This window comes from Petaurus breviceps, unplaced genomic scaffold (assembly GCF_028583685.1).
Source record: "Petaurus breviceps papuanus isolate PSGF00001 unplaced genomic scaffold, PetGlider_PUasm1.0 90564, whole genome shotgun sequence".
Lineage (NCBI taxonomy): Eukaryota > Metazoa > Chordata > Mammalia > Diprotodontia > Petauridae > Petaurus > Petaurus breviceps.
This window is the reverse complement of record NW_027187275.1, coordinates 570,457-642,545: the sequence shown is the minus strand read 5'-3', so window position 1 is coordinate 642,545 and position 72,089 is coordinate 570,457. Positions and strand designations below refer to the sequence as shown.

Below are 72,089 nucleotides of genomic sequence, written 5' to 3'. Positions count from 1 at the left end.
ATGTAAAGCATTCTATAAATTCCAGGTATTATGACCCTTACTAGATTATAAATTCTCTGAAGGTAAGAAAGGATGCCTTGTATGCCACCCATTTCCTAGGTCAGTGCATTGTATAATTGCAATTAATCAAGAGCTATGCATTGAATGAATATTCAATGTAATAATAGTAACAATAGCATTTAGATAGTATTTTCTATAAAAATATTCTCATTTTATCTTCACAACCTTAGCAAGTTGGTGCTATCATTATTCTCATTTTACAGATGAGGAAACTGAGTTAGGTAGCAGTTAAGTGACTTGCCCAGGGTCACACAGGGGATAAACATCCAAAAGTAGATTTGAAGTCAGGTTTGTGTGACCCTGAGTCCAGCACTCTGTCCTCTGTGCCACCTAGCTACCCCAAGCATGCAATACCCATCTTAGTGCCTGCTATTTTCCAGTCCTTTGTTAGGCACTGGTTATATACAAAGAAAGAGTGAAAACAATTCTTGTCTGCCCTGCAGGGATTTACATCTTACTTGGGGGATATAACACGTACATAGATAAATAAATATGAAATATATGCAAAATAGTTTGGTGGGGGTTGGGGAAGGAGGCTGAACAACTAGTTGGAGGATCCCAAAGGGATTCTTGGGAGAGGGGGCATTTGAGCTGAATCTTGAAAGGAGTCAGGGATTCTAATAGGGGAGAGGAGAGAGAACATTCTTTTTTTTTTTAATTTTTCTTTTTTCTTTTCCAGAAGTTGAAAACAAATCTTTATTTTCTAGAAATAATTCTATTTAAGATAATAGCAGGATTTTTTGGGGGGGGATGCAAACATTCGTATCCTTAGACTCTTAGCACAGGGCTTGGCACATGGCAAGCAGTTAATAAATACTTATTGATTGATATAGCTCCCTTTAAAGAGGAAAGATGCTAAGATTTTAGCAGGGAAGGGTAATATCTTAATTATGGAATTAGTACACTTTGATGAAAAATGCTATCCACCTTCAGATAGAGAATGAATGGATTCAGAATATGAATTGAAATATTATTACTCTCTTTTTCTTGTTTTTTTTTAACATGAGTAATTTGGACATTTATTTTGCATGACTTCATATTTGTAATGGACATCATATTTCTTGCTTTTTAAATGGATGGGTGAGGGACAAGGGGAGGAAGAGAATCTGGAACTGAAAATAAAATTAAAAAAAAATACCAAACTTGTTTTTGACCAAAAAAAAGGAAAATGACAACTATTTGAGGGATTGTGGGAAAACAGGCTTATTGATGCACTGTGGGTGGACTTATAAATGGGTATAACCATTATGAAAAGCAATTTGTAATTACACACACACACAAATACACACTTCCCTAAACAGTGAATGCCCTTTGACCTAATTATATATCTATTTGACCTTCACCCAAAAGAGATCAAAGAAAAAGGAAAAAAGTCCTATACTTCTATATGTTGAGCAGTGTCTATCACATAGCAAGTGCTTAATAAATGTTCATTAATTGATATATAAAAATATTTGTAGCGACTTTTTGTGGTAGAAAAAAACTGTAAACTAAGGGACTATCCATCAGTTGATGAATGCCTGAATAAGTTGTGGCATATGAATGAGATGTAATACTATTGTAATATAAAAAATGAGGAAATAGATGATTTCATAGAGATAATCAGAAAAGACTTGAATGAGCCAATGCAGAGCAAATTAAGTGGAATCGAAAGAATAATTTGTATTCTACCACTAATGTGAAAATTGAACAATTTTAAAGACTTTTATAAAATGATGAAAAATGAAATGAACAAAACCAGGAAAACGGTTTATACAATAACAATACCAGACACATTGTTTTTGTGGGTATGTGGTCTCCACTCGTCACTGCTCCAATGGTCATGTGGTCTCCTTTGGATGCTGAAAATTATAGACTCTCTGGGTCTGTGGCTATATAATTTTCTTTGCCTTCAGCTTCTGGTTCTGGCTAAAGACCTTGGCTATGATGTTCTTGTTTTCTCGTATTTTCTTCACCATGCTCTTTTGGTCCAAAGTTCCGTGGCTTTTTAATGGTTCTTTTATAAAAGAGCAACCCTTAAAACAGGGCACCTGCCATGTACCAGACACTGATAGGTTCTGGCAAAACAAATATAAAAAGTGAAATAAGGCCCTTGTCAAGGAGTTTGCATTCTAGATACTAACCAAAGATGCTAAGCAGTATTGTTTGGCGGGTCCTCATTGTGTCCTCAAAGAGATTTGACGTTTTCCATCTTTCTCCAGCATTTGTTCTTTATTTTCCATCAAAGGCTATGCTTGGTTTCAACTTCACTAATATCATGCTTTCCCTAGGATCACTTGAAATCTCATCACCATGTGGATTGACTCAATTTCTGATACATTGCCTTTCCCCATAATTGGATGCTGAAGTGTAGAGCCATAAACTCCTCCCAAAGCCTTCCTCTAGAGAAGGGTTGGAACTGTGCAGGGAACTTCATTTTTCATCCATTGCCCTGCTTGCTTTCAAGTCCTCCTGGTATACCTTGGCTCTCCCCATCTTTCAGCTTCCTTTTGTGTAGTCTTCCCCTATTAAATTGTAAGCTCCTTGAAGGCAGGACTTGTTTTTCTTTTTATTTGTATCCCCAGTGCTTGGTAGAGTGCCCAGCACATTGTTGTTCAGTTGTTTTATTTAGTCATGACCCCTTTTGAGGGTTTTTTTTGAGGTACCCCTCCCCCCCAAAAAAGTATAAACACTATGGAGAAAATAAGAATGTCAAAAGTCCTCATGGCAGTCCCCTTCTTGGAACTGTGAATAAGCAGTGGACAAGTTAATTAAATCCTTCAGAGGTCTGGTTTTCCCGTGTGTAAAATAGGTGCAGTGGAAGAAATGGTTGCTAAAGTCCTTTCCATCTTGGAAATTTCATATACTATAATATTCTCAAGATTTGTTCTGTATTTTATGACACTTACTTTCCAAAAAAATCCCATTATATTGACTGGAGGACAAAATGCTCAATTTTAAGAATCTTACAAGAAATTATATGAAGCTGCTTGCTGCATAATCACTGCTACTGGAGAGGGTGGAGTCAGTGTATCACTGGAGCTCACAAGTTCTCTGGTTAAATCTGATCTCACTAAATCCAGTACCAACAAGATTAGGGCCCAAGGCCAGGCAGGGGCAGGAGACAGATGATCTACCTGGCTGTTTAAGGAGGTGTGAACCAGACCAGGGTGGAAATGGAACAGGAGCAGGTCAAAGCTTTTCTATAGGTCAGCAGTGAGATTAGGCCTGTGAGTGGAGAAAGAAAGAAAGAAAGAAAGAAAGAAAGAAAGAAAGAAAGAAAGAAAGAAAGAAAGAAAGAAAGAAAGAAAGAAAGAAAGAAAGAAAGAAAGAAAGAAAGAAAGAAAGAAAGAAAGAAAGAAAGGAAGAAAGAAAGAAAGGAGGGAAGGAGGGAAGGAAGGAAAGAGAGAAGAAAGAAAAAGGAAGGAAGGAGGGAAAAATTTCGACTGATGACAATGCTATAATGGGGACAGCAGGATGAGGCCCCAGTGGATCACAAGATAGCTCCCTGAAGGACTATGGGACAGGAGAGATCCTTGAATCAAGAACAAAGTCTTTCTCTGCAGGAGAAATAAGGCCTCAGGGGTAAATACACTTGGGAGACAGAGGTCATTCACTGATTGAAATCCAAGTGAAGGCAGGAATGATTGATAGACTGTTTCTGGAAGACTAGTTTTAATGATGGGAAGGAAGAGTCCCTTCCAGTTGATCAAGAGTACAGAAAGAGGCTGGCAGCATAGAAGATAAGTGTTTTTATCTATTTTGTCTGGGGCCATCTATGGAGCCAGGTCTAAAGAAGTCAGTGCTCAATAAATATTATTACAGGTGACTCTCACCTGTTTGGAATTGATTCTGTACATGGGTATCTACAATGAAATGATTTGCTATTTCCTTTTCCAGCTCATTTGACAGATGAGGAAACTGAGACAAACAGGGTTAAATGACTTACCCTGGGTCATGCACCTAGTAAGTGTCTGATGCTAGATTTGAACTCAGGAAGATGAGTCTTCCTGACTCTAGGCCCAGCTTTCTATCCATTGTGCTACCTAGTTGCCACCTTACACATAGTAGGGGCTTAATAAATGCTTATTGAACTGAGAAATTAAGTTTGCTAGGATTCCCAGTTTTGTGTCATGAGCATTTAAAAAAGTTGTATTGATGCCTTTTGTTCTTTTTTACCACAGTGATTTTCTAATATCCCCTCTCTCTCCCCTCCCCCACTTAGTGAACCCTCCTTTGCAATAAAGAAAAATAAATAAGCAAAACAAATAGAGCGTTTATGTCATTCTGAACCCACAGTATCCCTGAACCTTCCCAATGAGAGATAGGAAAGTATGATTTATCATTAGTTCTCTTGGACACCATCAGCATATTTAAAAACATTTCTATTTGTAATTGATTTCAGACTTAAAGGCACTGGGGCACACCACTATAGAACTCCTTGACTGATATGAATCCTTTAATTACTCCTTTATGGCTTTGATAGCTTAGCCAGTTCTGGAACTACCTCCATTTTACTTCACTTGGTTACTCAGGTAGATGGAGTAAACCAAGTAATTTAGCAGAACAAATGATCCTTCCCCACCCCCGATTTCTTCTAGTTTACCAGTGGGCCAATTCTGCCTATTTAGTTATTCAAGTTCATACATCAACAAAGTGGCTAGAATTCCGAGAGACTGAATGTGGAGGTCTAGATTGTTGCTTTCCTTTTGTTACTAGTATTTCCATTCAGCCACAGTTCCCTTTATTTGTGAACTGGAACTCAAAAAGGTCTCTTTTTTTATTTCTTAACATTTTTGCCTGGGAACGTCTCATCTTGCATTAATTCAAGTTTTGTGGTCTGTGTGCCCTTTCTTTGAAAAGATGCTGGCAGATATGAGGAGCACAGTTCTGAGGGATTACTCAATTGTTTTTCGTCTTGAGAGCCTATATCTGCCATTTGATGCCTGTTAATTATTAACTGGAGTCTTGTTCTTCCCTGAAAATAACTTCCTGAGGAGGTGGAGTAAGAGTAATGATCTCTTCAGGTCCAATTTATTCCCTTTAGAATTCAATTTCTTGAAGGATTTGGGTGATCTGTTCTTTCTTTGCTGAGGGGCTAAGTCCTTAAAGGGGGTGCAGCTGATGGGAATGCTGTGATGGGGACAGCAGGATGAGGCCCCTGTGGATCACAAGATATCTCTCAGAAGGACTATGGGGTAGGAGAGACCCCCCCCCTTTTTTTTTTGCTTTTTTTTGGGGGGGGAAGTTGGGGTTAAGTGACTTGCCCAAGGTCACTTGGCTAATTTTTATGTTAAGTGTCTGATACGGATTTGAACTCAGGTCCTCCTGACTCCAGGGCCAGTGCTCTATTCACTGCTCCACCAAGCTGCCCCACAGGAGAGATCCTTGAACCAAGAGCAAAGTCTTTCTTTAGAGGAGAAATAAGGCCTCAGGGGTAAATATACTTGGGAGACAGAGGTCATTCACTGATTAAAATCCAAGTGAAGGCAGGAATGATTGAGAGACTGTTTCTGGGAGACTAGTTTTAATGATGGGAAGGAAGAGTCCCAGTTGATCAAGAGTACAGAAAGAGGCTGGCAGCACAGAAGATAAGCGTTTTTATCTATTTTGTCTGGGGCCATCTATGGAGCCAGGTCTAAAGAAGTCAGTGCTCAATAAATATTATCACAGGTGACTCTCACCTGTTTGGAACTGATTCTGTACATGGGAATCTGCATTTGCATTATCAGGCCACCACTTGCCTCTGGCATGAACTTGATTTGAGTAGCCAAGTGTTTAATAAATACAATTGCAATCCTTAGGCTTGGCAACTTGTAGTAGAGCAAAGGAACTCTCAGTTTGGAGTCCCAGGACATAGGTTTGAATCCTGTTTTTACTATTTAGGATCATGGATTTAGAAGGGGAGTCCAAACCCTTTATTTTATAAATGAAGAGACTGAGATGCAGAGATTTTAAGTGGCTTGTCCTGGGTCACACAGCTGGCATCAAAGGTAGGATTTGAACTCAGGTTTTCCTAACCTCAAGCTTAGTTTTTTCCCCATTTTGCCATTGATATGACCTTGGGCAAACCCTTCGATCTAGGCTCTCAGTTCCTCTTTTGTAAGACAACAGGGTTGGGATTAGGTGTCTTCCCTCTCTGAATCCACAGTCCTAAGATTCTTGTGTGCAGACTGCCTCACTAGAATATAGACTTTGGGGAATTTTTTTATTCACTTGGCTTGGAGTCCCCACTCAGGAAATCTGAGACTATTTCTGTATAGACACCCTTTACCCCAAGTATATTAACTCCCTGCTTGTAGCGGCATAGTTCACAAAACTATTTCTCAACATACTCCCCACAAAATGGAGTCAGGTGTGTTCTCCCCAAAATTTACTTTCAATACAACCTTTCAGTAAAATGTTCTTTTTAAAGTTTTGTGAACTATGCCACCCCTTTTTCTTTATCCTATCTAATAAGGCACTTAACAAATGCTAATTAACTGACTGGCTGATAAAGAAAATAATTTCCTTTGGTCCAGAGTAAATAGTTATGCTAAAGGGTACATTTTTTTTCCTTTGTAACAATTTAAACATAATCTTTTTTTTTTAAATAAGTACATTTCAGTCTATGTGCCCTGCCAGATCTTACCCAAAACTGCTTTGTAAACTACTGTTGCTGTCTTCAGTTGACACGGCTTAGGAGAACTATCTATCCATCCATCCATCCATCTATCTATCTATCTATCTATCTATCTATCTATCTATCTATCTATCTATCTATCTATCAACAAATATCTTAATCCTTATGTCTATAGATAGATATCCTACTCCTGAGCAGTTGATACAGATATCTATCTCTATTTGTCATTCAAACCTCATTCTATACTCCCTACCACCTGATTCCTCATTCCCATCTTCCTTGTCCCCTTCTACCCTAAAGTTTCATCTGAACTCCAGCTGGCCTTTCCATTATGCCTGTTCCACAGGTACCAAACTTCTCTTCATTTTAAGTCTTTTCCTCCCCCACTCCTTCCATTTACTAGCTCTTAGTGAAACTTAGCTTCCTCCCTAGATACCCTTTCCAGTGCTGGCTGCACCTTCACTCATTCTTAGCTCCCTGATTGAGGTGGGGAAGTTAGAAGACTCTTTGCTTCCCAGTGCCATTTACAGGTTCTCCCCCTTCCTCCATCACTCAGTAAACTCTTTTCCTTTGAGGTTCATGCTATTCAGAGCTATTGTCATGTCACTCCCCTTCCTTCCTACTAAGGGACTTCTCCATATATATTGATTCCGCTTCAGATACTCTAACCACTCAATTTCTCAAGATACTCACTTCCCACAAGCTACTCCTTCATCAGACCTCAGCTACACACAAAGCTGGTCACACTAGTCATCCACTAGTGTATCACTTCTATGTGCAAGAATTCTGCTATCTTCTTATCTGACCACAATCTACTGATTTATCACGTTTCCCTCAACCTCTCCTTACATAATCCAAGTTTCCATCCTCACTATAGCCTTCAATCCCTTGACCCCTCAGTTCTTTCCCTGTGTTAGCCACTCTCTCCTCCCCATCTTTATTCCTTGGTGAACCAGTTCAACGCTACAGTCTGTCTTCCTCTCTTGAATCACAAGCCCCCTTTATCATATTGCCTAGCCTCCACATTTGAATCACTCCTACCATTTATTACCTTTGCTCCTATACATCTGCTCCTGAAAAAAGGCAGGAAAAAACCACATAACTGAGTCTACTATAAATTTATGTTATATGACCTCAACTGGGTCCTTGATGCTGCTAGGCAATCCTACTATATCTCCCTCCCTTATCAATTCACTATCCCACTCTCCACACTCTCAAATCTCTCATAGCTTCCTCTCCCTCTACCCTCTTAGCTGAGAACCTTGTTTCATATTTTATGGGAAAAAAAAATTGAGGATGGTCGTTGTGAATTCCCTCTTCTTCATCTTCTATCAGAAAGTGCCTTCTGCCACCTTCCCCTCTTTCATCCCTGCCTCACATGATGAAGTGGACTTACTCCTTTCCAAGGTTTACCTCTGTACTTGTGAGAGGGATCCCATTCCATCCTATCCCCAACAGAATTCTCTGCTCTGTCATTCCCATTCTTTCATTTATTTTCTTTTTTTTTCTTTAAAGCAATCGGGGTTAAGTAACTTGCTCAAGGTTACACGGCCAGTTGTTTTTGGGTGTGGTGCTGAGTATCTGAGCCCAGGATTCGATCCAGGTCATCCAGACACTGGAGCCTATGCTGTTACTCGCTGAGCCACCTGGACGCCCCTCTTTCATTTATTTTCAATCTCTCCCTGTCTACTGGCTCATTTCCTACCACCCACAAGCATGCCCTTGTCTCTCCTATCTTAAAAAAACCCTCACTTGATCCTCCCATCCCTGCTCAATACCCTCCTATTTCTCTTCTGCCTTTTGTAGCTAACTCTTCAAAAAGGCCATCTATAATAGGTGCTTCTACTTTCTCTCCTCTCTCATTCTCTTCTTAATCCTTACAATCTGCTTTCTGACCCTTTCCTTCCAATGAAACTGCTCTTTCCAAAGTTACTGATGATCTCTTAGTTGACAGACCCGCTGGTTTTTATTTCCTTAATTCTCATTCTCCTTGACCTCTCTGTAGCCTTTGACACTGTTGACCACCCTCTCCTCTTTGATACTCTCTTCTCTCTAGGTTAAGAGATACCACTCTCTCCTGGTTCTCCTCCTACCTATCTGACTATTTCTTCTGTCTCCTTTGCTGTATCCTCTTCCAAAACATGCCCTCTAACCATAGGTATTCCTTAGACTTCTGTTCTGGGCCTCTTCTTTTCTCTCCTTTTCTTCTTCCCTTGGTCATCTCATCAGCTCCCATGGATTTAATTACCATCTCTATGCTGATGATTCTCAGATCCACTTACCCTGCCTCAGTCCCTCTAGTGACCTCCAGTCTTACATCTCCAGCTGCCTTTCAGACATTTCAAACTGGATGTCCAGAATGGAACTCATTATTTTTCTCCCTGAACCTTTCCCTCCCTTACCCCCACCTTCTGCTTCCTATCTTCCCTGTTTTGTAGAGGACGACACCAGACTCCTGGTTCATCATGCTCATATCCTAGGAGTGTCCTCCTTACTATCTCCCACCTCTCTGCTGCCAAGGCCTGTAGACTTTACCTTGGTGACATCCCTCAATTATACTCCCTTCTGTCCTCTGACATTGCCACCCCTCTAGTGCAGGGCCTCATGGCTTCATGCCTTGATTATAGCAATAGCCTTCTGGTGGGTCTGCCTGCCTCAAGTGAATCCCTACTCCAATCAATCCTCCATTTAGCCGCTAAAGTGATTTTCCTAAAGTGCAGGTGTGATCATGTTACCCTGTCAATAAATTCCATTGGCTCCCTATTGCCTGCAGGATCAAATAAAAATGCTCTGTGTGGTATTCAAAGCCCTTCATAACCTAGCCCTCTTCTAGTCTTTTTACGCCTTCCTCAGTCCCCACTCCCATTTCCCTGCCATGTACTGTTCTGTCCAATGACACTGTCCTCCTGCCTGTTCCATGAAAAAACACTACAGCTGTTGGCTATGGGCATTCCTTCTGGGTGTTCTTCATTCCTGGAATGCTCTTACTCCTCTGCTTAACCTACTGACCTCCCTGGCTTCCTTTAAGTCCCAACTAAAGTCCCATTTTCTACAAGAAGCCTTCTCTAACCCCTCTCGATTCTACTGCTTTGCCGCTGTTGATTATTTCCTACTTGTCTTGTATGAAGCTTGCTTTTTAAAAATTTGTTTGCATGTTGTCACCCCCATTATGATGAGGTACAGGCTCTGGGAACCCCCTTGAACTCTGATTGAATCTTCCCATTTGATAAAGCATTTGTCTGAGACCATAAGCCTCTCACTGTGCCTGGCCCAAATCTCTGTTACTGGCCTAGCCCTCCTTTGTCCAGCTAGCCCCCAACCCTTGATCCTCCCCAAATATCTATACACCCTTAAACCAGCCTAGCCCTCCATTGTCTCATCTCCAGGTAGCCTCCAGCTACTTCCCACCCTTAATCTCTCATTACTGGATTCTGACCTTATTTGACTCCTCCTGAAGACCCTCCCCAAACTCCTCCTCTAGACAACCCCTAGATTCCTCCCACAACCTTTCTGTATATAAGACCCCATCTTGCCCCCATGAGGAGAGAAGGCCAGGAATTTTCTAGCACAGGCTTGCTCTGTGTCACATGATTCTGGCCTGCTTGTCCAGTACAAGCATCACAGATACCAAGGCTCCTTAAGAGTCTACCCATCATGGCGAATCTTTAATAAACTTCTTTTTTCTTTGGTTGAGAGAAGACTTGAGTCGAATTCATTCAGCAGGAACTGGTGTGTTGGTATTCTGGGGTCTCGCGCACCCCTAACCCTATCTCTACATTTTATGCTGACTCTCATCATTTTTATGGTTCCCCAAACAGTGTTGCATAAAAACACCAACTTATTCTTTTCAAGTTCTTTAGAGAAACTAAATTTTTCCCAAAGTTGTAAAAGACAACCCAAAGGTGAACTTTTGAGAACTAAAAAGGATAGACCCAATACAGGTGTAGGGCCTGGAAATCCCTTCCTCCATAAAGGAAGATTTGGGAGTAAGCCTCAAAAAACAAACAACAAGACAAAAAAAAAAAAAAACCCACAAAAAGGTACCTGAAGTTTTCCCAATTTCCTAGTGGTGAGAGAATTGAAAGAATCTGGCTTACACTTCTGGATGGGACATCTCTCCTTGTTCTCCATTCTTCAGAAGCTGTGCCCAGGTCCATGGCCTCCAACATAACCAAACTGGATTGAGAACCTGAGAGTGTCTGGCTGTGAATATGAGACAGCCTCCTAGCTGTCTGACCTAATGGGACCTGAGAGGTCAGGTCCCCCCCCCCCCAAAAAAAAAAAAAACAAAACAAAAAACAACAACACCTCTAAGGTACTTGGAGAGCAAGAAGGGAATAGGGAAAGAGAGGCTTATGTACTTTCCAGTCCCTGCTGGAGAAGAACTTGAGATTCGCAGTGTTTCCTGGTCAGAGAACCATAAAATGTAGAGGTCAGGGTTCCATAAAATGTAGAGGTCAGGGAACTATAAGATGTTGACATTTAGGGCTAGGGATGCTCAAGACCCCAAAATACCAATGCACCGGGTCCTGCTAAATGAATTCAACTCAAGTCTTCTCTCAACCAAAGAAAACAGAAGTTTATTAAAGATTGGCCATAATGGGTAGACTCTTAAGGAGCCTTGGTATCTGTGATGCTTGTACTGGGCAAGCAGGCCAGAATCATGTGACACAGAGCAAGTCTGTGCTAGACAATTCTTGGCCTTCTCTCCTCATGGGGGCAAGATGGGGTCTTATATACAGAAAGGTTGTGGGAGGAATCTAGGGGTGGTCTAGAGGAGGAGTTTGGGGAGGGTCTTCAGGAGGAGTCAAATAAGGTCAGAATCCAGTAATGAGAGATTAAGGGTGGGAAGTAGCTGGAGGCTACCTGGAGATGAGACAATGGAGGGCTAGGCTAGTTTAAGGGTGTATAGATATTTGGGGAGGATCAAGGGTTGGGGCTAGCTGGACAAAGGAGGGCTAGGCCAGTAACAGAGATTTGGGCCAGGCACAGTGAGAGGCTTATGGTCTCAGACAAATGCTTTATCAAATGGGAAGATTCAATCAGAGTTCAAGGGGGTTCCCAGAGCCTGTACCTCATCAATTAGGTTGTAAACTCATTGAGGGTAAGGACTATCTTTTGACTCTTTTGTATCCCTAGGGCTTAGCACAGTATCTAGCACATAGTAGGTACTTAATAAATGTGTGTGTATGTGTGTGAGATCTGTGGAATTGTGAGACATACTTATTGATCACTTACTGATGCTGTGTGTTACACTCTTGAGTGGATAAATAAACTGCAATGTACCAGTCTAGGCAATCTGTATCCTGTGCTGATTTATTTATTCATGCAGTGGCTAGCAAGAACCTTGAACACTCTTGCAATGATTGAATAAAACAAAATGGAACTCACATCAGAACCTGAGCCTCAGTTTCCTCATTTGTAAAATCAAATAGGATTAGATGAACGGGAAGATCCTTTCCAGCTCTATGCCTATGATCCCAAGAGCTCTTAGAAAATACATACATTCTGCAATGAGCTACTCTGTCCCAAAAATGATTGTATAGCTCTTGGTTACTTATAGTCAAGAAGGCAAATTCTTTTCTCTATTGATCCCAGCAATGGGTGTTGCAGCTCCCCTTCAGCACCCTGTTTTCCCTCTTTCTTTAAGATTCTTCCTGTAGTTCTCCAAGTTCCCAGCATGGGGCATCAGGTGGTTGCTTCTACTATTCCATTTGAGATTCCAATGGGTGCTTGCTGTTATTGTTCCTAGCTGAATTTTTCCCCAGAATAAATCTCTCTGTGTCATCATATGCAATGTTTTCGACCACAGACAGGAATGGCTGAAGTCACATCTGTAGTGATGCAATGCTAGCCCAGGGACCCTCTTCTTCTGAGGTTATTTTCCTTGACAGCTCCTCTTGTGGACCTCTGCCCTCATAAATACTTCCCCAGGAAGGCAGATCCTGCAATTTTGCCTTTAAAAGAATCTCAGGCACAAATGACAGATTTAGAAATGGCGATGACAAATCTTGATGTCGCCTATCATTCTATCTTCTATCTCTCCATCTCTTTCCTTCCTTCTGATTGGGTGATGGGACCTGGACTCTGAATTTTTCCATACATTTCAGCTGCCCAGATCACTGGCATCTCACCTAAGGCATCTAACCCATCTCAGCCCACCTAGATACTCAGTAGTCCTTTCCTTTCACTGTGACTCTCAGACCCACCCTATACCACATAACTCCTTTCACTGTCATACCTGGGCTACCCCCCCCCCCCAGGCTATTTACCACTCCTTATTACCATCCAAATCTTCTCACTGTCTTTTTTTGTATGTAAGTATCAATCTCACCCCCATCAAGGTGTAGAGTCATTAAGAATCTATCCTGCTCTATTGGCATTACAATAAATCTTACTACTTTGACTGAATGAAGGTTTGAGTGCTTGAATTCTTTCCTGACAGACTTGCCATGTAACCTGACACTTCCTTCTTTTCTTCCTCCATCCCTATGTCTGTCCCTCCCTCCTTCCCTCCCTTCCTCCCTTCCTTCCTTCCTTCCTTCCTTCCTTCCTTCCTTCCTTCTTTCCTTCCTCCCTCTCTCCCTCCCTCCCTCCCTTCCTTCCTTCCTTCCTCCTTTCCTCCCTCCCTTCCTTCCTTCCTCCTTTCCTCCCTCCCTTCCTTCCTTCCTTCCTTCCTTCCTTCCTTCCTTCCTTCCTTCCTTTTTCCCCCATGACCAGGAGCTACCAAAGCATCCCAACTTTTCCTCATTATGTTTCTTAGGTACTAAAGAATCAGAGGCAACTGGGTGGGATTATTCAAATAACTCTAGGCTGTTATCAGCCACACCTAAGGTGGGGGAGGTATGTGGAGAAAGCCTTATATGCAACCAGTTTTGCCACATGCATTCCCTCTGGGGACACCACTCCTAGGGTGGGGTGGTAGAAAAGGAAAGAAAAAGGCATCTCCATACTGGCTGTGCAGGTTTTTAAATATGCAGATTCAACAACTCAACAAACATTTATTCAATATCTTTTATAGTTTGGTCACTGTGCTACTTTCTGAGGGGACCAAGATAGAGGCAATGTAGTCCCTGCCCTCAGGAAGTTTATGATGTATTGGGGGAAGGAAATACAGTATATAAACAAATATATATGATATATGATATAGTAAAGGACATCATAACTAGAATGTGCTATAACAAACTCTTTCACAAATATATCATTTGATCCTCACAGTAACTCTGGGAGGTTCTATTATTATCTCCATTTTACAGATGAGGAAATTGAAGCAAACAAATTAAGTGACTTGCCCAGCACCACAAAGTTAGTATCTGAGGACAAATTTGATCTGACTCTGGGTCCAGCACTCTAACTACTATGTCATTCAGCTGCCTGCAGATATAATGCTGAAAGAAAACCTGAGAATAGAGAACACTTATCGATTTGGGGATCAGGAAAGCCACACAGAAAACACTTAAAGGAGCTGAGCCTTAAAGGAAGAGAAGGATCTCAACAGGTAGAGATGAGAGTGGAGAGCATACATTTCAGACATAGAGGATAACCTGTATGAATGCGCAGAAGGAATTGATAGCAGGCTACAATCAAGGACCTTTCCTTATATACAAATGGCTACAGCTCCCATATAAACTCCAGGGGATTGTAATAAAATCTCCCTTCCTTCTTTCCTTCCTTCCTTCCTTCCTTCCTTCCTTCCTTCCTTCCTTCCTCCTTCCTTCCTTCCTTCCTTCCTTCCTTCCTTCCTTCCTTCCTTCCTTCCTTCCTTCTTTCCAGAGTGGTAAGAGTTTAGGGTTCAGTACCATCTATCTCATGGAGTTCTGCAAAAGTCAGGAAGTCTCAAATCTTTTTATTTTTATTTTTTCTAAATTCATTACTTATGTATTTTTAACATTCATTTAAGAAAAATGTTTGGGTTCTAAATTCTCTCCCCTCTCACCCTGTTGCAGTCTAGGGGTCTTGGGAACCCCAAAATGCAAGGGTGCAGGGCATAGGTCTGCCTAGAAAGAATGCAACCACTTAAGACTTCTTTCAGTCAGAGACAAGGTTTATTGTGTTACCAATAGAAGCAGGCAAGATTTTAAGAATCTATGCAATTGATGAGGGTAAAATGGATATTTTATACAGAAAGAATGTGGGAAGATCTGGATGGTATTAAGGAATGGTAAATAGACTGGGATGGGCCAGGTGCAGACAATGGAAGGAGTTAAGTGGTGAGAGAGCCCCAGTAAAAAAGCAGTTAAAAGGATTATTCACTGGGATGATCTGGGTTCAGGGGATTTGGGGTCTAGGTCCCAAAGACATGGTCTTTTCCTTTTAGGGGTCCAGTGCAAATCCCATCCCCATCAACACCTCCCCGACTTAATGAGAAGGTAAGAAATGTAATTTCAATTATATGTGTGAAATCATGCAAAATACATGCCCATATTAGCAATTTCGAAAAGAAAAAAGGCAAGAAAAATGTGAAAAAAACCTGCTTCAATCTGTACTCAGACTCTATCAGTTCTTTCTCTGGAGGTGGATACCATTTTTCACCACAAGTCTGGAATTGGCTAGGATCACTGTATTGCTGAGAATAGCTAAGTCATTCACAATTGATCATTCTACGATATTTTTTATCATTTCTTATGGCATAATAGTATTCCATCACAATCATATACTACAACTTGTTCAGTCATTCTCTAATTGATGGGTATCCCTTCAATTTCTGATTCTTTGATACCAAAAAAAGAGCTGCTATAAACATTTTGGTACATATAGGTCTTTTTATTTTTCTTTTAAAAAGATTGCTCGTGGTAATCCTGGGTTGAAGGGTATGCACAATTTTATAGCCCTTTGGCCATAGTTCCAAATTGCTCTCCAGAAGGGTGGGATCAGTTCACAACTCCACCAATAGTGAAGGCATTAGTGGCCTAATTTTCCCACATCCCCTCCAAAATTTGTCATTGAGCCAGTCTTGTGGGTGTGATACCTCAGAGGTGTTTTAATTTACATTTCTCTAATCAATAGTGACATGAGCATTTTTTCATATGACTAACAGATAGTTTGGATTTCTTCTTCTTTTGAAGAATTTCTTCTTTTTTTTTGAAAGACAAATAGTACCTAGCATACAGAGACAACATGGTGGAGTGGAAAGGAAGGTGGACTTGGAGCCAGGAAGATTTGAGTTCAAATCCTGATGATTCCACATGTTAACTATGTGACCCTGGGCAAGCTACTTTACCTCTCAGTGTCCCAGGCAGCTCTATGAGACCTGAAAGTGCTGAACTGCATTTGGTAGGAGGAGTCCCACTCCAGAAACCCCTTATATTAGTGAAATCATAGTTCTTGCCCAGAATAAATTGATAGATGATAGATAGATAGATAGATAGATAGATAGATAGATAGATAGATAGATAGATAGATAGACAGATAGATAAATAAATAAGCAAATAAATAAATAAGTCCCCTGGGTAGGATTTAAACCCTTTGAGGGCAAAAATGATAAAAGACTGTCTTTAGATCCCTAGAACCTTTTCACACAATAGGAACTGGCATAGTAGATAGAGTACTGGGCCTGGAGTCAGGAAGATCTGCATTCAAATTGAGCCTCAACCTACTAGCTCTGTGACCCTGGACAAGTCATTAAGCCACTGTCTGTCTCAGTTTCCTCATCTGTAAAATGAGGATAATAATAGTACCTACCACCAGGGTGGTTGTGAGGTTCAATGAGAAAATAATTGTAAAGTGCTTAGCACAGTGTCTAGAACATAGTAGGCACTATATAAATGTTAGGTATCATATATATATTCAATATAATAATAATTATTATTATTAAATGCTTATTAGATTGGATTGGAAGCTCTTTAACTAAACAAAAGTGGAGCAAAGTAAGTATTGTCCCCCATTTTTATTTGATTTATAAAAACAAGCTTGAACAGGAAAGATAAAATAATTCAGGCAAACATTTTCCAATTAGTTTGTTAGGACTTGTCCTGTGTTTGAAAGCAGAGTCCTAACCAGTAGTGCTGGTGTCTGGGGCAACCAGCACCAACCAGAACAAGCGACATTAATGATGATGATGATGATGATGATGATGATGATAGCATTTACATATCATTTTAGGTTTTGCAAAGTATATTATACCACTTAATTCTAAAATGAAACAAGTCCCAAGATCAACTTTGTAATTCATGATGTAAAAGTAATACAAGAAATAATTAAGGCAAATTCAGTAGGAGGGAGAATTAGTTTCCATCTTTATGCAGGGAGTAGAATTTCAGAGTTGGAAGGATTTTTTAGTACAATCCATGCAACTTAAAGCACCTTAAAAGCAGGTCCCAAGCTACCTTCCCAGTTTAATTATTGCCCTTCACGTACTCACACTGATTCAGTAAGACTGGCTTTCTTAATGTTTCTCACACACAATACTACCCCCATGCTTGGAATTCATTCCCTCATCTCCTCTGCCTCTTAAGAACCCTCACTTCTTCTAAAACTCAGCTCAAGGGACACATTCTGGGGTTTGGTGTTTTTTTTTTGTTTTTGTTTTTTTTTTGCTTTTTGGAGGGGGGAAGGGAAGGCAATTGGGGTTAAGTGATTTGCCCACGGCTAGTTTTTGGTGTTAAGTGTCTGAGGCAGGATTTGAACTCAGGTCCTCCTGACTACCAGGGCTGGTGCTCTAGTCACTGCACCACCTAGCCGCCCCTTTGTTTTTTTGTTTTTTGGTTTAGGGGCCACATTCTGTAGGAATCCTATCCTGATCCCCATAGCTGCTAGTACCCTCCCCTCCAAATTAAAATGCATTTATTTTATGTGTGTGTGCATATACACACGTGTCTCTTTCTATAGAATAGAATATAAGTTCCTTGGAGGTAGAGATGAATTCACTTTTGTTTTTGTATCTCCAGCACCTAAAAGAATTGCTTGAAGACTGATGTGATTGGTTGATTTTCCTAGGACTTCATTTTCCATGCTAGTCCTAGAGAGTCCATTCAGTCCTAGAGAGCATTGTTCATTGATGCTTGTACTACTTAAACTTTTACTCTTGCACTATTACTTGTATCTGTACTATTATTTACCCTTGCCAGAGACCTCAATGAGTCTGAGAGCATCATTACTATTATTGGCCGCTAGGGGGCAGTATGATAGAGCGGCACTTGGAGTCTGTAACACCTGAACTCAGATCCTAACTCAAAGACTTTCTAGTTGTGTGACTTTCAACAAGTCACTTTTTCTTTGTTAACCTCAGTTTCCTCATCTGTAAAATAGGGATAATAATAATAGCATTTACCTCACAGGATTGTTGTGAGAACCAGATGAGACTGTCTCTCTCTGTATACAAACACACATAATTTACAAATATTAGCACACTATATAAATGTTGCCATTATTATCATTATTATTTGCCTTTCCTGCTGGGTACTATTTCTGTTTGCTAAAGGAGGAAAGAATAGAGGTTGGTCCATCCAGAAAACAAGGAGGGAAGGAGAAGCTCAGGGAAAGGTATTGTTCAGTTGCTTTCAGTTGTGTCTGATTCTCCGCGACCCCATTTGGGGATTTCTTGGCAAAGATATGTGGAGTTTCCTTCTCCAGTTCATTTTGCAGAAGAGGAAACTGAGGCAAACAGGGTTAAGTGACTTGCCCAGGATCACATAGCTAGTCAGTGTCTGAGGCTGGATTTGAACTTAGGACTCCAGGCCAGGCACTCTCTCCACTGGACTTCTTTATTTGAAGGAGGGACAAGGAGAAAAGGAACAGACTGCAGAGTCTGTTGTCTCCACAGGCTCCTGGAACCTAAATTCCCTTTTCCCAGCTCCTCAACTGAATTCACTCCTTCTACAGTCTGATGAAAGAATGATTGTGTTAAATGTTTGTGCCTTCCACATTTTCTACCCTAGGAAAAAAATCCCTGGTCTCCCTGTGTTAGCTATATAGTGCTACTTGGATGAATGAATATTGTTGAAAATAAAAAACTTTCAAAAAACAGACAAATGAAAAAAGAAAGCTTTGCTATCTCTACCTAGTAATGCCTCTTCCCATCCCTGAGTCGGTCCCTCCCTTGTAGCAAAGAAGTTTTAGTTAAACAAAACCTAACACTTAGAGCTATGTAAAAGGGGAATAGGCTGATTTGGAAGGTAGTAAGTTCCCCTTCGTTGGAGGAAGAAGTTGGAGGACCACTTGTCTGGCATGTTGTAGGGTGGATTCTTTTTTTGGTTATAGGTGACTTAGATGGCTACTGAGTTCACTTACACCTCTAAAATTCTGTGATTCTGAAAACCCACCTATTTAATTGACTAGGACTGCCAATGTAAGCTTCAATCCATATACACAATTGGCTACCTCCTTGCCAAGAGGAGGGAGGTATGTTTTTCTGTCAGTTCTTTGGAGTTAATATTGGAGCGTTTTTGTTTTTGTTTTTGCTTTTTGGAGGGGGAAGGCAGGGCAGTTTGGGTTAGATAACTTGCCCAAGGTCACACGGCTAGTAAGTGTTAAGTGTCTGAGGCTGGATTTGAACTCAGGTCCTTCTGACTCCAGGGCTGGTGTTCTATTCACTGTGCCACCTAGCAGCCCCATATTGGAGAGTTTTGATCAGAGTTCTGATGACTTTTGTTGTTATTCTTTATGTTACTGTTACATTTGTGTACAGTATTCTCTTATCTCTGTTTTCTTCATTTTGCATCAGTTCATAAAAGTCTTCCCAAATTTCTCTGTCTTTATAATGTTTGATGTGTGTTATAGTGCAATAATATTTCAATATATTCACATTTAACAATTTGTTCAGCTCTTCTCCAACTGTTGGGCAGCGAGGTAGCATAGTGCACAGACTGCCAGGCCTGGGGTCAGGAAGACCTGAATTCAAATCTGGTCTCAGATATTTACTAGCTGTGTGACCCTGGCCAAGTCACTTAACACTGCTTGCTTCAGTTTCCTCATCTGTAAACTGAAGTGGAGAAGGAAATAGCAACTCACTCCTGTATCTCTGTGAAGAAAACCCCAAATTAGGTCACAAAGAGTCAGACACAGCTGAAAAAATGACTGATTTGACTTCCTAACTGTTAGGTACCCACTTTATTTTCAATTTTACGCTACTACAAAAAGTATTGCTTTAATAGTTTTGCACATGGGGAACCTTTCTTTCTGTCTTTGACCTCCTTGTAGTACATGCTCAGGAAATGTATAATTGGGTCTGAGGGTACAAATTGTTCAATGGCTTTTCCAGTATGGCTCCATATTGTTTTTCCAGGGTAGTTGGTCCAATTCTCACCTCTCCTAACAAGGTATTAGTGTTCCATATGCCCACAACTTCTTGGAGGTCCTTTTTTTCCCTCCGTCTTGAAGATAGAAGAGGGATTGTCTGCTTGAACACGCAACATTCAGAAGTGACCATTTAGTGAAGGGTTTCTGATGTTGCAGTATACCCTAAATCCAGCCCAAAAGGAATCTGCAATGCAATATATCTAAATTAACCCAGAGAGTCTTAGCACGTTCACTTTTGAACATCAAATTGGCTGCATTATATTTCAAAGGATCATAAGGACCATGGCAGGGATGGTCATCTAGGCCAACACCTTTTTACAGGTGGGGAAAATGAGGCAGAGAGAATGAGGTACACCCTTGTCCAGGGTCCCACAGCTGATAAATGTTGATGGGATATTTTCAGACTTATTAAAATGTGTGTTATCCATAATGGAGTATACAACTGATAGACTGAGAAGGACACAATTCTCTTGGTCACAGAGTAGAGACTTAACATAAAAATGAAACATTAAAAACTATCATCTAACATTACTTGCCCCTGAAGAATAATGGTCATGGTTGGACAAAGTAATGTCAACAGTTAAAATATGGTAGGCTAAAAAGAGAATAGTTCTGAACTCTACTATCTGCCTAGAAATCAGCATTCAGAATCTCTTTGGCGTCAGTTTTGCTAAACATTATTTTAATGCTGGCTAGTGTTCAAAGTCTAACACTCCACTCATGTTGGAAATAAATCAGACAGCATTAATTTATATGTGGCACAAAGGATTCCTGAAGTGGTGATGTAGTTAATAAAAATATAAAGACATTAAACATTATGTAGCCACGTTTATGAACTTTACTTTTTCCCTTCCAATGTTGACTTAAGAAGGCTTGACCTTAAGAAAGTTTAGTAAGAGCTGGAATCAATTTAGAGCAAATTCAGCTATATGTTAAGAAAAAAAAGTAGAAGTTATTCTAAGGATTCGTAATTTATTGATGCAGGTGTAGGTGAGGGATGTAATCTATTTCTTCCAGAGAATCCCAAATGGTGTTTTTAAGTTTGGGAAACTAGTTTAGCAATCTTATTTTGTGCCATGTCTGTGACTGCACTGTGGCAGGTCCTCTGAGGGGTACAAACAAATAGGTTACTCAGTTCTTGTATATACAGAGAACTTACAGTCAGGTTGAGGAAGCAAGATTGACATGCCCCAAAAGCTGAATTTCCAAGCAAGGCAAGAATCACAGAATCTGAGAATTATGAGGGACCTCTCAAGTGTGATCCATACCCAAAATAGTAGAGGAGAGATGTCACAGTATATGGTTCAGGGAAAAGATAGTCAGGACCACAGGCATGCAGTGAAGGGAGAGGTTTCTGTGGACTGGAATGGTCAGGGTCTGTACTTTGAAGGATAGAAAGAATTTGGATGGAGGAGGAGGACCCCTCCTTCCCCCCTGCAGAAGCAGGAATATATGACTTGTGCTGGGGAACAGTGAATCAGTTGGCTGGGTTATGGATTATAAATTCCTTTATGTCAGGAATCATGGGTTATTTTTGTACTTTTCCCTGTATGCAGCACAATTGAGTACAGTGAATGGATTTAGGAAGATTCAAATCCAGCATCAGACAATTACTAGCTGTGTGACCCCGAGTAAGTTAATTAACCTCTGTTTGCCTCCCAGGCTTGTTGTGAGGATCAAAAGAGATCATTTGTAAAATGTTCCTCCTGGTACATAGTAGGAGCTTAATAAATACTTGTTCCTCTTCTTCCTTGATACATCACCCAGATTTCCTTCTTCCAAAGTCATCCTTCATAACAAAGAATAAAAAAGAAAGAGAAAAAAAAGACCAAACAATGTATCAACCAAGTCCAAGTCTGGTACTATATCCAGTGTGTTCCATACCCACAGTCCCCCACTTCTGCAAACAAGGGAAGGAAGTACATTCTTCTACCTCTTCTTTAGGGTCAAGCTTGGTCAGAATACAACAGAGGTATGAAGAAATACTCGTCAAACGAGTGAATAAGTTTGTAGCAGCACATTAGGGAGGATTTTGGAAAGCTGGAGAAGCTGATGTGTTTGTTCTATGTTAAAGGGGGCACTGCATCCAGGAATGAGAGTTTCCTGATACTACGCCATTCAATGCAGCCTAGAACATAAACTCCTTGAAGGCAGGGACTGTTTCAGTTTTTGTTTTTTTGTATCTCCACACCTACCCCATTCCTGCGCAGAGGAGGGACTCTGTTGTTGTGGTATAGTTGTTTTAGTCACGTCCAACTCTGTGACCGCATTTGGGGTTTTCTTGGCAGAGGTGCTTGGTGCCATTTGCCATGTCCTGCTCCAGCTCATTTTACAGATGAAGAAACTGAGGTAAACCAGGTTAAGTGACTTGCCCAGGGTCACATAGCTAGTAAGTGTCTGAGGTTTGAACTCAGGTCTTCCTGACTCCAGGTCTGGTGTACTATCCACTGTACTACTAATAGGCGCCGAATCTATGTTTTGATGAATTGAACTGTATAATATACACTGGTCAGGCTATGTCATCATCAGCTGCAGCAGCAGCAGCAGTATTTATATAACATCTACTCTGTACCAGTACTGTGCTAAGTACTTTACAAATATTATCTCTTTTTTTTTTCTTTTTAGAGGGAGGAGGGCAGGGCAATTGGGGTTAAGTGACTTGCCCAAGGTCCCATGGCTAGTAAGTGTTAAGTGTCTGAGGCCAGATTTGAATTCAGGTTCTCCTGACTGCAGGACTCTATTCACTGTGCCACCTAGCCACCCCAATATTATCTCATTTGACTATTCTGGGAAATAGGAGCTATTATTATCCCATTTTACAGTAGAGGAAACTGAAACCAATTAGGTCAAATGACTTGCCCAAGGTCACAGAACTAGTAAGTATCTGAGACTGGACTTGAACTCGGGTCTTCCTCACCCCAGGCTTAGTGCTCTGATTACTCTGACATCTGCTCACTATGTCTAGAGTATTCAGTTCTAGGTATCACATTTTAGGAAGGACATCGATAATTTGGAGAGAGTCTCAAGGAAGGCAAATGGATGAAAATCATGCCATACAAGGACTGATCAGTAGAAGCAAGGGAAGAAGGAGAGATTTAAGATGGACAAGATAGGTGTCCTCATGTATTTGAGAGGCTGTCCCATGGGAAGATATTGGATGGTAGAACTAGGGGCAGGAGAAGAAAGTTACTAAGGAGAAGATTTAATTTTGATGTTTAAAAGAACCAAATGAAATTCTAACAATTAGAGCTATCCAAAAGTGGAAGGCAACAAGGCAACAAGCATTTATGAATCAGTGACTATGTGCTAGGCACTGTGCTCATCTCTGGTGATACAAATACAGAAAAAAGAAAGATAATCCCTTCCCTCAAGGAGCTTATACTCTAATGGGGGCAGACAACACACAAACGAGAAGGGATAAGAAGGAAGGGATGAAGTCCAGAAACTCAAAAGCAGATCTAGGAGGGGAATGAATGTTGGCCAACCCAGCCTCTTCTCTAAAATGGAGGCAATGGAAGAACTCACCAAAGGAAGAAGGAGGCCAGTATAGCAGGTAATGATGGAGGTTTCAGGGTGAGGAGGCCCCAGGTATTGAGGGATGTCCCATGGTGAAATGGCACCTGAGGCATGGTATCCAAGTCCAGAAACTCAGAAACAAAACTTGGAGGGAAATGGGCAGTCTCTGGAAATTAGCCCTTCCTCCATCCACCTCCACCATTTATTTAAAAAATACATTTTTATTAATATCTCTTATTTTTTTATATCTCCCAAATTTTCCCCAGTATCTCTTCTCCTCCCCCTTCTAGCTAGATTTTAAAGTAAAAATTGGATGACCACTTCTTGGGAATGATGGAGAGAGGATTCTTATTCATGCTTGGGTTGGAATAAATAGACCTCTGAAGTCCCTTCCAATTCTGACCTTCTGCAATTCTTCTGTTGACTCCAGAGGATACAAGCTAAAAGTCCTCCTAGATCTATGAGGCAGACATCTCTTGGGACCATAGGTTAGCCAGGATAATTCCACAGCAGACAGAAGGAGCTGTTTGACTGTGAGCTGCATCCTGGGACTGACTGCCTTTTTTGCTTTTTTTCTTTTTAGAAATTTTTTGTTGTTGTTGTTAAGCATGGCAACTCTTTCCCACCAGTAAAAACATAGCAGAGAACCAATTCCCATTCTCAAAATACTCCTGAGACTTTCTTAATCCCTTGTCTGGTTCTCCTAAAAAAAGTAATTAGAAATAATTCTTCTAATCTACACTGATAAACTATGGAGCTGCTCTGGTGGAGAGAGGACCAGGAAGGCAAAGAACTGGAACAGGGAATGAGGGAGAGGGAGGAGGAAAAGGGAGAGTGACCTGTTGTATTATCACCAAACAATGTAGTCAAGAGCTCACTAGGGAAATCATTAACAGAGGAGGAAGAAAGAAGGAAATGATTTTTGTAAATAGTACCATTTGCCTAGGAACACAGAAACATTCAAAAACTCCTTTAATACTTTCATAATCCTGGCTCTGTCACTAAAGGACAAATCATTTAACCCCTCTAAGCCTTAGTCTCTTAATCTGTAAAATGAATAGATCGGGCTCCATGAGCTCTAAGAGTCTTGTTGTCTCTAAAATCCTAGGATGATGTATCTAAAGGCATCGCAGGTTTTCCTGGGCTCAATCCTGGCTCCAAATACTATAAAAAGGAGTCATAATCTTAGCCATGAGTGAGCTTGGGGTGGGGCCAGCTCTGTGCTTTTAGCAGGTCCCATGCAGAAAGAGCAGCCTGATGCCCGAGCTCTGCCTTCATCTTATAGAGTGGACCACGACAGCATCACAGATCGAGAAGTTATCAACAAATAAATCAGCAGATACTTAGGGTGTGCCTACTGATTATGGGGCACTTTGCTAGGAGTGCAAGGCATACAAAATAATAATAAAAAGAGGGCGGCTAGGTGACACAATGAGTAAAGTGCCGGCCCCAGAGTCGGGAGAACCCGGGATCTGTTCCAGCCTCAGACACTTAACACCCACACAAAAAAACTAGCCGTGTAACCTTGGTCAAGTTACTTAACCCCAGTTGCCCTCCAAAAGGCAAAAAAAAAAAAATAATAAAAATAGCTAGCACTGACTTCACTTTATGGTTTGCAAAAAGCCTTGCTACATTCATCATTCTCATTGATTCTCAGAACAACTCTATGATGTAGGTGTTATTATCATCGTCATTTTGCAGATAAGAAAACAGGCTTAGTGAGGTTGTGCCTTAACCAGAGTCATACAGCTAGTAAATATCTGAAGCAAGATTTGAATTCAAGTCTTTCTGATTCTAGCTCTGGTGCACTCCACAGTGTCAGCTCACAGTCTAGTTGAAGAACCCAGTCTGTTCATTTCCATTTCATCCTCTAGTCTAGTGAATTCCAACCTTTGGGGAGTGATTATGTGACTTACAGTGGTTTGCTTACTTAAAACATTTAAAAAATGTCTTCTAGAATATATTCTGCGTCACAGAATCTCATAATCTCAAAATTGGGAGGGACCTCACAGCCAATCTGGTCTAGCCCAACCCTGAATAAGAAGCCTGTCTATAAAATCCCCAGCAAGTGGTCATCCAGCCTTTACCTTAAGACCCTCAGTGAAGAGGATCCCACACCTCCTACATTAGCTCATTGCCCCTTTTGGATTGCTCTAATTGTTAGGAAGTTTTGTTCTTTCATAAAGCTTCGTGTACCTCTGGAATTTCAAGTGGATTTAAATTAGTTTCCTTTTGAGAATTTTGCAATACACTTTAAGAAAAGTGGAGACACCCTTGGGTGTGTCGAAACTAGGACTGAGAATTATTTAATTATCAGGGATCAAGTCCAATGTAATGCTATAGTAGTGTAACAGATTATGAACAATTTTATCAGCTCTAATTAGATTGTTCCATAACATAATTGAAATGGTGAACTGGTCAATGAGGGCCCAATTCCCAGAATGTTCTGGGACAATCACAGGGGAACCTTGTGGATATTTGGTGAGCCTTCTGGAAATCTGTGATAATGTGAAATGGAGGGGCCTATTTTTTCCACTTCAGAACAAGCTTGGGTATTCTGGGTTTTTTTTTTTTTTTGCTCCTGTTCTAAGAGAGTAATGGTCACTAGAAACCAATTGCATCCACCAGTAGAAGTCTGACTGACAATGCATCTGTTCACAAGCTTGGGAGCCTGGTTTACAAATGATTTATCACTGAGAAGTTCAAAAACAAAACTCCAAGCATGGGCTGATAATAATCTATTGACAAATATTGACCAGTGCCAAGTTGGATGCTGCTTGCCAGAAATGAGTAACAGCACAGACCAATCATGATTTTAGTGTACATTGTAGACCTGGGTACACTTGTCTGGAATGCCACAAGACACTGGAACTCAGAGAGTTGTTTTTCTACATGCGATTAATAAGAAGTAAAGGGATCAAGTTTTTCCCATGGGGTCTTTTTGTATGTCTTTGGCAGTTAGGTAGTATGTTAGATAGAGTGCCAGGCCTGGAGTCAAGACGAATCCTTTTACTGAGTTCAAATCCAACCTCAGATACTTACTAGCTGTGTGACCCTGGGCAAGTCACTTAACCCTGTTTTCTCATCTATAAAATGTGCTGAAAAAGGAAATGGCAAACTACTCTAGTATCTTTGCCAGGAAATCCCAAATAGTGTCACAAAGAGTCAGACATGACTGAAAATGACTAAACAACAACTTTTTGTATATATTTTCATTTCTGGCTCAGCAGCCACCCAAATACCCATTTCTTTACAATGTAGTAAAGAGATAGGAAGCAATCACAGAGTAACTGCACATGCTCCAGAATGAAGAACTGGGCTCTCCATTCTGTTTATCAGAAACTTCCAGAATCAGTCCTTGGGCTCTCATTGGCCAGCCCCCCATTACATAAATTAAAACAGCAATTGGTGAGAGATCTCCAAATTCCTGTGATTTGATAATATTTAAGACTAAGAAAAACAATGATTTGATTCCTTTTTAAGAACCCAGATAATTTTTTAGGTCTCTGTTTACTTTTGGATCAATTTTAAAATATTGGAAGGATTTTGAAGGAGCAAAATCCAGACAAAGTTCAAGTTGGATTGACTTGAATCAGAAATTTTGAGGGTTTCCTATGAAATAACCAACCAATCTCTCAACTGTAACATATAATCTTGTTTTGATGGCTGACATTTGTGGAGAGCAATTCTGATTGCACTTGGCTCCAAGTGCAGGGACCCTATAATTATTTTAGAATTGTAGAATTATGTAGAAAAATGTAGAATTATGGCACAATAAATGTGTGTCACATGTACATTCTAAACTTTTATAACAGTGGATTTTACATCAGCTTAAATTGGACTTTGCCAAATAGATATTTCCTTTAATTTACATAAATGATAATGAAATATAATAATAATTTTTTTTTGCCTTTTGGAGGGCAGTTGGGGTTAAGTAACTTGCCCAAGTTTACATGGCTAGTTTTTTTGTGTGGGTGTTAAGTGTCTGAGGCTAGAACCGAACTTGGGTCCTCCTGACTCTGGGGCCGGTTTTACTCACTGTGCTACCTAGCTGCCCCAAAATATAATAATTATTAATGTTCTTATAGGAAAGCATTATCATTAACAGGCCTAAAAAGAGAGATGTTACCTGTTTAATCTTTTTTTTGAGATTTTTTTTTTTTAAAGAATACATTTGACATGTAGTCTAGGACCACTGGTTCTGAGCTTAACATAGACTGGGTTTGATCCATGGAACTTTCTGTAAATTGCTCTCTTTGGCTCTTTTGCATGTTTCCAGAGTTTCTCTTGGAGATCTGAGAGAACATAACTTGTTTTTAGGGCTTTGCATACATGGGTAAAACTATCCTTCAGTCCTGTGTAAGCATCCAGCTAACACTGTATCTAAGGTATAGGACAGCCTTTATTTCACCCTTCAGAAAGAGAGCATGTATGACATACAGAACTCACAGTAGCCCTTTAACAATTAAAACAGTTCTTCTCTTATCTTTGAGTGCCACCTTCCTCCAAGGACCCAGTACTCTAAACTGTGGGTTATAGTCCTATGGGGCGGGGGGGGGAGAAAGCAGCTTTTGGGCTTAATTCCATTGCATAGCAATGCATTCCAAATGACAAGCTTTTATTAGATTCTTACTGTATTCCAGGGACTATACTTTGAATTGCAAATATAAAGACAAAAATGGAAATAGACTTTCCCTTCAAGGAGCCTACGTTTAACTAAGGATAAAATAACATATATGCAGATAAATAAATATAAAACATATACGTATATGTATAAATAAATATAAAGCATATATAAATAAATATATGTAAATGCAAACATATATTTATATATGTTTTATATTTATTTGTGTATAAATATATATGTGAAATGTTGATAAATAAATATAAAATATATGCAAAGTGAAAATACCTGCAGGTCCAGGACATGCAGACACCCTCTCCTACTAATGGACTCCTGCTCTGGGCTCATATAGAACGAGTTCATCACCTTGAGAAGCTTGAGCATAAACACAAAAGACTCATAGGCACATATTAAAAATACTTAAAACATAATATAACTTGTCACCCATCATGTCCTCCTGGGAGGCTGATATTTAAAGCACGAAGCATTTTGTGGGACCACTGATGAGACATTTAACTGTTACCTTGTTACTGTCTGAGCAAATCGCTTCAATGTCAACATTTTCTGGCAAGCCAGTGTGCACCTTGGACAAATTCTCTTGGTGACGGTCATCTTCTCTGAATTTTGCAAAGATCGCTTCTGACAGAGAATCATCACATGGTAGCAGGAGCTCCCAAGTTCTTGGGCTCCTGAGGTTGTCACTAAACATAGAAATAGCCATTTTGTGATTGATATTGCACCACCTGTGCTTAGGGAAACAAACACAAAGCAGAAGAAGCCATGTAGGGCCTTGAGATGCAGTCTCAGGCTCACCTAGATAAAACACATACTCCCATTGCCATATGTGAGTAGCTACTATGTCCTGGAGTTAGAATCCCTTCCCTTATCCCTTGCTGAAAAGTACTCTTTGGGATAACAAAGCAATTCCATTACTGGTCCCATAGTCCCCATGATGGGGGGGGGGGGGAGGAGGGGAGCATCTCAAGGAGCCGCATCAAAGAGCAAAAAAAAAAATACTTCAGTGCTTCATTTATTCATTCTCTACCAAGAAAAATGGAAGAGAAAGACCTTTAATGAGCTATGGTTTTAGGAGTGGCACCACAAAGAGTCACTCCCTAGGGACTCAGTCTGCAACCTGTGAGCACTGAGTTCAGGGTAGCCAGGAGGGGGTGATGCATCATTTACTAAAGTCTGTAGACAGACTTTTATAAATAAAAACAAACTAAACTAGATAGACTTATTTCTAAATGCAGAGGGTGTGTTAATTGCTAAACTAATCAGTGCCTAAGGATTTCAGGGTAGGTGGGGACCAGGGTTATTAAAAAAACAACACAATTGCTGTAAGAAATGGCAAGCAGAATTATTTCAGAAAAACCTGGGAAGACTTTCATGAACTGATGCAGAGTGAAGTGAGCAGAATCAGGAGAATATTGTGCCAAAGTAGCAGCAATATTGTACAATGAACAACTGTGAATGACTTAGCTATTCTCTGTAATACGGTGATTTAAGACAATCCCAAAGGACTCACAATAAAAAATGCTGTCAACCTCCAGAGAAAGAACTGCTGTTGTCTGAATACAGACTGAAGCATGCTATTTTTTCTTTTCTCTTTGTTTGTATTTTTTGCACAAAATGACTAATATAGAAATGTTTTACATGATTGCACATGTATAATATATATCAGATTGTTTACTGTCTCCAGAAGAGGGTAGGGAGGGAGGAATATAATATGGAACTCAGAACTTAAAAAAAGACAACAAATGTTAAAAATTGTTTTGTTTACAAGTAATTGGGGAAAATTAAAATATTATTTAAAAAACAAACAAACAATCCAGTCAAACCTCACAAAGTTTTTGCTTTCCCTCCTTGTAGGCCCAAGGATCTTTGAAGTCCCAGGTCTTTTCCCCTGGGCTTAACAAGAAGAGCATATCTTTGACTTGTAGAATCTCATGGGATTTCAATTCTTCTAGTAAACAGTGTAGACAGAGAATGGCTTGGGTGGGGAGTAAAATAAAAATGATAACCTAGAACCATGGTCCAAACATGGTTAGTAGTGGTAGTAGTAGTAGACAAGTCTCTCTGGACCTTGACTTTCTTTTCTGTATAGTGAAAGCTTAGGACTAGATGGTTTCTTTAATGTTTTTTAATTTTTTAATTTTTTTTCTTCACTAAATGGTTTCTAAGGTTTCTGCCAGGACCTAAGAAATTTGTAAATTTGTACTGAAAAAAGACTGAAGGAAAAAAAACTAATAAAACTTTCTATTTTTCTTTTACCTTAACTATGTGGGATCATAGATTTACAGCTGTAAGGAATCATAGAGAAAGATCAAGTCCAATCCCCTTGTTTCATAGAAGAGGGCCTGAGGCTGAAGGTCAGACAATTAATAAGTAGCAGAGTTGGGGTTCGAACCCAGCTCCCTAACTTCAAATCCATTGTTTTTTTCTATTATGCCATGATATAACTGACCCTGTAGCTTGAGTGCCTAGAGCTTCTGTAATGAGAAGTTTATAATGAAATGCCATTGATAAAATAACTTTTCTCAAAGGGTTTAAAATCTAGTAATCTAGTAAAATCTAGTAAAAGAGTAGAGGTAAAAAGGGTTACAAAACCCATGGAAAAACTGAACCCACTAATGTAAACACAAACAATAATCAACCAATCAGGGAGCATCTATTAAGTGCTACCGTGTGCCATGTCCTGTGCTAGGTGATAGAGATACAAAACTTAACATAAATGAAAAAATACGCCTTGTTAAGCACCTACTATGTGCAGGTATGGCTCTAAGTGCTTCTAACTATTATCTCATTTGATCTTTACAACAACCCTGAGAGATAGACACTATTATCCTTATTCTACAGATAAGGAAACAGGCAGAGAGATTGAGTGACTTGCCTTGGATCACACAGCTAGCAAGTATCTAAGGTTGATTTCCTTTGTAGTCTTATGTATTTAATTTTATGAATTTAAACCCTTTATTCTGAGAAGGGGTCCACAGTTTTCACTAGACTATTAAAAGGGGCCGTGACACAAAAAAGATTAAGAACTCTTGTTTATACAGAGGTGGGAGTGTTGGACTAGATGACATGGGCTTTGCCATTTACAATTGTGACTGTGGGTGAGTAATTTAACCTCTGTGGACCTCAGTTTCGTCACCTGTAAAATGGGGTTGGGGATTGGAATGAATGAATGAATGACCTCTAAGGTTCATTTTTTCCAGTTCTAACTTTATATGCTTTATTATTCTTTCTTTGCTTCTCTCACCCTTTCCTTCTGTTCTTTTTCTCTCCTTCTTTTTCATTTCCCTCTCCATTTCTTTCCCTTTCTCCCTCAACTATTTCATAAGTCTTCCAGTAACACCCACAGGCACAGCTTAGCCCCTCTACCTAGGGATTTAAAATGGGGTTGACTTTTTTTTTTCGTTCCACTGAGCTTCCCTAGTTGACCAGAAATTGAAGACCATTGCTGTTACACACTTTACCCAGAGGGTGTTGCTATAAGGCAGCAGATAGATTATCAAAGCAGTTTGAAGATGACTATAGTACATGTAATTCACCACCATCTCATTTGAGCTGATTACAACATTTCGTACCTGAAAATATCAACCTAGTCCAGGTCCTCTCTGAGAAATTTAAGACTGTGAAATCCTTATTCGCTGTCAGGCACTCGCTTTCCTCATCTGAAGAACAAGGGAGCAGGTCTGGAATATAATTCCTAATTTTCCTTCCCTCTCTAAATGAGCTCTAAGACCCTCCAACTTCCAGATCTGGAATCTGGTGACTGCAGTGAGGGCATAAGATCCCACCAAAACAAATAAAATAAAATATAATGTAGATTAGCAATAAGTGTAGACAGGAGGCTAATCCATTAATTAATTGGTCTTCCCATCTGTGGATGTTTGCTTTGCTTTATTTAACATCAGTAGTACCAGAACTTTTGGAAGATCAGGTTCAGACTCGGGTTCAGATCCCACCGCGGATACCTGTTAGCTTTGGGTTTATGAGAAGCCTCAGTTTCTTTTTTTTTCTTCAGAATTTATTTATTTTTAGTTTTCAACATTTATTTCTACAAGATTTTGAGTTCCAAATTTTCTCTCCATCTCTCCCCTACCCCCACCCCAAGATGGCAAGCATACTGATTATTCCTTTCCCCAGTCTACCTTCTCATATATCCCCCCCCCCCAATCTCCCCCTTCCCTCTTTGTCCTCTTTCCCACCTAATCACTTGCAGGGCAAGATGGATTTCTATACCCCATTGCCTGGATATCTTATTTCCTGGTTGTATGTAACAACAATTTTTTTAACATTTATTTTTAAAACTTTAAGTTCCAGATTCTCTCCCTTCTTCCCTTCTCACCTACCCCCACTGGGAAAGCAAGCAATTAAATATAGATTATACATGTGTAGTTATGCAAACCATTTCCATAGTAGTCATGTTGTGAAAGACTAATTATATTTCTCTCCATCCTATCCCACCCCCCCATTTATTCTCTTTTTTTCTTTGACTCTGTCCCTGGGAAGCCTCAGTTTCTTCATTTGTCAGATGCGTATAATAAAGTTTCTAGTAGCTACTTCATAACATTATTGTGAGGGTCAAGTGAGGGAAGGAATGGAGAGTGCTCTGCATATCTTAAAGCTCCCTATCAATGTCAGTTTATTGAACCAATTTTTAGCATGACCATTGTAGTAAAATCCTGTAAAAGAATTTTTGCAAAATGAATTTGGTAGGAGCAATATCTTAACCTTCTCCACTATGCAAGTTGGGCTAATTTTTCCTTAAAAGGAATTAAGACCATTCTTGAATTGTGGTTTGCTCAGGGTAGTCTCAAGGCCAAGGCTGTTGAAATCACTTCCTAGTCACCTAAATACAAAAATTTGGGAGTTCCAGGCAGCTTTTCTGATGCTGGTGGATCAAAATGAGTAACTCAGGTAAGGGAGCTTTATTCAGCTGAATCAACTCAATGCCTGTCTATCCATGTTGACTGTTCTTCTGCTATGTCTACAAACATCTCTTTTGTGTTGACTGTTGAAATACCTATGAGTTTCTTGTTTTGTTTCCAATATCTAAACTACCAGGATACTGGCCTAAGACAGGGCCAGCCCAGAACAATGGTGCAAAATCATATAAGGCAGCCACAACTTTCCTTTATTTACTTTCAAGGGAAAGAAGCAGGCATGCAGAGGAGCCAACTCCTCTATATGTGCCTGATTCCCAGCTTGCCAGACTTTGGGGAATTTTCTTTCAGCTTGCCACATTTTGAACAATTTTCACTTGGAGGACATTGTGTCTTCTCTCTCAGATGAGCTGAGTTATCACACTCCTAATGGGAAAACTGGATTGTCTGGCATATTCTAATCTGTGTAACTGCTCTGATTTCTGTTTTTTGTTAGCTTGGATGAATGGCTTTATTTAGTATTTTCTATTTGTGACAGTCTTTGTGTAATTAGCTTTTGGTGGGAAAGTAATTAAGCTTTCATGTATACACCTGAGGCAATCTTTCCATATTAAGGAATAGTGATAATGAATGTGGCTTGAACTTTTTCATGAATGTTTAAGGATGCAAAGGGATACAATTCTTGCCCAATATTTTCTTTACGAATTGAAGAGAGACAACCTCATGAGTCCTATCTCCTATTCTCCTCCAGGCAGGAATCAGTCTCCCTTGGAGATGACAGGATGAGATTCCATAGAGATCTGTTCACTACTCATTTAACAGTCCAAATTTAAACAAACCCATGAGGAAATACACATAACCTATTTGGGCAACACGCTGTGCAATTATTTCTGATAATTCAATAGAATTCCACTATCGTTCAGTGGTTTTTCAGTCACTTCCAACTCTGCGACCCCATTTGTGGTTTTCTTGGCAGAGATACTGGAATGGCTTGCCATTTCCTTCTCCAGCTCATTTTATAGATGAGTAAAGTGAGGCAAACAGGCCTACGTGACATGCACAGGGTCACACAGCCAGTAAGTGTCTAAGGCTAAGTTTGAACTCACGAAGATGAGCTTTCCTAATTCTAGGCTTGGTGCACTATCTGCTGCACCACCAAACTGCCCTTGGAATTCTTCTACATTTACACAACTCAATTTGTTCCACCATTTTCCAATCAACATCAACCATATTGCTTTTAGGTTTTTTGCTTTTAAGAAGTCTGTTGGAATATTTTAAATCTTAATAAGAGAGATCAAATGATGCAGAAAACAACATTCAATTTTGTTCTTCTAGTTATAACACTGGCTTTGAAAATAATAATTTTGATCAACCAATAGTTACACTTAATTAAGTTGGTACTAGGGCATTTATCATGTTAGAGTAGAGATTTTTCTTTACTAAAACACAGGAGGATTCAAGTTTTAAAAGGCAGTTAAAACTTACTGGAGTGTCAAAGGTTTTAAAGGTCAGTTATTTGGGGAACAAACCCTCTGGGCCAGAATGCTTTTTTTTGGTAAGGATTTATTTGATACTGCTTGGTGAATGCAGTTCCTGAATACACGACCATAGGACTTCAAAAGATCTGTGATTTTCTCAGTGTAAAGACTCCCCCCCACTAATGCATCACAAAGCATTTATAGCTTCCAGTCTTAGACAGTTTCCTGAAGCCCAGAGGAGTTAAGTGACTTGCCCATGATCACACAAACAGTAAGTGTCAGAAGTGAGATCTGAACCGGCGTTTGACTGATTCTTACTCCACCACATTATTCAACATATCTTGATGCCTTTCTTGACCATTTTATATGTACTTGGATTTAGAAGTGGAGTCTCTTTTCCGTGTGTGTATACACACACACACACACACACACACACACACACACACACACACACATATATATATATATATATATATATATATATATAATTTTTTTCTGATGTTCTCATGATATGACTCAGTTATGGAGGAATTAAATGTTATCTTATGACCATTCTTTATGTTGAAAAACAAACTGGAGGCTTAAACAGATCTCTTTATCTAGAAATGTTCAGTATATCTTGTCCTTTTAAAAACACATGTTTTTAAAACCCTGTTATTTGAAGGTTAATGCAAAGTTAAGTACATTTTGAAAGGGATTGCATTTCAATTTATTGAATGTCTGCTGTAAAAATCACAGTTTTGCTCATTTAGGTTTGATTTGTTGGTGATCTCTGGTGAAACAGCTTCTAGTAGGGGGCATAGAGGGCTTTACTTTTTCTTTTTTTTTTCTTTTTGGAGGGGGGTAGGCAGGGCAATTGGGCTTAAGTGACTTGCCGGTCACAAGGCTAGTAAGTGTTAAGTGTCTGAGGTCGAATTTGAACTCAGGTTCTCCTGACTCCAGGGCCGGCATTCTATTCACTGCACCACCTAGCTGTCCCAGGACTTTACGTTCTTATGAAAAACATTAACTTTTTAGAAAAACAAACTTCATTTACTTTGAAACACCTTGAGGGAGACAGTATCGTTTGAAGGTGAGAGCTCTGGTCTGAACAAGAGTCATTGCTCTTTGATCTCCCACATTTAGAGAGGCCCTAGCAGGGTGGGGTGCAGTGGGGTTGTTGTAGGTTGAGTCCTAGGGCATAACTGACGTAAAGCTTCACTTGTGTTAAATGATAAATGGATTTGACAGAAAAAAGGGAAGGCTAAAAAATAAAGGCAGTCCAAAGGGTCAAGAAGGCTTGGGCTTTTACAAATTTAGGGATAATTGGTACAGATGGGTTATTAAGAAGATATGGAACACAATTAATTTTTAAAGGAATATCACTCTAAGGCCAATCTAAGGGCTCAGTATGAGTGTGGGTAAGTTTAATGAGAATGGGAATTTGAGATCTTCCCTGCCCCTTAATAGACCTGGGTGGGGGGGAGTTTGAAGAGCTCCCCTGCTGTGAAAGTAAACTCTTCCCCTTAATAGGCTGAATGTAATCACATGGAGCTTGTGATGGAGGGAATTTGCTGAAGGGTGCAGGAGAGGCCACAGGAAGCTTCCCTGCTGTGAAGATAAATTCTTCTCCCTAAGTCACATGGAGCCTGTGGTGGGAAAAGTCTGCTGAAGGGAAGCAGAACCCACAGGAAACTTATAGTCATAGCCAGAAGAGATGGTGGGAGAGAGAGTTGCTCAGGTAAGGAGATAGAGAGGTTTATGAGTAAATATTGATCTTGTATTGGTTTGTGGGAAGGCTGAAGGGTGCTCTGGCTCTCAGCGTTATTATGCCTTCTGAATATCTTTGGTACTATGATGGAATTGGCTTACTGGTTTTGGGATTCATTTTTCTGGTGTCTAAATAAGTGCTTCAGTTCTATCCTCTATCTGGAGAGTTTAGTATATTTTGCGATTGAATGTCATGTGATACTTATAGTCACGGTCTTTATCATTATCATGGGTACTGTAAATATAGCATTGGCACTATAGTAAGTTGTAACATGTTAGAAACAAGGAATTATAAAGTAGAAGCAGAGTAAAGGAATTTTTCAAAAAATATATGATTAAAAAGAGAATGTGCTGATTATAAGGCAAGATTGACATGTAAACAATGGAATATTTGTATGCTATACTGGTATCTTTTTCAGTATAAGGAGAAAGTAACATGCTGGGTGGGTTCCTTGTAGCAAGGATGGGTCACAATATGTATCACTGAAGGTTATATCTACTTTGATAAAATCCCATATCCATTGAAATATTTGAATCAGGGAGACTAACCACACCTTCCTATGGCATATCCCATGGGACCTCTCTGTTGGCAACAGAATTAGGCAAGTGGGAAGCACTGTGGATACAGCATTGGACTTGGAGTCAATAAAACTTGAATTCAAGTTATTTCTCAGATACTCGATTAGTTGTGTGATCCTGGGCAAGTCACTTAAAATTCTCTGGGTTCCATAATTGTAAAATTTGATAGGCCTCACACCATGTACAAGATAAACTCCAAATGGATACATGATTTAAGCATGAAAGGTGATATAAGCATATTAGAGGAGCAAGGAAGAAATTACCTTTCATATCTATGGTCGTGATACTTTTGATTACATAAAATAAAAAACTTTTTACACAAACAAAACAGATAAAGCTAAGATTAGGAAGGAAACAGTTAAGTAGGAAAAAAAATCTTTGAAACAAGTTTCTCTGATAAAAGCCCAATTTCCAAGATACATAAGGATCTGATTCAAATTCATAAGAATAAGAGCCATTTCAAAGTTGACAAATGGCAAAAGGATATGAACAGGCTGTTCCCAAGGGAAGAAATCCAAACTGTCAATAGTCATGTGAAAAATGCTCCATATCATTAATAATTAGAGAAATCCAAATTATAGCACTTCTGAGATCCCACTTCACATCCATCAAGATGGTAGAGTTGATAAAAAAGGAAAATGACAAATATTGAAGGGGATTCTGGAGAACAAGGATATTATTACAATGAAGTGATATAACCATCCTGGAAAGAAATTTGGAACTATACCCAAGAATTTATTTTACTGTGAATACTTTTTGACCCAACGATACCACTGGGACCCTTATATACACAAACATTTATAGCATCTCTTTTTTTGGCAGCAAAGAACTGGAAACGAAAGGAGTGTCCATTAATTGGGGAATGACTGAACAAATTATGTCATATCAATGTAATTGAATGCTTTTCTTCTTTAAGCATGATTGATGCAAAGTAAGGTGAGCAGAATGAGGAGAAAAATTTATGCAATAACAATATTATAAAAAGAAACAACTTTGAAAGACAAGCTGATCAACATAATAATTTCAAGTTACTGATGATGAAGAATGTTACCCACCTCCTTCCAGAGAGAGGACAGACATTTTTAGTCAAGTCTAATGTGAGATTTTGTTATTATTATTATTGCTTTTTTTATTTTTGGAGGGGGGAAGGCTGGGCAATTGGGGTTGATTTGCCCAAGGTCACATGGCTAGTTAAGTGTCTAAGGCTGGATTCAAACTCAGGTCCTCCTGACACCAGGGCCGGTATTCCATTCACTGCAACACCTAGCCAATTTTGTTATTCTTGACTATGCACACTTGCTACAAGGGTTTTCTCTTCTTTTTTCTCTTCTTCCTCTTCTTCCCCTACTCTCCTCTTTTCTCTCTTCCACTTCCCCCCCTCTCCTTTGTTCTTCTTTCCTCTCTTTTCTTCTCTTCTTCCCTCTCTTCCTCTGTCCTATCTTCTCTTCTTTCCTCTCCTTCCCTCTCTTCCCCTTCTCTCTTCTTGTCCTCTGCCCTCCTTTCTCTTCCCCTCTCTTTCTTTCTCTTCTCCTCTCCTGCCCTCTTTTCTCTTTCTGCTCCCCCCTTTCCCCCAAAATTAAAGGAAATGGGAGGGAAAGAAAATAAATGCACATTAATTGAAAAAAGTAAAATTAAATGATGAAAAATATGAAACTGTTGGATTCTATGGACTCTACAATCTCTTCCAGCTATAAATCTACAAATTTTGGGGCTGGATAGACCTTAGGCCTGTTTAGTGTGTCAACTCCCATGTGCCCATGATGCTATTGCCATTAGTGACTAAGGTCAGAGGACCTTCATATAGTACTTTGGAAAAACTTCTGTGCCAGGCCACCAAGAAAGGTTTCCAAAGTTGGCTGCTGTTGAGTCATTTTTCAGTTGTGTCTGACTCTTTATGACCCCATTTGGAGTTTTCTTGGCAAAGATACTAGAGTGGTTTGCCATTCCCTTCTCCAGCTCATTTTTACAGAGAAGGAGATGGAGGCAAACAGTTAGGTTAAGTGACTTGCCCAGGGTCATACAACTCGTGTCTGAGGCCAGATCTGAACTCAGGTCTTCCTGACTTCAGGTTCAGTGCTCCTCAGAAAGGGGCCTACTGAACATGTTACCCAGGAAAATGCCTCATTTCCTTCTGGGAAATTCCAACTTGGATGGGGCAATCAGACACTGTGAGAGTCATTCAAATCTGTATCCCCCATCAATCCAAACCTATTTAGGGGAAATTTTTGATCACTTTTAGTAGTGGACTTTCCATTATTTTCTTTACTACCCTGGTGGAGGTACAGACTACCAAGATTTGTGTCTTCTTCTCTTTATCACATTGTTGGTCATTGCAAATCACTCAGTCCAGTCTGGAACACTGAAAACAAGGGACCGTTACATCCTGCTGGGTCACCATCCGGTCAATAACAAGAGGAAATGTGGCAGCATGTTAAAGAGGATGAAACTTTGCCAGAATGAGGCATTCGCATCACAAATACATAATCTTTAAAAGACATTGGGGAATCGAAGCACACACTCTCTGTGCAAAATTCTCAAGCAGGCTGGTGAGAGAATAATGGCCAAGAGCCAGGTCATGGATTGTTTACCAAACCCTTGCCTTGACTCACACCAGCATCTTCAGCACATTCATAGAAAAAGCAGTACTTGCAATAAAGCCCCTTTATACATTATGTCATCGCGGCTGGTAAAGAAAACTCCCATTTGCCGGATAAAAACCCTTAACAGAGGCAGTGACTGTTCCCTGAGGACAACGGATGAAATTGTGGGAATTACTGAATGATGACATTGGGAAGTCTGGGATCTTGAGGTCGTATCTTTATGTGTCCATTGAATGAAGAAGACTAGTCTGCCTCGTTAATGTCAGTCGGTCAATAGAGATTTACTAAGCACCTACTATGTGCCAGACATTGTAAAAGAGAATAGACTGTATTAGACATCCTAGGGTATGGCTGTCTCAGAAGTCATGTTAATGGTGTTTATAGGTTGAGTTGAAAGGATCTTAGTGGTCATTTAGACAAACACCCCTCATTTTTATAAATGAAATAATTGAGACACAAAGAGGTTAAATATTTTACCTTTGCTCACATGAGTTGCATGTAGAAGAGCCAAGATTTGAACTCAGACCTTCTTACCTCTCCAAGCTAAGCAATCTATTATGCATCTCTATCCATAATACTTCTCTTTTGGGGAGAGAAGGGAACTCAAGGCAATTTTTTTCAAGTTTTTTGAATTAAGACACCATGAACCCATTTTAATGTGTTTTTTCTTTTTTTTTTTTTTTTTTGGAGGAGGGGAGGCAAGGCAGTTGGGGTTAAGTGACTTGCCCAAGGTCACACAGCTAGTTAAGTGTCAAGTGTCTAGGACCAGATTTAACCTCAGGTCCTCCTGACTCAAGGAGCAGTGTACCACCTAGCTGCCTCACCCATTTTTAATGTTTTCCTGGAACCTCTACTCCTACACTACCAATGGGTAAGCCTGGAAGAGAGTTCAATAAGGACAACACATGATTCTGTAGCTACTATAGTATTTGCTGTGAGTGAAGTGAATGCTGGGTAGTAGTTCAGCAGTACCAATATTGGATGAGAGGAGTCACAGAAACGCCCCTCCCCTCTGTGCTTGGGAGACAATGAGGGGAAACCAAGAACCTGGGTATCTTTGCTTCATTCCTTCACAGAAACTTGAGAATTGGAAAACAATTCCAAAGCCACTTAGTTAAGTCCATACGTGAATAGAATCCCTGCTATGAGACAGTCAACAAGTGGGTCACCTAGTCTTTGCTGGGGTCCCCTAGTGAGGGGAAGTCAATCTACCACCTCTTGAGGCAACTCATTCTACTTTTGGACAGCTCTGATAGAAAGTTTTTTCCTAATGTAATAAGGGAGGTGGGGGCAGGCTTATGCAATCTCCCATGTGAAAGAGGCTGGGAAGCCTGCTTCCAGAAAGGCATGATGCTATCATGGTAATACCCCAAGCCTCCATTTGGAACACGCACAGACGTTCTGTTGCTATTTCTAGACCAGTGATGAGAAGTTGGGCAGTTGATTGCCTAACATGAAGTAGGGTCCATTTAGAAGGTATTAGTCAGCCATGACCTTGACCCTTTTTTGTTCCATCTTTTCCCTACCTTGATGCTGTTCGGGTGAGAGTGATAAGGATGCAAGGGGAGAGACCTCATGTACCTCCTAACTGAGACTAACATAGGAACCGTGAATACTGGCTTCTGTTCTTTACCTCTTTGTGTTTGCTCTTTCTTGTTTTAGGTGAAATAGATTGGAGATTGTTTTGACTTCGTGAACATTGAAAGGTCAAGATAGTCCATGAGCTGGAGTCCATTCCAGGATTTCCTGGAAGTCAGACAATGAGGAGGGAAGTCCTGAGCAACTTGGTTGACCAAATCTGGCAGCATCAGCAGAGATGTGGACTAATCCATCTACCAGCCATGCAGCGTTTGGAAGTGAATTTTTTTTTTGGGGGGGGGGGTGCTGTAAATGCTATGTACAAACTGTGTTAAGTTTGAATTTGTTCTCTCCGAGGACCAAGATATTTTAGGGCAGAGTATTTCCCCAGGTGTTGGGGAGAAATATTTGTATTTCTGTTCTTGTTATAGCTTTCAATTAAATGTTTCTATGTAAAAGCAAATGGATGTATCTTGGAACAGGGGTGCTAACCATTGGCACTCATAGTGGAGAGAACAGACCCACATGGGGGCTAAGACAGATGGCATCAGGGAAGAGGGGGAGATGTAGCCAGCCTCATTCTGAGTGAGTTCAGAGAATTGGTTCACTTGACATCAAGTCAAAGTCTATCTCTTTGGGGCAGCTAGGTAGCGCAATGAATAGAGTACTGGTCCTCAAGTCAGGAGGACCTGAGTTCAAATCCAGCCTCAGACACTTGACACACGTACAAGCTATGTGACCTTGGGCAAGTCACTTAACCCCAGTATTGCCCTCCAAAAAGGAAAAAAAAACAAAAAAATCTCTCTCATTGCAGTTTCTACCTATTCCTCTTGATTCTGTCCCCTGAAACCAAAAAGAATAAATCCAATCTCTCTTTCACCTATCATGAGTCTTCTCCAGATTAAACATGACTAATTCTTTTAACTAATCTTCACATGACATGGACTCAAGACCTTTCATCACCCTATTCTCTTCCTCTGGATGCGTTCTAACTTAGCAATGCCCTTCTGAAACTGTGATTCCAGATGTAGTCTGACCAGGATAGAGTACAGTGGGGTTATTCCTAGAAGCTATGCTTTGCTTTAGTTTTTTTTAAGACTAGGTCATCCTCTCTCACCCAGTGTGGAAGGACAGGAGCCCCTCATGGGCCTGACCTCACTGTGATTGACATGGGAGCTTTGGCTTGTTGTGTTTCAGACCTGGACTGGTTCATTCCTCCTTAGGCACCCGGTTGTCCCTTCCTCTGAGAGGTTTGCCATATTAATGCTGAATGCAGTGTCCACTGAAGCCCAGAACTCCATAGCTGAACTCCCTCATTTCAGCCTCCCTGGTAGCTGGGATTCCAGGCCATAGGTGGTAGTTTCACTGTATTCCACCCATCTGGAATCACAGTTTAAGAAGGACATTGCTATACTTCTCTCTCTCTCTCTTTTTTTTGCTATACTTCTCTTCATGCAACCCACCATCACATTAGGGTTGGGCGCTGCTGACACTGCACACTGATTTTGAGTTTGCAGTTTTCTAAAAGCCCAAGATCTTCCTCAAACTCTTGTCTAACCATGCTTCCTCTAACCTGTTCTTGTGAAGCTGTTTTTTTTTTTTTTAAATCATGGGTAAGGCTTTACAATTAACCTTTTTGAATTTCATCTTAGGAGAGTCAGTTGAATGCTCTTGCTTTCTTTTTTTTTTTCTTTTTGGAGGGCAATTGGGGGTAAGTAACTTGCCCAAGGTTACACGGCTAGTATTTTTGTATGGGTGTAAGTGTCTGGGGCGGGAATGGAACTCGGGTCCTCCTGACTCTGGGGCCAGTGCTCTACTCACTGCGCCACCTAGCCGCCCCCGAATACTCTTGCTTTTCAAGATCATTGGATCCTGAGTGTTGGAATCTAACTTTATGGCCTTCCACTGTCCACTCCAATCAGGATGATATACTTAGAATCTCCCCAAAGTGTCTCATTGGGTCTCATGCACAGGCCTTATCTGGGCTGTTCATGTCCTGGCCTCTGCTCCTGTCACAGTAAGAAATTTAGGGTATTTCTTTGCTGAGGTGAAAATTCTTTAAGATCCTTGTTATTAGCACATTATTCCTATTTCTCTGACTGCTTCCCTTGTTTCTAACTCACAGCCTTGCCTCAACCTCTGTCTTTAGTATATACATTAGTTTTCCTGATCCTGGCTTCCTGTCCTTTCTCAGACATCTATCCCATCCCTGTCTTCCAACATGATGCCCAACTTTTGATCAAAGTATGACACGTGCTTCTGTGAATTTCTCCCCACTTTAAATGGTGCCCTTCCTACTGGAACTCCAGAGACCATATCTAGCACCCCAACACCAGAAGAGTTCATCTGTAAACTCTGGGACTCTAACTGGAGCTGAGTTAGTCTAGCTAGACAATAAGTACAAACTCAGCTAACCTACCATATCTAGTCAGCCTTAGACCATGCTTCAAGTCCCATTCAGAAATCCACCCTGGCTATCTTGTTATATGCCCTGGCACTGCCCCTCCCTTCAATATCCTTATCTTGCTAATAAGAATAAAATCTATTGCTTCTGAAAAGAACATGTGTAATGGTAATGGGAATTTGAAGATCTTCCCTGCTTTAAAAATATACTCTGCCCCATCAAAGGCTGAATGTAATCAGATAGAGCCTGTGTTGGGAGGAGTTTGCTGAAGAGCAGAGTAGAACCCACAGGAAACTGGGAGTAAGAGCAGCTAGACACCATTGGGAGAAGAGGATACATCCGAGGGAGACAGTTAGGCTTGTGAGTAAAAGTTAGTATTTGCCACCTGCTGTGACAGCTAGGCTTATGTTGGTTTGTGGGAAGGCTAAAGGATGCTGTGCCTCTTTGTGCCATTGTGGCTTATTAACTTATTTGCTACTATGATGGAATTGGCTTACTGGTTTTGGGATTCAGTTTTCTGGTGTCTGAATAAATGTTTTGTTTCTGTCTTCTATATGAAAAGTTTGTTATATTTTGCAATCAAGCACTATACAGGTATGTTTATAAGTGGCCATTGGCACTGTGAATCTTGCATTGGCACTACAGCATACCAATCAATTGCCTTGTGCTCCCACTCACCTCTCCTTGATTTCCCAAGGACAAAAATGTTTTGTTTTCCCTTATTTGAATGGAACCCCCTTGACAGCACAGACTATTTCATGTCTGTATTTGCATTCCAAGCACCTAACACAATGCCTGACACACAGTTGATGCCTAATCAATGCTCCTTAATTCATGTGTGAGAAATTTGTGCCCAGACAGTCATTCTTCTTCCTCTCTCCATTTTGTGGTTTTTAGCACCCATACATTCTGAATAAAAAAGCTGGTAAAAGGGGAAACACAGGATGTTATGACATATCAAGCTCATATTCACAAGAAATGAAGGTCATAAAACGTTGGTTGGGAAATAATGACTTAGTGAAAATAGAAGCAGGCACGTAGAACTTTTTTTTTTATCTGTGGTCTGCTTCTTTCCATGGTAGATTTTTATTATCCTAGGGTCATAGGTTCACAGATCTAGAATTGAAAAGAACCTTAGAGGTGATCTACTTCAACCTCCCTCATTTTACAGATTGGGAAACTGAGGCCCAGGGAGATTCATTGGTTTGCCCAAGGTCTCACGAGTAGTAAGTATCAGAGGAGAGATTTAAACCCAGGTCATCTGTCTCCAGAGCAGGCATTCTTTCCACGTCTGGAATGGACTACAGAGATAGGACAAATCCCTTAGGATCACTGAAGGTACACTGGACCAGAAAGAGTGTCAGCAGATATCCTCCAGGCAGATCTGCTGTTCCTTTGATCAACTTCAGATATTATTTCTTTCTTAAAAGGAAACATGCAAACAAAGACACGGGCATCTGTTTTATCAATTTCCTTGCAGGGGTAGAGTATTAAAATGCTTACCCTCTAAGTCAAAAATCTATCGTGATTCAAATCTATTGAATGTTCATACTTCATGTTTTAAGAGAGGAAGATTACAGCCTACATGTTAACATGATTTGCCCCTGGATAAAACTGAAGGAGAAAAGATCTGGGACTGTAGAATAGTGGAATATTGACAAATGGCCTGGGTGTATGAGACTAAGGTCTGCCTCTGCCTTTCTGTGTGATCTTGGTCAAGTTAACACAGCCATAACTAACATAGGACAAATGGGACCTTGATCCAGCGTGCCTACTTCAGTGGAAGGTGGGGGGGGGGGATGCTTACTCCATGAGTTCCTGTTAACCCTGTTCCTCCTCTTGAGGTCCTCCACTGACCCATGCTGCTGCTGCTGTGACATCCTACCAGTCCCCAGTCACCATAGCTCCTGATCATAGTGCCCCTCTCTCGGGCTTGCCTTCCCTTCAATCCCTATCTGGCAAAGGGCTATACTTTCTTGATCTAGACCAGTTGCCTCCATAACTCCTGTGCCACCAAGCCCTTTGCCCCTGGGGAACAAATTCTCTGCAACCAGCCCTCTTCTGTCCCTTACCACTTGTTTTTCCCCCAGGTGAAATAACTCCTACTTACACCTTTGGCACTAAGCAAACCTATGTTTCTCTCTGCACCCCACCTCTTCTTCCTCAAACGTGTGTGTGTGTGTGTGTGTGTGTGTGTGTGTAAAAGAGAGAGAGAGGGAGGGAGGGAGGCAAGGAAAGAAGGATTGAAGGGGAGAAGGAGAGAGAGAGAGACCCAAAGAGAGATAAACAGAGACAGAGAGAGGCAGAGAGATAGAAATGGGAACATAGAGATTAAGACTGAGCTGGTGGATTAAGAAAGTATAATCTTAACTTTTTTGGGGGGAGGGGCAATTGGGGTTAAGTGACTTGCCCAAGGTCACATGGCTAGTTTTTGTGTTAAGTGTCTGAGGTCTGGCTTGAACTCAGGTCCTCCTAACTCCAGGGCCGGTGCTCTATTCACTGAGCCACCTAGCGGCCCTTAGTCTTAACTTTTTAGACTATGGAGTAGTTCGTTTTGTGGGGATTGAGAATCATCACCACAACAGAAGTGATTATTGGCTGCTAAATATGGTTTTATGTGAGAGGAAAGGGTATTTCAGAAATGTAAGCTGGCAGAAAAGAAATCAATGGATAATTTCCTAATGTCTAGGCTCCTAAAAACTGTGTTTATTTTGGTTTTTGACAATATGCAAAGCTCATCATCTAAAAGCTAAAAATACCTTCTCTTTTATTTTGGCCCTATTTGCGGATGTTGGCCACAGTTGCTGCTATATGTTACTGCTTCCTCACAACGGAAAGAGTCATATTTAGAAACAATCTGAGGCACCCGCGGGTCCATGAGTAACCAGACTTTTGCAAACTGATGCTCACAATAGCCGAGCATTCCATATCTCTTTTTAGGAAGCTGCACGCAATTTTTTTTGGTTTTGCACAATCCTTGAGTACTGTTTTGCTGTTACGTGAAAAAGCAGATTTTTTTTTTTAAAAGGATGTATATGCAGGGAATTTGGGAATTCCCTGTTTCCTGTTTCAAGGTTCAAAATTTAGATCATCATGTTTGGTATAATGGAAAGAATGGGCCACAGATTTAGAGTGGTGTCCAAATATAGTTGCCATGTGTCAAGATTAAAAGCATGTAAATCAGGAACTGTGACTCTAAGCTGCTATTGCTCCTGGCTTCTTTCTTCTGCTGAATGGAATTAGGACTTCCTATGTGATATTTGAAATCTATATAGGCAGGTCACATAGAGAATGAGGAAAGCTAATGGAGGGAACTTAAATACTATTGATAGCCTTGCAATGACAAGGGAACTCAGGAGGACCGCCTGTAATGAATTTATGGGAAAAAGATCATGTGGGATGGATGGATAGGCACGGACGGTTTATAGTCTGTATTATTTCAGGGAACATCTAAATTGGTGATGCACACATTTTCTCCTCCGTCAGACTATAAGTTTCTTGAAGGCAGGGACTGTTTCACTTTAGTCTTTGTACCCCCAGGGCTTAGCAGTGTTTGGCACCTAAGTAAATTTTGTTAATTGATTTGAAAGACAGTTTCTGAAGGGTGCAGACAAGATAGTGAAGAGGTAGGGAGAGACCAGTGTGGGCCACAGTGCCCAGGAAGGTTTTCTGGGAGGCGGACCTCGAGCTGGAGCCCTTGGGGTGGTTAAGGGAGGAAGGGAGTCAGCCTGGAGGAGAAGGGCTGCGCGTCCGCATCCCTGTTGCCAGTGCCGGGCTACTGAATTGACAGGTACCAATCACAAACACTTTAGCCTCAACCTAGCATGCGGGGCTGGGGTGCGGTGCACTGGCGGGTGGATAAGCTTCCAAGCGTCTCAGTGCCGTGCTGCGCCTGCTACGCTTTCGCCTTTACCCCGCCCCGACATTCCCCTACGCCCCCTTCAGGCAGCACCTCAGGTTTGCCACCAGGCACCACCTCCCGCCTTCCCCCCACCCCCACCTGAAAGTGATCCACCACCACATGCCACTTGGGGAGAGCGCTCACCGTTAGGTTGTTTCCCCCTTCAAACCCCACTCAGGGATCCATAGCTAGAACCTCCAGTGGATCTTAGTGACCTTTGAGGATGAGCAGCTCCTGCCCTGGCTCCCCCAACGGTGGCTGTGACCGTGACCCTACTGCTGAGCTAGGTACTTGACTTCTACCTGGGCTGGGCCCAAGATCCCTGGTCTGGAGGGTAGATGGACACGCCCTAGGAGATAGCGTTCTCTCACCATTTTACTTGGTGCGTTTGGCAACAATGTCTCTCCAGATGCATAATTCTACAGTAAATCAGCATCCATGCTAAGAAAGTCCCTTCCCACTCTCTGGAGATGGGCCTCCGAAGGCAACAGTGTAGCCCAGTGGAAAGTCCTGGTATCAAGGTTCTGTAATATAATGCCAAGGAAAGGCAACTTCCCAAGGTTCAGAATACCAGCATAGGGGCTCTCCATTTTATTCAGTGACCATCCAAGAACAGAGAAGATCAAAACATGACATCATTCCAAATACAGCATTTACTAAGTGTGATTAAATAATCTCCAAGTACTACCCCACCCCAGGACCTTCCAATCATTCAATCAATTACAAAGTCCCTGTTCTAAATACTTCTCCACCCCTACTATACCTTCATTTGGTCCACCACAAAACCCCTCTTCTCAAATGGAGATTAGTTTCCAAACATAGGTAAAGTACCTTCATTTGTCAATCACAGAGCACAATAAGGTCAAAAGTTCCCCACCCCTGGATCACAACTGAATCTGCCCCAGAGTTACATCAAGTTTAAACACAGCACTTAATACCCAAATGGAGGTCTTTTCTTCATCTTGACACGAGGCAAGTTCTCAGCAATCTTAGTTCCTGGGGAGACAAGGCTTAGCAAGGCCATAAGATACATTGCCAGTCCCTTCATGAATTCATCCTCTGTCTAGAACAGTCCTAGAACCCCTGAACACATTAGCAAAGCCCTCCCCCAGGATTTCTGTAAACATACAACAAGAAAATCCTTCTTCAGGGCTTCTGAACCAACAGAAAGGCTCCCAGACCCCTGCAACAACAGCACTGTCCTTCACCAGTGGACAGTATTCACTCTGTCTGCAGGACAGTCTCCAGACCCCTGCAACAACAGCACTGTCCTTCACCAGTGGACAGTATTCATTCTGTCTGCAGGACAGTCTCCAGACCCCTGCAACAATAGCACTGTCCTTCACCAGTGGACAGTATTCACTCTCTGTCTGCAGGACAGTCTCAGGACTTCTTAGTGAACAGCCAGGTTCCAGGACTTCTTCAACAAAAGGACTGTCTTTCACCAGTGGACAAATCTGGCAAAATAACATCAAAACAGACAGACAAAGTACCAGCAAAACAGCCATGTCTCCTCAGTCCTTGGCAGCTCAGGCGGCAGGTCTCAAAAGTCCAGGGCAATTCAAAGCGGCCACCAGCAATTCTCTTAGTCTCTCTCTCTCCACGAGGTGCTGCTTCCAAAAAGATCTTCCGCCTCTCTCTTGTCTCTCTAAATCTACGTCACCAGCTCCTCCCAGTTCAGGACTTTCTTTTCACATCAAAAAGTCCATCCCACAGGTGGGATTAACAAGCTCTGGGTTTTAACACAATCAATTTGAAAACCAAGCCAATACAGGGGAATCTTTAACTGCCATTACTATCACAGGTTCTCACACCAGGGACTTACATTTCTTGCCTTCTCGATTTTCAAAATGGGGAGGAACTTGAGGAAGCAGCATGGAGAGAGGGCTGGACTGGGAAGTATAAACCGCAAAGAGGCCTCATGGTCCAGTGGGAAGATTGTGGAGTCACAGGACCTGGATTCAAATCCCACTTCTGATGGTTAGTTTTCTGTTTGACCTTGGGCACGTCACTTTACCCGCATTGCCTTAGTTTCCTCATCTGTAAAATCAGGAGGTCAGACTAGATTGCATCCAAGGTGCTTTCCAGTCCCAGATCTGCCAGGTACCAGTTTAAGGATCTTTACCAAATGACTACATCATACTGTGGAAAGACCACTAGCTGAGGAATCAAAGGACTGGAGGTTCAGATCCCGACTCTGTAGCTCATGGGCTGTGTGACTTTGGGCCTCAGTGTCCTCACCTGTAAAAAACATGCTTCTGAGATCTTTTCCAGTTCTAGATCTTGCTCCTTTCTGAGTGTCATCTTAAAAGAGAAATGACCAAAACTGGCTAAGCTGTCTGCCTCATCTATTCTTGGGACAATGGTGCATGTCAGTCAACAAGCATTTATCTAGTTATTGCTTACTGTGAGGAAGAACTCTGTCCACTGTAAAGCAGTAGGTACATATCGAGAGCTACCATTCCATCACAGACACCAGGACAATAAGCTGGTGAATGGCAGCCTCTCCTTTGAACACCAGAGGGCGCCGGCAAGAAGAGATCAGAAAGAGAACCTCCCTTCCTCCATCAGTGCTGCAGAGGACTGATTCTAATCTGCAGGGCTGTACTTGGGGACAGGTGTTTTCTATATGGCTTCCAGAAGAAGGCAAAAGGGGATTTTTGTTGTCATCGTCATTGTTGTTTATTTTTAAAACAGCGACACAGCTTTCCTGTCTGAGCTGTTAATTTCTTGGGGGCTTGACACGAGCTCACTGTGGTGCAGCAGAAAGAATGTTGAACATGGAGTCACAGGATATGTCTGGATGAGATTTTGTCATTTACTACCTGTGTGGCCTTGGATCTCTTTGGGTGCTGGCTTCCTCATTTGTAAAAGGAAGGGGGTTGGACTAGATGACCTCTGAGGTCCTTCCTAGTTCTAGGTCTATGCTTCTATCTCAATTCAATTCAATTGTCCAAGCATTGTTTAAGAGCCTGCTGTAATCAAGAGGCAGTGCTAGGTGGTGGGGGCACAAAGATGAAGCTGAAAGCATGGAAAGAACACAACATGTATGCATGTGCAAGCCACTTCCAGCCATACTTTACAGACAGTATGAGATGTATAGGTTATTTTATTAAGTATTCAAAGGAATGAGAACGTTTGTTTATAAATCACTGTATAATAATTGCATATATATATATATAACCTGTATCAAATTGCTTAAGATCTTAGGGAGGGAGATAGGTAAGGAGGGAAGAAGAAAATTTGGAACTCAAAATTTTATAAAAAATAAATGTCAAAAATTGTCTTTACATATAATTGGAAAAAATAAAATACTATTAAAAATAAATCACTGTGTACTTTAGATAACTTTGACAGTATTATATGTACATATTTCTCCTAATTAAATTTAACAATCAGAGTTGTTTTTGGTTTTGTTTTCCTTGTAAAAATAAGGTTAAGAATGTGGTCAATTGTACAGAAATCTTGTTAGAACCAAACTAGTACTTTAAGGTTTGCCAAGTACTTTGCAAGTATTATGGCATTTTATGTTCACAACAACCCTGGGAGGTCATCCCCATTTTGAAGAGGAAGAAACCGAGGCAAAGAGGGGTTAAGTGATTTGCTCAGAGTCACACAGCTGGTAAGTTTCTAAGCTGGATTTGAACTCAGGTCTCCCTGACTCCAGATCCAATATTCTTTTGTAGGTCTGGTAAAAGTAAAATTAATATACAACAATATCATATACAATATCATTAATCCTATATTGATATGATATTATATACTGTTAATGTTATAAGATATTAAGTATATGTGTATATATCTGTATATACATATATACATACACATATGTATGTGTACATATGCATGTCTATATACATATACATATGTGGGTACACACACACATACACACATTTACCCTATCCCCGGTTCCTTGTTTTCCAATTCGGCCCAGCTCTTTATCTTCTAACTTAAAAAAAAAAAAAAACAACAAAGAACTCACAGGTAACCTGGGCAGCTAGGGGGCTCAGTGGATAGAGTGCCTGGCCTAGAGTCAAGAGGATGAATCTTCCTGCATTCAAATCTGACCTCAGACACTTACTAACTGTGTGATCCTGGGCAAATTATTTGACCCCACTTATCTCAGTTTCCTTCTCTGTAAAATGGGCTGGAGAAGAAAATGGCAAACCACTCCAGTATCTTTACCCAGAAAACCCCAAATGGAGTCACGAAGAGTCAGAAATGACTGAACAACAAAACCTGGATTGACCTATCTGTCAGGCAGAAATACCAATGGAGCCCGTGCTGCTGTGCTTCAGGTGGGCCAGCTCTGTCACTAAACACAGGCTGACTGCTCAGTGAAGGTGGTCCCATGGAAGCCTGTCTGGTCTTGTCCTGCCCTGCTCAGATACAGCAAGTTCTTAGCAGTGTATATTATGATAAGAACTTGGTATTCATTTGGTCTTGAAGACACTGGATGCTCCTCCTCCTACTTTGACTAAGTATGTCACCAGCTTGGGCCCAAGGTCACCCCATCAGACAGTAACTGCTCAGTGGGGAGAATATCTGAACAAACATGAGAAAAGGGAACACATCTGTTCCTGGGCTTCCTCTGAAGTCCTGTTTCCTCTTTCTTATTTATCAGTTGAGGATGAAGGGAGGGGGAGTAAAAGAAGAAAAGTAAGCCAAATAGAGTTCAGAATCAATGGTTTATGTGATCCAATCCGAAAGAATGAATCTTACTTTCTAATCTCTAGGCAAGATGGGAGGAAGGGTGGAGTCAAACTTGCTGCAGATCTAGTACAGATGTATTTGTGAAGAAAGAATCTCAGTCTTGTTGCTTCCAAATTCTTGACCCTTCAGAAATATTATGTAACCTCTGTCTAATGAGGACAGATAGATCCGGTTCCATCTTGGAGATAGCAATAATAACATCCCTGGATAACTTGTGTTTTCCCCTTGCCCACATAAATTTGAGAATATTTAAATTTTGTTCATTTTTATAGTATTTGTCAGATTACCCACAAGCAAGGAAGGTCGTTAATCAGTATTTAAATAGAGGCTATTAATTCAGGGTTTTTGTTGTCCAGTTATGTTGGTCACGTCTGACTCTTTGTGACTCCATTTTCTTCGCTTGGTTTTGCCATTTCTTTCTCCAGCTTGTTTTTTTAAACAGTATTTTATTTTTTTCCCCAAATCCATGTCAAGACAGTTTTTAGCATTCATTTTTTACAAGATTTTGAGTTCCAGATTTTTCTCCTTCCCTTCCCACTCTTCCTTGCTCCTGGAAATGGTAGGCAATTTGACATAGGTTATATATGTGCTATCATGTAAAACATATTTCCATATTTGTCACAGTTGTGAAAGAAGAAACAGATCAAAATTTGACCAATTTTACTTTTTAAGTTGTTTTCTTCAGTGGATTTTTATATCTCCTTTTCCATTTGGCCAATTCTACTTTTTAAGCAATGATTTTCTTTTTACAAGCTGTTGACTCTTTTTTGATCATTCTCTTGCATCACTCTCATTTCTTTTCCCATTGTTTCTTCTACTTCTCTTACATGAGCTCCTTTTTGAGCTCTTTCATGAGTTTTTTCTGGACTTGAGACTATTTTTCACGTTTCTTTGGGGTTTTGCCCACAGGTCTTTTGACATCGTTGTCCTCTTCTGAGTTTGTATATTCTTTGGTCAGATTATTATTTGTTGTTTGCTTATCTTTTTTGGTCTTTTTCCTATATTTGAGCTCTGCTTCTGGAGTGGAAGGGGCACTGTCTCAGGCTTCTTGTGCCAGGGGCTGCAGGCCCTGGCTGTTTACCTGGTGCTACACTAATGTTGCCCTAAGGCCCATGGGAGGGAGGACCTTTGTGTCTGGTGCTGCATTGAGAGGGTGGGGTGGAGAGTGACTGGAGCTTCTGGAGGCAATAGGGGTTTGTCAGCTGACCTGGTGCTGAGCCTGAGTCCTACTGCTGGTGTCTGAGGTGTGCTAAGGTTGGTGGGGTGTTTCTGTTTCCCCGGAGCTATACTGAAGCATGGGGTGGTTCTTGGAGCTGGAGTCTGCCAGTTCCCTTGGCTAGTCTGAGGCACGTGGTGGGGAGGGGTCCTGGTGTTGACTTTCGCTTGCTTTGCCCCAGCTAGTTTGCCAAGGCAGAGCTTACTGCTGACTTACTGGGATGCTTTCTGTCCTGGACTTCATTCCCCTTTTACCCAAGTGAGACAGACCTTTCCTGTAGATCTACCAAGTTTCTTGAACTCAAAGATTGTTTCACTCCATCATTTTGCTGGTTCTGCTGTTTTGGGGTGCTATTTAATGATTGTTTAGAGGGGAATAGGGGAGAATTACTATGATTTGCTGTTTACTCCTCTGTCTTGGCTCCCAGAATCCATATTATTTTACAGATGAGGAAACAGAGGCAAACAGGATTAAGTGATTTACCCAGGGTCACACAGCTAGTGTGTAGGAATGTAATGTAAGAGACCAGATTTGAACTTGGGAGATGAGTCTTCCTGACTCTAGGCCAGGTACTCTATCCACTGTGCCACCTACCATGTTTCCCCGATAATAAGACACTGTCTTATTATTTTTTTGGACAGAAAAACACCAAAGGGCTTATTTTCAGGGGAGGGCTTATTTTAATGAACATTGACAGCAATTTTAATAAACAGGTAAATGTGAACAAAAAATGTAACTTTATTCAATAAGCAAATCACTGGGGAAGAACAGGATGACGTACTCACTGCTGCAGCTCTGATTGGATGCAGCTCGGAGCACAGCGTGCGTTTCACCGGGGGGGAGGACGGTGCATACAGAGGGTACCGTAATGTAGCGTGTAGCGCAGGGGATCACCTTCACTACAGTAGCAATCTCAATAGGGCTTATTTTCGGGGGAGGGCTTATTTTCGGGATAGGTCTTATTATCGGGGAAACATGGTAGCTGGTCTGAATAAAAGTTTCTTCTGTTAAATTAAAACTCATAAAAAAATTGAAACCCCCCCAAAACAAACAAAAAAATAAAACAAAGTCCATGTTTTTATTGATCCTTTTGGGAAGAAGTGCAACTATTTTTCCAGATAATTGATTTTTTCCTCAGAGTACAGAGGTTGGTGTAGCAAATGCTTTAATCTCCTATTCTCTTAGCTATGTTTCCCAAAGCATCCTGGCTTCTTTCCCTTCCTCTCCTCCACCCACTTCCTCAGTCCTTCCAGAATAAGCAAATGGGAAATAGAGAAGACCAAGCCATTTTAAGCACCAGCCGATTTTGTTGTCAACAAACAGCAACAGTGGATATGGGTGGAGGTGAACCGTGATGACAGTACCAAACTTTTGACTCTTGTGAACTTTCCTCTTAAAAAAAAACGTGCAGCTGTGCTATCTCCCCAGGGAATAAGATAGATGGTGTTTACCTTCACTAATCCTCTGTATTTATTTAAATGAACTTTGGGAAATGGTTCCCTATGGGAATAAAAGTTAGAAGGAATGATTTTTTTTCCTCCTCAAGGTCAAGTTCATTGTTGCCAAATATCATATTACTCTTTTTCCTCCCATGAACTAAACAGCTGTGTTTCAGAATTTTTTTCATTCTCTTTATAAGATTTCATTATTTTCTGTTCCACAGTGAGAAACTGTTCAAAAACTACAAGTGAGTTCTTCCTCCCCACATGTTTTTTGAGTGAAATATGCATGATTTAATTTTTTTTTAATTATTTTAATTTTTTTCTCTTTCAAAATTTTATTTTGGACTCAAATGCCAGAACACAAATACAGAATAAAGAAAAGAAACAAAAACATATCATAAACTTAAATATTGGAACTTTAAATACAAAGTTAGAAAGAAAAAAAGTGTGCATAGCAGAACATGAGAGGATTCAAAATACTTAACAATAAATTTTTATTTCAAGAAAGCCTATATGATAAATAATACTCATGTTAAGAATTGTTCATCTTTGCTCCCTTGTGATTTTTCTTTTGTTCTCTGCTGTGTACCTTTTTACTTTGTTCTTTTTATTCCCTCCACCCACCCCCCCAAGGAGACCACAATAAAGTTTAGATATGCTTCTCTATAGCTATAACTATATACATAGCATCTCGCACCCTCCCAGAAAACTACAATAAAGTTTAGATATGTTTCTACACAGCTATAGATATATACATACAAAATTATTTTAATTTTTAAAAAATTGAATGCTTCCCATGTGCAAATCACTATCGTAAGCATCAGGGATACATTTGCACAAAGAAAACAGTCTCCTACCTCAAGAAGTCAACATTCTACTGATGCCACCTCTATACATATAAATGTGCTATTGTACTTGCTAAAAATTTCTTCAATAGGAATAAGATAGTAAGCTGTGTTCCTTGGAAGAGAAATGGTCCCCACCTTCAGGAAATTGAAAGCTGCCATTGGAAAGCCTTCTCTTTAAGCATTCATCAAGCCTCTTGTCCTTGCCCTCCAACCTCCCCCAATAATAATGACTAAAAGGACAAATGAATAAAAGGAAAAAAAATCTTTAGGCAAAAAAAAATTGTCAATATTAGTGTCTTCCTTTATTGAGTAAAGAGATAGATGCAAGATACAATCTCTTATTTGTCTGTAGCTGTTTGTATGTCATCTCAAAACCCCATTGGACTGTGAATTCTCTGAGAACAGGGGCTATTTCTTGCTTTCCTTTGGTACCCCCAGGACTTAGAGCAGTGCCTAGCACATGGTTGTTATTCAGTCATTTAATTTGTATCTAGCTCTTCATGCCCTTATTTGAGGTTTGCTTGGCAAAGATACTGGATTGGTTTGTAATTTTCTTCTCCAACTCATTTTACAGAAGAGGAAACTGAGGCAAATGGGGTTAAGTGACATGCCACACAAGTCACTAGTCACACAGCTAGTAAGTGTCTGAGGCTGGATTAGAACTCAGGAAGATGAGTCTTCCTGGCTCCAGGCCTGGCACTCTACCTACTTTGCCACTAGCTGCCCCTCTGGCACATTGTTAGTGCTTTATAAATGTTTGTGAACTAACAAGAAGTAAGAAAGAACTTTAAGATGTTTTAGATTTAGAGCTGGTTTGTCATTCTTTCCCTGCCTAGGGAAGGATGTCATGATTATAAAGAAAATTTCTTTTAATTAGTGAAGAAATAACATTAGGACATCTTTACAGGTTCTAGTAAACACTTATTTAATATTTCTTGAATATTAGTAATATGCTGTTAGTGAATAGTCAGAGCAGGAAAATTTGTATAAATAGACTTTAGGACCTAGAAATTCCTTGGATAGTCAGAGGAGACAGAAAGGAAAAGAAGAAGGAAGACAAGGAAGGTAGAAAATTGTGAGATGTGCATTTTTGGGGTGGGGTATTGATCCCATGAAGTTTGAACATCTATCTTTCCCCACTGCAAAGGGTTCTTAACCTGGGGTGCATGGATACATTACAAGATGTCTATGAACTTAGATGGGGAAAATGGTGTCCTTTCAATATTGTTAATTTCCTTTTTAATCCTTGTATTTAATTTTATACATTTATGGGTCCCATAAACTTCACCAGATTGCCAGTGGGGTACATGATCCCAAAAAGTTAAGTCCTATGCAGGACAACAGATAAGTCTTGATTATATTCCCTGTGACTGGAGCTATCCCCAAGATGAAGGAATGGTTGACACAAAAGGGTGGTGCTTATAAGAAGAGAAGGCAGGGAGGCCTATCCTCTTCCCCAGAAATTCCCAGAGCAATTATTCCTTTATGTAGAGTTAGAAAGGAATGACACAGCCACATAGTATAATGGGGAATTTCAATGGCAGATCCTCCCAGGCTTTTCTGGGAGCAAAGCTGACTTCCAAGAACTGAATAAAACCCCAAACCCCTGGCTGGCTAGAAATCTAATGGTTTGACTACTTTAGAGACAACTGTCTCAAAGCTTCTTTAGTCTGTAAGGGAAATTAAAGATCTTTTTTTAAAATTAGTTTTATCAATGATTTTTTTAAAACCAGCCATTTCAGAATAAAGCCTCCCAGCACCTTCCCTGCCACCAGTTGAACTCTCTTTTAACAAAGAAAAATATTTAAGCAGAAATAACCAATTTAATGATCTCATCTGACAATATTCTATCCCTGTGCTCCCCTCCCCCCCCCCCCCCCGCTTCCCGCCCCAGCCACTGCCGAGAGGGGACTGTGTATCTATATTTCATTATCTGTTGCCTGGGACCAAGACTGATCATTACTTGGAATTTGTTTTCCTTTTCATTTTTTTTCATCCTGTTTCAGTTTATACAAATCTTCCTATAAATCTTCCCCTAAGTCCTCATATTCATAATTTCTTATTTCTCAGTAATATTACATTATATGCATGTCCAGTCACTCCCCAATTATTGGGAACCCCTTTGGATTTTGTTTTTTCTGCTAGTTTCTTTGCATCTATGACTATTTTGATGTTAGACCTTGCAAAATCTTTGACCTTCAGGCATGTGCCTAGTAAACTGACCACTAGGTCAAAGCTTATGAATAATTTCATCACTTTTATCACATAATTTCAAATTATTTTCCAAAATAGTTGAACAGTATTTTAATGAGCTCATATTCCCACAGTCTCAACCACATTAACTTCTGTTGTTGTTTTTTCCAATTTGATATGTGTCAAGTGAAAGGGATTTGAAATTCTGAAATTTCCATCCTAGGAAGGAATGAAGGAGTGTGTTATAACTATTGCAAATAGTTTTCTCTGTAAGGAGGAAGCATAGATAAATGTGTGTCTAACGGGGTTACCAGACTGGTATGTCAGGGGTATAAAGCAGCTCCAGCTAGATTTTTCAAAGCATTTGACTAAGTGTCTCTATTCTTGTGCACAAGAGGGAAATATATGGACTAGTTAATAGTACAGTTAGGTGGCTGTGCAAATGGTGGAAAGATAGGCCAATGGGTAGATTAATAGATGGATGTCAACTTAGTTGGGGATTTTTTGTTTTGCTTTTTGGAGGGGGGAAGGCAGGACAATTGGGGTTAAGTGACTTGCCCAAGGTCACATGGCTAGTATGAAGTGTCTGAGGCTGGAGTTGAACTCAGGTCCTCCTGACTCCAGGGCCGGTGCTCTATTCACTGCATTACCTAGCTGCCCTCTAGTTGGAGATTTTTACTGTCCTTTCCCAGAAACTGATCTTTGGAGGTGTGATATATGCATTTTTAATCCATGATTTCTATGATAGCATAGATATTTTTGTTAAATCAGTAGACAAAGTTGGTGGGGGATGGTAAACATACTTGATAGTACAGTCATGATAAAAAAAAATATTTCATGCCCACCATTCTAGATGGGCATAATCTCAATGTCATGAAATTTAATATGCTAATACAGATGAATATAAAGTTTTACATTTGCACATTTTAAAAAACCTTATTTAACAGTATAGGAAAGGGGAAGTGTGACTAGAGAACTGTTTGTATGTATTGCAAAGGTCATCCCTTAGAACCTGCTCAGAACCTTGCCCATTCCAGTTCCAAGTGACCATGTTGGAGCTTTGGAGTTTATTCCTGTCCATGTGGTCATCCCTTGGCAAACCCTTGGTTGTTCCTCATAACTTCCAACTCAGTCTCTTGCCTGGACTTTCCTATGTATTGTGTTCTGTTTCTAATACCTCTCCTCCCACGAAGGGGGGCTCTTCCAAAAGTGACACTTGCCTCCATCCCAATTTTGCTTAGCGAGCTCAACTAGGTGAGCTTGTACCTGGGCCTCTGAATGGCTTTTCTATTTTATGTTTTCTTGTCTGGGTAGGTGGTAGGGCACAGTGAGTTTAGATTCAAATTGGCTGTGGCAAGAATCCTGCATTTGAAGAAAACTCAAGCCTGGCTCTTTTATCAGCAGAAGTGAACAGGGAATATTTTAAACAGTGCCAAGCTGAGATGAAATGCAAAACACCTAGTCAGCAATCCTACAAACTGCTTTTTTGTTTGACGAGGAAGCATAAGTGTGAGCCTCCAAGCAGATTCTAACATCAGGTTTTCATTGAATTCTGTTTTTTAGTTGCTATTGCTGTGTACTGTGAGGTTTTGTTTTGTTTTGTTTTTTAGCATTTCTTTTGTGTGTAAGAATAAATTTCCAGTCCTATGTCAGATTTATATTATCACTGAATACTTTTTTACTCCTCTCTTTTGGAGGAACCCTAGATGTAAGCTATAATCCGATTTATAAATAATTTGAACTTGAGATACTAGGGTTTTATGAACTGAAAAGTGTGAGAAAAGAGAGTCTAGTATTAGAGACAGGCTCCCCAGGCTGAACCTGGTTCAGACCATACACCCTAATACAGAACAGGGAATGAGCACAGACCCCCATGCAGACCCATGTTCCTCAAGGGTAAACATAAAAAAGATACAGAGGTTTTCACAGCTTACAAATTCAAAATGAGTCAAGAGTATGTTATGACTGGCTATCAGAAATCTAATGCTGACCTACAGATTATAGAGAAATAGTGTCCAGAAATAGTCCTCTTCAGGATGTCTTTTTTTTAAATTTTTTTAATTTTTATTTTTAATGTTTTTGTTTTTTAAATTAAATTTTATGTTTATTTTTAGTTTACATCATTCATTTCCAAAAGATTTTGAGTTACAAATTTTCTCCCCATCTTTTCCCTATCTACCACCCCAATACAGCGATCCCACTGTATGTCCCTTCCCCCAATCTGCTCTCTCCTATATCCTTCCCCATCCCCTCTGACTTTCTAGTAGGGCAAGATGGATCTCCATCCCCCAGTCGAGCTATGTCTTGAACATTGTGTTTAATTCTGAGTGCCACATGGTAGGAAGTACATTGATAACCCAGAGTGCATACAAATGAAGGGGCCATGTTGGTTAGGCTATTGGAGATCATGCATATTAGAATTATTTGAAGGAATTGGGGATGTTTATCCCAGAAAAGAGAATATTTAGGGGAGACATGATAGTTCTTTTAATTGTTTAAAGGTCTTTGTTGTAGAAGAGAGACTAGGCTTGTTTTGTCTGGTCCATGAGCACCACAAGGGATAATAAAGAAACATTGCAGAGAGGCAGGTTGAGTCTTGGTGGAATAAAAAGCTTCCTAAGAATCCTAGGGATTCCTAAGAATCCGCAAGTGGCTGACCTCAGTTGGAAGAAGGCTTTCACTCACTGGAACATTTTTGAATAGAGCTTAGATAAGCACATTTTGGCAATATTATAGTGGAATTTTGATTTTCTGAAATAATTTCCCATTCTGATATTGTGTTCCTCAGAATCATAGGACCTTTAGTCATACATGTAGAGCTAGAAGGAACCCTAGGGGCCATCTAGTCTAATCTTGAAGTCTGTTTCATGGCCAATAGCCACATTTGAAATATTTAATGATTTGGTATCAGCTCTGAGTATCCTGTGTATAAAAAGGGTCTCCATGCCCTTTTCCCTGATAGCTGATCCCCCACACATCTTCCCATGGGGGCAACCAAGGTTTATTCCAATTTAGAGCACCTAGACCATAATTAATCCAGATAGGTACAATCTCATAGAGAAGGAAATTCATGCTCTTATACCAAGTGAGATGTCTACTAGTTATGTTACTCTGGGAAAGTCACTTCACCTCTCTTTCCTCATCTGTAAAATGGGTATAATGAGCTATTATACCTATTTCACAGGACTGTTGGGCAGATGAAATGTGATAACATCTGAACCTTGCTTTGTGAATTTTAAATTGTTATAGAAATAGCAATGGTGATGATACAAATATAAAGCGCACGTTTCTGGTACCTAGGGGCACCTCCCCTCATCATAGGGTAGGTGTAGGAGGAAGGGGACTTTTTCTGGATTCCTTGCATTGCTATCCTATCAAAGACATTGAGAAAGGCACTGGTCCTGCTCCCAGGAAGAAGAGGTCATGGAGGCCCCTCAGGATCGTAGATCTAGAGCTGAAGGTATTTAAGAAGTCATCTAGTTCAACCTCATCATGTTACAGGTGAAGAAACTTAGGCCAAGAGCGTTGAGTCTACATGCCCAGAGTGATGCAACCAGTGAGTGGCACAGTCATAATTCTAACTCAGCTCTTTTTACTCCCAAGCTCAGCATTCTTCCCAGTGAGTCATTCTGTTTGCCAATAATGGCTCATATTTGTAGCATTTTGAAGTTTACAAGGTTCTTCCCTCACAAATAATATTGACTATCCTCAAGATTATAGGATTCAGATCTAGAAGGGCCAATATAGCTCCCATAGTTCAACTTCCTCATTTTCCAGATGAGAAATTATCTCAGAGGGAGGAAGTTACTGGCTCAGAGTTTTCTGCAGCAAAGATTTAATATTTAGTTTCTGAACCCCTATAAAAGACTAGAAGCTGGGAATCTGTGTATCATGGAATCATAAGATACCAAGAGTAAGAAAGAACCCCAGAGTTCCTCTAATCCATCTGATCCATGATTCCCAAATTCCTTCTCTAACTTTGAAGCATCTAGTGGTGCAATGGATAGAATGCTGTGCCTGGAGTTAGGCAGACCTGTGTTCAAATCTGACCTTGCTCAGTGACCCTGGTCAAGTCATTTAACCTCTCTCTTCTTTAGTTTCCTAAATTGTAAAATGGGAATCAAGGTTGTTGTGAGGATAAAATAAGGCATTGCCTGGAAAATAGTAGGTACTTAATAAATGCTTGCTCCCTTCCCTTTCTAATCTAGCTCTGGAATAGTAATTAAATCAACACTACCATTCCTGGTAAGGTGTAATGTTAATTCCCCATCCATTAATAGGCCTCATGTGGAGCCTATTAAGGGAAGTTTGTTTTTTTAGGAAGGCCCACATCTTTTGTTAATTCCTAATTAGGCACTGAGTCATAAGGGTTGTGATGCCATCTGTCTCTAAAAAGGGTATACACACACATATATAATATACATATATACGTACATACTCTGAGATTAACATTTTGCTTTGGGGCTCACTCATTGGAAGAGTGTTCTTATGATTTGACCAGATGAAACTCTGGGTAGCAGTTAAGGAGCCTCCTGGCTTTGAAAAACCCAAATATTGGTGCTTCTCTCTCAGGTAACTATGTATGTATTGCTTTGGTCAGATAGTTGGATTTGTCTGCTGATCTGTGCTAATTTCTCAGACAGTTAGAAGCCCTGTCTGTTGGTCTTTATTTCTCTGCTTGTATTTTCTCTATTTTCTTTGTTTGGATTTTCTCTGAAGTTCAGGATGCTGACTTTTCCTCTGAACTAATGAATGTATTTTTAAAAACTGCTGACCCCTTGAACAGCTATCTTTCCTAGTAAATCAGATCTAAGAATCTGTGCTAGCAGCCATCTTGGATATGCCAGTGTGGGTTCCCCTGCATAAGGTTATGTCAGTCAACTGCCCAACGATTCCAGTCACCATGCCCTCAACTTACCTGTCCCCAAATACTTATTCTCTGTCCTCCAATCCCTTGTATGTGTTATCTTACATATTAGAATGTGAGCTTCGTGAGGGCTGGGGCTATCTTGCTTACTTGTCCATTCGTACCCCCCTAGGGTTTAGTACAGGGCCTAGAATATAGTAAATGTTTAACAAATGCTTTTTCATTCATTCATCTGTTTGAGTAAGGAATAGATTCTGTATTCAAACATGGTTCCAAATCTAGGACTCTTTATACTACAAGCCACTCCCTGAAATTTCTTTCTTTAGCAGCCACATTACAGGTGTTGATTGTTGTTTAGTCATTTTTCAGTTATGTCTGACTCCTCAAGACTCCATTCGGGGTTTTCTGGACAAAGATATTGGAATGGTTTGCCATTTCCTTCTCCAGTTCATTTTATAGATGAGGAAACTGAGGCAAACAGGGTTTGGTGAATTACCCAGGGTCACTCAGCTACTAAGTGTCTGAAGACAGATTTGAACTCAATACGATGAGTCTTTATCACTTCAGACCGGTACTCTCTCCTCTGTGTCACCTACCTGCCCTTTGGCTACCTAGTGACACACTTCAAGTGAATTATGGGTTACTTAGTTGTTTGTAGGTTGGCCTGGGAATCTAAGTGCCAGCTGTTGACTTTTCTCTATGGAAGAAGGCATTCCAAGTTCCAATAGGCTTACCAAAGAATTTTTGGAACATTATTTATATTATAGGAACTTAAAAACAAACCAGTGTCCAGCAACAATACCCACCTTTTTCTACACTGTTTTAGGATGGGTCTGCAAATAATACAGTACTGTTTTAAAACATAAGTATATCTTAAGTTGAATAGAATTGGAAAATCCCAGTAATGGACCAGCCCTTAGAGCACTCTGGGAGTCCTGAAGCATGAATTTTTCTCTTCAATATTCCTGCCAAGTAGACCTCTCCCTTCTCCTTGAACATCTCTAGTGATGGGGAACTAACTATTAAAGTGAGGAATTCCTAGGCTTACAGATTTAGATCCAGAAGGGATTTCAAAGGCATCTAATCCAAATTCCTTAATTGATAGCCAAGTGTACAAGACTGGACTTAGAGCCAGAAGACAGAAATTTTAGATGTGTGACCTTGGGCAAGTGGCTTAATCTCCGAAAGCCTCAGTTTCCTCATTTGTAAAACATCTGTATTGCCTACCTCACAGGATGTTTATAAATATCAAATGCGATGATACATGTAAGGCATTTCATCACCATCAAGAACTATATAATTGCAAGATATTATTATTCATATATATATATGACAACACTTTGGAAAGCACCATACAGATGTAAGATAAGGCTAAACTGAAAGGCAACTTTCTCCTCCACTTAATTTCTTCTCCACTGACTCCTCTTTGAGCAGGGATGACCCATAGTCACTGAAGGCTATGTTAGCAGAGTTCACAATCAACTCTAAGTCTTATTATGTTAGCAAGGTTTCAAGTTTTAATCAATCAACCAATTAATACATAAGCACTTATTAATTGGATACTATGTGCTAAGCACTATACAAAGTTCTGAAATATATAAAGAAAAATCTAAAACCCCAAACAACTCCTGCCTTTAAGGAGTTTTAACCATCTAATGACAGAGACAATATTTATGTAAATAGGAATGCACAGAATAAGTATCAAGTAAGATAGTCTCAGAGAAGATACTGACAGCTGGGGGATGAGGAAAGACCTGTTATCGAAGCTGGAGTTTCATGAATCTTGAAGGAAGTAACGATTGTAAGAGGCAGAGGTGAGGATGGAGAGCATACCAGGCATAGGGTGCAGAGATGGGAGATGACAGCTAGAATAGAATCTTGGTAATAGGATGTACGTCATCCAAAAATTGACCTAGTAAAGACTCAAAGAGGTTGTCCGCTTTTTTTTTTTTTTTGGTTATTATAGTTCAGAGAATCAGTCAGCTAAGGGACAGGGATATTACACTGTGTGTTAGTGAAGGGAAAACCCAAATGATGAGAACAGGAACTTAGGGGAGGGAGAAATCCTACAAGGCACTGCAAGAAGTGTCATTGGGCACGAAAAAGGAAATGAGTTGAGGCAAGGGTTGAAATCAGGAAATGCCTTTTTTTCCTTTCTAGTGAAAAGATGAGGCAATATCAGCTTTTTTGCATATGTAATGAGCACCAGAATAATTTCCAGTGTTGTGATGTGTGAAAAAGACCTTGTGAGTTTTGCATCCTTTTATTTTTTCATTTCCTAGGAAATGAGCTAATTGGGTTTGTACATCGTAGAATGTTAGAACCAAAGGGGACTTTTAGTGATAATCTGGTCCATCTACATTCTTTATTTCATGGATGAGGAAATAGAAACCTGGAGAGGTGAGATGGCTTTTCTAAAGTCATGCAGCAAGGTGGCAGGCGAGTCAGGATTAGAACTTGGGTCTTCTGACTCTAGGCTGTTGTTCTTTTTCCTGTACACTTGAACTTCACACTCAATTCTATGACACTTACCACATGCACCTAGGACAGAAAATTAAGCAAATATTTTACTGTAGTTTTCACTTGAAAAAAATTAATATTACTGTTTACAAGTCTGTATTATCTACTACTACAACTATTATTACTACCTATTACAGTTACTACTACTACCTGCTGCTGCTACTACTATTGCCAACAACAAACTTTTTTTCCTCCCAGAATCAGGCTTCCCTGACACTCCCTGGACATTTCCACATCATGTTGCTTCTCTTCAGTCCATCATCATATCCCTCTCTCCTCCAACCTTCCTGGAAGCTTGGGTTCCACCCTTGGGATGCTGGCTGTAATAGGTGAGCTTTTGCTTTCTCTTTCCCAGAACCAGACCAGCATTCCAATTCCTGACTTCCTTTTATTATGTATTGTTTCCCTCTCCCACCCCCACCCCCTACTTCCCCATTGGAAATTAATATCCTTGAGGTCAGGTTTCATCTTGCTTGCACGTATTTGAATCCTCAGTGTGTAGCATAGTGCCTGAGAGTAAGTACTTAATGAATACTTTCTCAAATATATCTTTATCTATTTATTAAACAAAAATAGCTACCAGATTGACTTAAGAATAGATGAAAGCTAAATAGCCCATGATGATTGAGTCAAATGTTTTTAGTTTTTCCTGCTCAGAGTTCATTGAAAATTCAATTCCTCACACAGATGAAGCCAACTGACCAGACCCACTTGGTCAACTCTTGTAGACATAGAATAATTTTTCTTTTTGGACCAGGCTTGTGATTTGCAAGTTGAGTTAATTTCTTCTACTAATGTAGGTGGTATAGGCTCTGGTATAGAGAGGTCTAAAGCATTGAAAGGTTGAGTGACCTGCCCATGGTCACATAGACAGTATGTGTCAGAGTCAAGACTTGAAACCCAAGCTCTTCACTCTAAAGTTGGCTTTCCATCCATTACTCCATGCCACCTCTCATTAATGTTGTAGGATTTATCATGGTGAGGGGTCTTTTAAAAAAATTACCAAGTTGTGTATTATCAAAACAAAAACTATATTCCATTCTTTTTTTCATATTTGCCAAAGTCAAATTTCTGAATTTTTTATTCCTACCTGGCAAAATGGAAACACAAAGAAGCCTTACCCTAGTCTATCAACTTTGCATTTATTACATTGGCTTCAATTAATTCCATTTCTGCTTTTTTAAAAACTTGCCCAACTCTTTCTTGCTCTCTTTGCCAATAGAAAGAACAAGCAATTCTCTTAGAATTCACTCATAACCAAAGAGCTAAATAACAACTTATATCTGTCTGTGTCCCAGCCTGATTTTCCAGTTGAAGAGGATTGCTAAAGGGGCTAAAGAGTCCAGAATTACTCATGGCAACCAAGCAGATTTTTTTTGCCTAGACTTCACAAGAACAGTGACATTTTGACCTTGTCATTAAGGAGAGTTCTGGGTTGATTTATGCAGAGAAAGGAGGATGGGCCGGAGGGTCTGAATGCACCCTGCCCTTGTGCTGCCATATTTCCCTATGACTTCTGTGAATCAAGATTCTTGGTGTATTGTTGCAGCAGCAAGCACCCCAGCATCCCCAGGGTGGCTGCCAACACAGGTTCTTAGATCTGCTTTTCTAAAGGAAAGTAACTCAAAATGAGCTAACAATCTTGCTTTAATCAAACATATGTCATTTACCTAGTTCAGGGAAAAAGATCAGCACCCCGAACTTTAGAGTATACAGACAGAAGTTACAAGCAGAAGCTACAAGAAGACAGAGAAACATTTTAGCAGATAGGCCTCCAACTGTCTGACCATTACATCCATACTTAGTTACCAGAGAGGGAAGCATCAACATCTGGGTTTTCAAAGCCAGGGAGCTCAATGGCTGCCCAGAGTCTGGTCTGGTCAAATCACATAACACTTCCCAAAGTGAGCCCCCAAACAAAGCCTCACATAAGGGTTTATATAGCCTTCTCCTGGCTCAGAGAATGTAACAACCCTCTTGATCCAATGCCCAATCAAAAACTATTCCCAAAAACCAGGCCTCCTGCCACAGGTTCCAGGTGCACTTAAGCCTATCAAAGGGCCTAGGGGCAGGGAAGATCTTAAATTCCCGCTCCCATAACAATTGTTTTTGTGGGTGATGAAAGTCATGAAGCTGTGGGTAAAGCCAGTGGAAACAGCTGAGCATGGAGAGAGTTAGTGAGGGGTACAGATGCAGTGTCCCTTATACTTTCCATTCCCACTCTGTCCCAGTAAGAGCAGCCCTCCAGTAACTGTCCAAACTGCAGTTTACTCATCCTCTTTTTTTCCTGAGGAAGAAGAGAAAGAGAGAGGAAGAGAGATAAGTGAGAGGTTGTTAGCAAAGAAAAGCAGTCATCATTTGTGTCTATTATTCCCTAACCATACTTCTCTGCACTAATTTTCATTTGTTTGATAAAGAGGGGTAGTGGTGGCCACCAAAATCCACCACGTGTTAATGTGATTATTTTTTATAGACTCATATGTGTCTGCTAATATATATACTACATAACACCTACCCAGGTTGAAAGTAGGTTCCTTGAGGTCTGGGGACTGTTTCCTTTTTGTCTTTGTAGCCCTGGCACCTAGCACATGCTCAGTATTTAATTAATACTTATTGATTGACAGACTGACTAGTAACACCTACTTCATAGGATTGTTGTGAACATTGAATAGGATAACAAGGACTTTGCAAACCTGAAAGTGCGTCAATTTATTGTTATTGTTACAGCTATTATTACTATTGCTAGCTCGCTCATTCTTATCTCTCTTTGATAAGTTCAAATAGTATCTGTCTTGGGGACAAGTTGCTGTCCAGCTTAGTAGAAGAAAAGATTTTATATTTAATGTTGTATAGACTATTGCTTAGATAAAATAAATGCTTTTTGGACTGGAATAAAATTATTAGGATATAAACTTATCCTCTACAGGTTCACCATAAGCATCCTTAGTACAACTTCAGTAGCAGACAGGGATACTATCTGCACCTCATCCTGTTCCCACGTGAGTTTGCTCTCCTTTGCTAGGTCTCTATATTTTGAAAACTTCTCATTCCACATAGCTTGGAGGTTGTGGGCATTTGATATTGTGGAGAGTTCACAAGTTTTTATAGATTGATGTTATGTCCAGGTGATTGTGGCTAAGAGTTGTCTGTAATAATGATATAATTCTTGTTCTCCAGGGTATTTTGAGGTTTGAATTTGTAGCATGGTTGTATTATCCCTGGAGGACCTTTTGATTCCATTTTTAAAAATCTTACTGGCTGCATCCAGAGATAAACTATGTTTACTTGCATTAAATAAATCCAGTGACATGTGCCTGCTTCATCCTTTACTACTGCTTGGTGAAGGGACACCTACTTGTTTCTAAAAGTGTTATCTGTTTATTGTGTGCTCTATAAATGTTCCTCAATAATCTTCCTCCTTTTTGGTGAGAAAGTGTTACTCTTTGTGTAACTCGCTTTGGGTTGACGGCCCTGTCTTTCCTTATTATCACATGGACTTTCGTTAAAGATAATTTCCAAATTTGTTATGCTCTATTTTATAGTTCTGAAGATGAAGCTGGTGTTGCATAGTCATTCAGTTCTGATTTTAGGATAATAATTATAGATATCACCTTTACCTGTTGGTTCAATGTGACTTCCAGATTCAAGCTTGTAGCCTTTCATTTCTAGCTTTCCTTGGCATATGTTAAAACTTTTATACTTATTCAGTCCAAGGCATTAAAGATTCCATGGCATGAAGGAGCTGGTTTTCAGTCAAACTATATTACTTGATGTAATCTATGTACAGGAAATGATTAATAAGATGTTTTAGTTCTTACCTCTTTACTTTGGAAGCCATGCATAGTTCTATTTAGGAGAGATGCTATTTCATTTAAAGTGAGGCAGAAGCATAATAGGATTAAATTGTCTCCTTGAAAAATGCCACATTCTATATGAATTGCTTTTCACTTTATTGTGTTGGTAGCACATTTTGAGACAGATTTCCATGTGGAAATCAAAGACTCTGGCATTTTCACTATACTTGGGTCTATTTTCTGTATTTACTGTATATGAATAAATTAAGAGTACAGGATGGAGTCAAAGGTTTGGTAAGCATGAACAAAAGCAGTACAAATATTATGATGCATTCAGGCAGCTTATTACTTAATGATTGGATCAATAATAAGTTGTTCTTTATCTACCCACCCAACCCCCTTGTGTTCCTTAGTCAACAAGTTGTTTTTTCGTATTTATAAATTCTTTTAAAAAAAGTGATGCAAGCAGTGAATGCTTTGTATTTGTAATTGCTTTATATATGGGAGGGGTCACTGATGTTCTCATCTTTTGGTAATATGTGTTGTCTTCTGTTAAGAAAGGTCCCATTTGGCTTTCATCTGAGATGAAACTGCCAAAGTGTTTTGCTAGTGATTTATAGGCCAGAGTGGAATAAATGTTTGAGCCAATAATTGAGACTTGTAATCTGAACCAAGTAATGGCTTTTCAGCTTTGTAAAAAAGTTAGTATTTCAGTCACTCTCTCTGTGATTCATTATATATCAATGTGGAAATAAGCTTTTTATTTCTTTTTTGATACAATTCACATTTTCTGGTATGTATGTTGTCCTTACTGAGGTCATAAAGTTTACCAGATATTTTCTACCTTCCTTTTTTTGGTGGGGTGGTTCTTGTTTATTTTTGATTCTTGGAGTTGTGTTAGGATATGCTTGGCACTGTGATTCATGGAACAAATTAAGGTAATAATCAGTTGTTGGTGGTGCTGTGTAGTGTTGGGGCCAGAACTGATTGTATTTATTAGAATTAACACAATGAATTCATTGTTCAGGTAACTAAAAGGATCATAGATTTAGATCTGGAAAGAACTTAAAGATAATCTAGTCAACCTTTTCATTTTATAAATGAGGAAACTAAGGTCTAGGGAGATTGAATAACTTGTCCAAATTCACACAGGTATTGAATATCATAGGTAGGTTTTGAACCCAGATTTGGGGGCAGCTAGGTGGTGCAGTAGACAGAGTACCAGCCCTGGAATCAGGAGGATCAGAGTTCCAATCCAGCTTCAGACACTTAACTGTGTGATCCTGGGCAAGTCACTTAACTCTGCCTCTGTTTCCCCATCTGTAAAATGAACCGGAGAAGGAAATGGCAAACCACTGCAGTATCTTTGCCAAGAAAATCCCAAGTGGGATCATGGAAAGTTAGATACCACTGAAATGGCTCAACCACAACAACCTCTGATATCAGGGTTAGTGTTGTTTATACCATACTGTACTATCTCTTTGGAGGTGGCCAAATGAGCAGTTGTCTTCTCAAGTCATAGCAAGGGGTAATGTGGCATAGTGGATAGAGTGACTCGGAGTAAGGAAAGCCTGGCTTCAAATCCAACCTCAGATAATTTACTAGTTGTATGGCTCTGGCCAAGTTATCCAACTTTATCCTCCCTGTGCCTCAGTTTCCTCATTGTCAAAATGAGACCATTGGATGTAATGGTCTCTAGGGTCCAATTTTAAATCATAGTTTTACATATATGGAGACTGGCCAGTTTGTGTCAGGGTAGTATTCAAACCTAGGTATCCCTGAGGCTAATTTATGTGATCTTAACTATTTTGCTATGCTGTGCCAATAAGTTAAGTTTATTATTCAGAACAAAAATGTTCACTAAGAAGATTCAATATCCTGAGAAGACAGAATGTAGAAAGTAGAACTCTCCTTACTCCATTAAAAAAATCTCCAAAATCTTTGATGTTTCATGAAGGTAAAAAAATCACATTTATACAGTGACAATAGATTACATTTATAGAGTGTTTTATAGTTTACAAAGTGCTATGCTTGTCACAATTCTTCATAGAAATATTATAGTATCCCCATTTAGCAGATATGGAAACAGAGAAAGGAGGTTGAATTGTCCAAAGTCCAGCAACTTCAAGTGTTACAAGAGGAAAATGCCCAGGTCTCCTCTCCTGGGATGGATATTTTTTCCCTGCTGACATAGCCATGGAAAGTGACTGAGGTCTCTCAGGGTTGAGGAGATAATGTGAACTTTTCTGAGGAAGAAAATCATAATCTTGAGGGAGAAAATCAATTTTACTCTTTTTTTTTAATAAGAAATCAGGGTTAAGTACCTTGCTCAAGGTTAGGTTACATGGCCATTTATTTCTGGGTATGGGGCTGAGTGTCTGAGCACAGGATTCAATCTCCAGGTCATCCCAACACTGGAGCCGGTGCTCTTAGTTGCTGAGCCACCTGGCCGCCCCTCACTTTTACTCTTAATAAGGTGCTACCTAAATGTTTAACTTAGGCCTGGTACATAGTAGGCATTTAATAAAAGTTTATTTATCGCTGATTGAAATTCAGTCTTCCAGCCATTCTGGAGAGCAATTTTGAACGATGTGCAAAGGGCTATAAAACTGCATACCTTTTGATCCAGCAATACCACTACTAGGTCTATATCCCAAAGAGATCATAAAAAGGGAAAAGGACTTACATGTAAAAAAAATATTCATAGCAACTCTTTTTTTGTGGTGGCAAAGAATTGGAAATTGCGGGGATTCCCATCAGTTGGGGAATGGCTGAACAAGTTGTGGTATATTAATGTAATGGAATACTATTGTGCTATAAGAAATGATGAGAAGGCAGATTTCAGAAAAACCTGGAAAGACTTACATGAACTGATGTTGAATGAAGTGAGCGGAATCAGGAGAACACTGTATACAGTAATGGCAACACTGTGCAATGATCAACTATGATAGACTTAGCTCTTCTCAGCAATACAATGATCCAGGACTGTTCCAAAAGACTCATGATAGAAAATGCTATCCATATCCAGAGCAAGAATTATGGAGTCTGAAAGCAGATTGAAGCAGACTGTTTTCACTTTTTTTTGTTTTTTGTTTACTTTCTGGTGATTTTTCCCTCTTGTTCTGATTCTTCTTTCATAAAAAGACTGATGTAGAAATACATTTAATATGATTATAAATGAAAAAGAAATTCAGTCAATCAACAAATCTTTATTAAGTAAAAAAGTAAATTCAAAGGAACATAATGCTCAATCTTATTGCTGCTTTTTTCTTTCAGAA

General features: G+C 40.1%; 1 long non-coding RNA gene across 2 annotated transcripts; it reads left to right on the top strand.

Annotated features, from left to right (window-relative positions):
• The first annotated feature begins 13,888 nt into the window (after positions 1-13,888).
• On the top strand, positions 13,889-43,870 carry LOC138142331 (uncharacterized). Of its 2 annotated transcripts, none has more exons than XR_011163412.1 (3): positions 13,889-14,159; positions 14,979-15,030; positions 41,007-43,870. It is a non-coding gene; the product is annotated as an uncharacterized lncRNA (long non-coding RNA). The 2 variants fall into 2 exon arrangements; XR_011163413.1 differs by having other exon boundaries at positions 40,998-43,870.
• Positions 43,871-72,089: the final 28,219 nt, after the last annotated feature.